The sequence below is a fragment of the Vigna umbellata genome, chromosome 10 (genome assembly GCF_029865625.1).
Source record: "Vigna umbellata cultivar VRB3 chromosome 10, Vumbellata_1.0, whole genome shotgun sequence".
In the NCBI taxonomy this organism is placed as follows: domain Eukaryota; kingdom Viridiplantae; phylum Streptophyta; class Magnoliopsida; order Fabales; family Fabaceae; genus Vigna; species Vigna umbellata.
This window is the reverse complement of record NC_142174.1, coordinates 1,140,887-1,211,372: the sequence shown is the minus strand read 5'-3', so window position 1 is coordinate 1,211,372 and position 70,486 is coordinate 1,140,887. Positions and strand designations below refer to the sequence as shown.

The following is a 70,486-nucleotide window of genomic DNA, read 5'->3' as shown; positions in this document are numbered from 1 at the left end:
AAATAAAACTTGCGTGACTCACTTAAATTGAAATTGCTAAACTAGAAAACGTAACATTGAAAGTGACAAGCATGTGAAATAAAATTAAATGTCCAAGGTGCGAAAAACGACAGCAAAACTAGAACATTCAATGCAAAAATTTTAACCAATAAAAAAAAATGAAAAGTAACTTTCGTCATGATGAGCATCGAAAGAAGCAATTGGCAAATTAGAAAAGCATGACTTAAAAGTTATCAAGCATTCAAGCATGTATTCAATATGAAAATTATAACCAAACTTAACTATAAGATTAAGCATTAAAATAATAATAAAGTAGACCCTGGAGCTCCTCTGGACGTGGTAGCAGTCCTATTCTAATTGGATGAAAATTTAAATCCATGTGCTTCCAAAGGCTGTAGGTGAAATGAATCACCGCCTCTCCTTGCTCCAAAATGAATTCAGCCCGTGACATATGTCCATTTTTTCTAATTCCCGTGCACACCAAAATCCATCACCGCTCCATGATTCCACTCCTTCACCATTTCTCTTTTTCTCCAATAAAATATTTCCAGCAAAAGATAAACTCCTTCCAGCCGTGCACCACATCACACGAACTCCATCACCGTTTCAGCATTCAAAGGAAAAGAAAGAAAGCTTCTAATATTCTCCATCTAGCACCGCTTCTCCAGCTTGCTTATCAAAATGAGACCAGCGTTAACATTTCTTAATGAAATCAGCGTTCAAGAGGAAACCAACATGAATGTGAATAAATTTTGTAACAACGTGCACAAGACAAAGCGAAAAATAAAATTTGTCTTCATTCCCAACAGTGTTTTTAGTTCCCCGGGACCATTTCAAAACAGAAACCTAAAAACTAAAAAAAAAACACCAGAGTGGGTGGCGGCTAGAGCTTCCAGGTGTGCCCCCCCCGTTCCACCTCATCTTACGTGTGCCCTCTTTTTTTTAAGCTGGATCTACTCTTCACTCTGGACTGTGGGCGTGGAAGCTTCTGGATGCTACTGGACTGCTGGGCCGTGGAGTGTGTGCTGATGTGTGAAAGCTGGATGTTGGTGCTTCTCCACGTGTGCTCATGGGCTGCACCTCCTGCTTCTTCCCAATCTCTGCATGAAGCTGCTGGAAATTTCTGGATACACTCCTGTGGCAGCTGGACCGTGGTGTTGCTCAAGGGCCGTGTGTTTTCTGCTGGGAGCGTGGGCGTGAAGGCTTGTTGCTGCTGGATTGTGTCCAAGTGTTGGTTGCTGGATGTCTCAAGTGTGGACGTGGAAGCTGTTCTCCAAGGATGTGTGTGGATGCAGACCGTATGCTTGCTGGACCCGTGAAGGCCGTGTGGTTGCTTCACGTTACCACTTCATTTGCTGGACGCACCCCATTCTCATGGGCCTCCGTGTGCTACTTCTCCATGTGCAACCCCAAAAAAAATAAATCCACACCTCCTCTCTCATCTTAGTTTAAAGTATAATTGATGTGGCATTTTCTTTTCACCTCCAAATGTCCCAAATATATTTCCAAAAATTTCCCTACAATTAATAATGCAAATAATTAGCTCAAATAATTCAAATTAATTAAAATTTGAATTTCCGATCAAATTAAGCACAATTAAGAAAAATGGGAAAATACTGGATATTTAAGCACAATTCCCTGATTAAATTCGGTACAATAAGCTAAGTGAAATTGAGAAAATATTGACTCATCAAAATAGACCACACTTAGTCTTTTGCACTCCTGGGCAAAATCAAGACGAAAACCAAGGAACTACTCAAACATCAGGGAGGTGACACAGACTCGACAGACAGACAACAAAGACTCCAAAACAGGAACAAAAACAGAATTACACAGTTCTCCAGGAATCTGGACCAAGAAAGGAAGTAGACAATATCCAACACAGAATCAATCAGAGAAAGCAGATACTCATGAAATCATCCAAGCAATTCAAGACATGGCAAAATGATTAATCAGCTCAAGAGGTGAATCAAAAACAACAGAACCTCACAGATGCACACAATCAGTGTTTCTCTCAAGTGTTTAAGGTAAATCAATGTCACTCAATGCACTCAAGAAAGCAATCACAAACAGACTTGGCAAGCCTCTAATATCAACACTCAAGCACATACGCATGTTCAAATCAAAAGGTCTTTTCATGGTTGTAATGGGGCCAAGGACAAGGGAGGATATATCTGGATAAGAAACTACAAACCATAAGGAACAGAGGAGCAATGGGGAACAAGTGTAAACACATTCAAACACACCCACAACCTCTAATTCCATCCTCTTCTTGACTCCATTATTCACAAAATTTTTTTTTTATTTTTCTCATTTTTCTCTACTTTTTTTTTTTTCATCCTATCTCTTTTCTTTTCCCTCTTTTCAAAACAAAATTGTAAAAGACAAGATACACATATATTTACCAAAACAAAACAAGAAGAGGAACCAACTAGCCAACTCATCAGAATCCCCAAGGAGACCACACTTGTTCCCAAAACACTTCCAAAGCTCCAAAATTCCCTAAGGTTAAGGTAATCATTGTTTTTCACTTAAGGGTGATTAATGAGCTTGAAAACAAAGAACAGGGGAAAAGTATAGGCTCAAGGGGGTTATCAAAGGATTAGAACAAGGTCAGCTTATTTGGCTAGAGAGGCTCAAGAACAAAATTGCCTTTATCACTTCCAAACATGCATATCAATCAAGAGTTATCAACAAGAGTCAAGCCAAGGCATATGTGCAAGCAATCAAGAGACATATCACACACAAGAAAGAACATAAAGTGGCTCAAATTCTCACACAGGGTAATTCTGTCACAATCAATTCAACTCTCAAAAATCATAATCATCTTCCCAAGCAGAGAAAAGCAAGGATTTCAAACAAATAAGTATCAATCAAGTGAAGGAAATGATAAGTCTACAACCCAAACAAAGTCCAGAAATTAAGAGAAACATGTAAAACTGTATACAAGACAAAACAAAAACTACCTAGAAAAGAAAAAAAAATTTAACCAAGAAAACAAAAACTAACGAAGAAAAATAAACATCTCCCCCTATAGACCACACTTAAACTACACAGTGACCTCAATGTGTTCTAAGCATAAGATCAGAAATCAAAACAATGAACAGATCATGGACAAGTGCAACAAAAGTAGGGAAAGGGGGAGAAGAGAGAAAGAAAACTCCCCTTATCATGGTGGCAGTTGCCAATTTTGGACTTGAAGGGAGATATCTTCCACCATTGGATCCAGCAAGGAAGTTGTGAGGAAGAATTGCTTCATCCTCCAGATTTGATCTAGCAGGGAAATGTCTTCCACAGCTGGATCTAAGAAGCAAGGATTGTTGATGAGCAGGTTCAGCTGGTGCCTATTGATCTTGAAGCTTTTGTCAGTGTTAGCACCTTTATTTTCCACTGTGGGTGCATGTTGGTCAAATTCATGTGTACCTCCTGCAACATGGTTAGTGCAATGTGGCTCCAAAGAAATGACATGCAGAGGTATAACACCCAATCCTAGTGTAACAGGCTGAACCTCAGATACATCCTCAGAACATGAATCAATTTCAAAATCACAAGCAACATCAACTACAGATTCAGATTCATGTTCAATGCATGGAGAATAAACATTCGGATGCGACAACAAAAATTGGTTCTCATCATGCATAGAGGGAAAATTAAAATCAGACTCAACAACAATATAATCATCAGCATACCTCTCAACAACATAATCATCAATATAATCAAATTGAGGTATGCTTACCTCCTCTTCCTTGAAGATTGCTAAAGTGTGGGAAGATGAAGGTGGTCTACCTGGTTCTGGGTTACTGCTGATTTTGTTGGAACTGCATGTTCTCTTGCTGAAACTGAAGGTTCTGCATGGTCATCTGCTCCAACAACTCCTGCAATGTAGGCTCAGAAGTAGAAGGCTGAGGAGCTATTTGGGCAGGAGCATCATATTGCTGACTTTGGTATTGCTGGACTGGTGGAGGCATACAAGTACTCTGGAATGGTGGTTCTTGATAATGATGTTGTGGAGCATTGTACCATTCCAAGGTAGGGTCATTCCATCCAAGACCGTTGCTGTAAGCATATTGCACAGGGGAAAATTTGCTCAGAAACTGGTGCTCAAGATATCCCCAATCGGTAACGGATCTCAGAGGAAGAGAGTCTTTCCAATCCTTAGCTGCTCCTTGTAATGAATGCGGAAATGCGCTCAAGAAAATGTAATCAAGAGGGACATCTGGAGGCTTCATTGAAGAGCACATGATGTGGAGCTCCTCCAAATGTCTGTGTGGGCATTCTCCTGCAAAACCATGAAACTTAGGCAGCAAATGTATCAGTCCAGGGGTGAGATCGCAATGAAGATCATCCTCCTTAAGTGAAACCGGCTCACAAAGAGCACTCTCAGAAGTCGGAGGATGAGCCATATTGCTCTCAACATACAAATCAGCAGCATATGAATCACAATCAAAGTAACATGCAGAAGGAGAATCATAATCAGAGGCACTGGCAGAATAAGCAGTATTCACGAAATCAAAATAGGTAGACATGGAAAAAGAAGAATACTAAAAATCACGAAACAAATAAAACACAACACATTTATACATGCAACACGCACACACAAAACAGAACATCACATCACATCACAACACAAGACAAAACACAACACACACAAACACAACAAAGAGACCTAAGACTGAACCGTTGGTCCCCGGCAACGGCGCCATTTTGATGAGAGGGTCGCACCTCCCAACAAAAGTTATGCATAGAATAATGCAGTATAGTACTAGGAAGTGACTCCTAGGTCGTCTCACAAGGACCAATTTGGGTTCAGTCTCAGATCAACACATAGTGGGGGGGGGTTTTGTGAAAGTTTTGTTTTTGATGCGGAAAAATTAAAATGAACTAAATTAAAACACGAACATAAACACGGATGTGAACACAAGATTAAAACAGTTGATCACTTAAGCTAACATCGTAATTAAAATATCACAACCAAGAAAAATAGAGAACATTAAAATGAAAAGTGCTTTAACCAAATTAAAAGTGCAACATTGAGCTAAACAATTAAATGCAAACTAAAGAAATTTAACATTAAATGCTTGAAGAAGTAAAGAAAACTAAAACCGTGACTCCAATGCACCGTGAGCCTCCAAAATCAATCACCTCATTAGCCCTTATGCCGAACGTATTAAAAGAAAGAAATAAAAATTCTCCCAATTTTGAATCACCGTTCTAACCTCTAAAGAAAGAAAAGAAAAGTAGATTCCCCTGCTGCTGCAATAAAATTCGAATTCCATTCCTAGGTTGTAGCAACCCTTTCCAAGTGAATGAGTTCCCTTATCAATTTGCAACACAATAAATCCCAGAATGAAATTTAAATTCAGCTTGTGTAACCACTTGAATGCTATAGGTGAATAAGGAAATGTATCTACTGCCTTGAGATGCAACGCGTCAGCAAACTATAATAAAAAGAAAATGCAACGACGAATGAAATTTCAACACCAAGGAAATAAAATTCCAAATCAGCTAAGGAAAAGCACTTGAATTGCAAGATAAATCAATGCTAGAAAAATTGCAATGATGAGCTAATAAAATAAAGATGCATTCCAGCTGAATAAGAAAAATAGAACAACATTCAAACTAATATAAGAAATGAAAACCCATTGCAGCGGGAATGACATTAAAAGACACGTTAATCAATGAAATAAAACAAAATGAGTGAGCTAACACGTGGAGTATATAAATCCTTCTAGATCCAAGCGTGATCTAATAAAACCCAAACCGTGTGCACCGCTTAAGCAAATAAAAGAAATGAACTTCTAAATAACCAGCAAACTGAGAATGGGAGTGAACTGCTTGCGATTGAAAATCAAGTTACGTCTTCTTCCATGAGCAAAATGTAAAATGCATTTGTGTGCCCCCTGGATGCTGGACCCCCCGTTAGGTCACTCCCCTTTCTACTGTGGCGGCTGGTTTATTTCAACGTGTGCCTGCTGGACTTCTGTGCTGGACACTCCAATTTAATTTTTTCCATGGGCCCCGTTCTTCTTTTTTTCAATAAATGAAGCCCCCCCCTTTTCTCTCCGTGCGCTACCTTCTTTTGAAGCCAAATAAATCCATTTTCCCTAGGTGGCGGCTGGACCACTTTCTTTTTGCTGGATGTCACCCCTCTCATACTTGTTGGACCTCCTGGACGTGCTTGCTGGAATCAAGCTCCAAAGGTGCATAAACCAAGTTCTGGAAAAATGAAAACCACTTCCTCTGCTGGACCGTGAATGTGGCTGCTTTCTCTTTTTTTTTTCTTTGCTATCCAATAAAGGCAAGCTGTTGTATGCCTTGTTTAAGAGTGTTGGGAGGTTTTAGCACTGTCCAATGATCAATTCCAGCCAGCACAATTACTAAACAGCAAGCAAACAATGCAAACAGATTAGAAATCACTCAAACAGTAATCACTGGACTGACATATGAGAGTAAAATAAATACTGGGAACAACACAGAACGAATTTGAACAAAGTAAAAACTATACGTTAAAATAGACATCTAGACGAAACTATGAAAAAAAACTGCATGGAAAACGGATAAGAATTGAACTCAAACGAGGTCACACAAGTTGACACAACATTCACGCGGCAGCCAGCGAAAATAAAAAATGGCTAAGATGCATTGGCTCAATTGCCATTTCTCATTTAGCTTTCAAATGTCCCAAAAAGTTATCCAAAATTTTCCCGTAATTAATAATGCAAAATAATAAGCTCAGATAATTCAAATTAGTTAAAATAAGAATTTCCGATCAAATTAAGCACAATTAGGAAAAACAGGAAAATACCGGACGTTTAAGCATAATTCCCCGACTAATTCTAGCACATTAAACTAAGTGAAGTGAGGAAAATATTGGTTCATCAAAGGGTACGAACAGGCCGAAGTGAAGGAAGTGGACGAATTTCACGAAGTGGACAAAGTGGAAGAAGTAGAGGAATTGGAGGAAGTGGAGGAAGTGGTGGAAGTTGAGGAAGTGGAGGAAGTGGAGGAAGTAAAGGAAGTGGACGAAGTGGAAGAAGTGAAGGAAGTGGAGAAGTGGAGGAAGTTGAGGAAGTGGAGGAAGTGGAGGAAGTGGAGGAAGTGGACGAAATGGAGGAAGTGGACAAAGTGGACGAAACAGAGGAAGTGGACGAAGTGGGAGGAAGTCGAGGCAGTGGAGGAAATGGAGGAAGTGGACGAAGTTGACGAAGTTGAAGAAATTGAAAAGTTGACGAAATGGAGGAAGTGTACGAACTGGTCGAAGTGAAGGATGTGTACGAATTTCACGAAGTGGAGAAAGTGGACGAAGTAGACGAAGTGGAGGGAGTGGAGGAAGTGGACGAAGTTGACGAAGTGGAAGAAATTGAAGAAGTTGACGAAGTTGAAGAAGTCGAGCAAGTGGAGCAAGTGGAGGAATTGGAGGAAGTGGAGGAAGTGCACGAAGTGGAGGAAGTGGAGGAAGTTCACGAAGCGGACGAAGTGGAGGAAGTGGAGGAAGTGGAAGAAGTGGACGAAGTGCAGGAAGAGCAGGAAATTGAAGAAGTGGACGAAGTTGGCAAACTTGAGGAACAGGAGGAAGTGGATGAAGTGGAGGAAGTATAGGAATTGGAGGAAGTGGAGGAAGAGGAGGAAGTTGACGAAGTGGAGGAAGTGGAGGAAATGGAGGAAGTGGAGGAAGTTGATGAAGTGGAGGAAGTGGAGGAAGTTGATGAAGTGGAGGAAGGGGAGGAAGTGGAGGAAGTGGAAGAAGTTGATGAAGTGGAGAGCAAGTGGAGCAAGTGGAGGAATTGGAAGAAGTGGAGGAAGTGCACGAAGTGAACGAAGTGGAGGAACTGGAGGAAGTTGACGAAGAGGACGAACTGGAGGAAGTGGAGGAAGTTGAAGAAGTCGAGGAAGTGGTGGAAGTGGACGAAGTTGAAGAAGTGGACAAAGTTGACGAAGTGGAGGAAGTGGACGAAGTTGATGAAGTGGAGGAAGTGGAGGAACTGCAGGAAGTTGACGAAGTGGATGAAGTGGAGGAAGTGGAGGAAGTGGAGGAAGTGGACGAAGGGAACGAAGTGGAGAAAGTGGACGAAGGGAACGAAGTTGAGGAAGTGGACGAAGTTGACAGTGGAGGAAGTGGAAGAAGTTGAGGAAGTGGACGAAGTGGAGGAAGTTGAAGAAGTGGACGAACTTGACGAAGTGGAGGAACTAGAGGAAGTGGACAAATTTGATGAAGTGGACGAAGTGGATGAAGTGGACGAAGTGGACGAAGTGGAGGAACTGGAGGAAGTGGACGAAGTGGATGAAGTGGACGAAGTGGAAGAAGTGGAGGAAGTGAATGAAGTGGAGGAAGTTGAAGAAGTGGACGAAGTGGAGGAGGTGGAGGAAGTTGAGGAAGTGGAGGAAGTATAGGAACTGGAAGAAGTGGAGGAAGAGGAGGAAGTTGACGAAGAGGAGGAAGTGGAGGAACTGGAGGAAATGGAGGAAGTTGATGAAGTGGAGGAAGTGGAGGAAGTGGAAGAAGTTGATGAAGTTGACGAAGTGGAGAACAAGTGGAGCAAGTGGAGGAATTGGAAGAAGTGGAGGAAGTGCACGAAGTGGACGAAGTGGAGGAACTGGAAGAAGTTGACGAAGAGGACGAACTGGACGAAGTGGAGGAAGTGGAGGAAGTTGAAGAACTGGAGGAACTGGAGGAAGTGGACGAAGTAGATGAAGTGGACGAAGTGGATGAAGTGGACGAAGTGGAGGAACTGGAGGAAGTGGACGAAGTTGATGAAGTTGACGACACGGACGAAGTGGAGGAAGTGGATGAAGTGGAGGAAGTAAATGAAGTGGACGAAGTGGAGGAAGTGGAAGAAATTGACGAAGTAGAAGAAATGGAGGAAGTGGACGAAGTGAAGGAACTGAAGGAAGTGTTGGAAGTGGAGGAAATGGAGGAAGTGGACGAAGTTGAAGAAGTTGAAGAGTTGACGAAATGGAGGAAGTGTACGAACTGGTCGAAGTGAAGGAAGTGGACGAATTTCACGAAGTGGACAAAGTGGATGAAGTTGAGGAATTGGAGGAGGTGGTGGAAATTAAGGAAGTGGAGGAAGTGGAGGAAGTGTATGAAGTGGAGGAAGTGGAGGAAGTGGAGGAAGTGGATGAAGTGGAGGAAGTGGATGAAGTTGACGAAGTTGAAGAAGTTAAGGAGTTAACGAAATGGAGGAAGGGTACGAACTGGTCGAAGTGAAGGAAGTGGACGAATTTCATTAAGTGGACAAAGTGGAAGAAGTAGAGGAATTGGAGGAAGTGGTGGAAGTTGAGGAAGTGGAGGAAGTGGAGGAAGTAAAGGAAGTGGAGGAAGTGGATGAAATTGACGAAGTAGACAAAGTGGAGGAAGTGGAGGAAGTGGATGAAGTGGATCAAGTGGACGAAGTGGAGGCACTGGAGGAAGTGGACGAAGTTGAGGAAGTGGAGGAAATTGACGAAGTACACGAAGTGGAGGAAGTGGAGGAAGTGGAGGAAGTGGAGGAAGTGGAGGAAGTGGAGGAAATGGAGGAAGTGGATGAAGTTGACGAAGTTGAAGAAGTTAAAGAGTTAACGAAATGGAGGAAGGGTACGAACAGGCCGAAGTGAAGGAAGTGGACGAATTTCACGAAGTGGACAAAGTGGAAGAAGTAGAGGAATTGGAGGAAGTGGAGGAAGTGGTGGAAGTTGAGGAAGTGGAGGAAGTGGAGGAAGTAAAGGATGTGGACGAAGTGGAAGAAGTGAAGGAAGTGGAGAAGTGGAGGAAGTTGAGGAAGTGGAGGAAGTGGAGGAAGTGGAGGAAGTTGACGAAATGGAGGAAGTGGACAAAGTGGACGAAACAGAGGAAGTGGACGAAGTGGGAGGAAGTCGAGGCAGTGGAGGAAATGGAGGAAGTGGACGAAGTTGACGAAGTTGACAAAGTTGAAGAAGTTGAAAAGTTGACGAAATGGAGGAAGTGTAGGAACTGGTCGAAGTGAAGGATGTGTACGAATTTCACGAAGTGGAGAAAGTGGACGAAGTAGACGAAGTGGAGGGAGTGGAGGAACTGGAGGAAGTGGACGAAGTTGACGAAGTGGAAGAAATTGAAGAAGTTGACGAAGTTGAAGAAGTCGAGCAAGTGGAGCAAGTGGAGGAACTGGAGGAAGTGGAGGAAGTGCACGAAGTGGAGGAAGTGGAGGAAGTTCACGAAGCGGACGAAGTGGAGGAAGTGGACGAAGTGGAAGAAGTGGACGAAGTGCAGGAAGAGCAGGAAGTTGAAGAAGTGGACGAAGTTGGCAAAGTTGAGGAACAGGAGGAAGTGGATGAAGTGGAGGAAGTATAGGAATTGGAGGAAGTGGAGGAAGAGGAGGAAGTTGACGAAGTGGAGGAAGTGGAGGAAATGGAGGAAGTGGAGGAAGTTGATGAAGTGGAGGAAGTGGAGGAAGTGGAGGAAGTTGATGAAGTGGAGGAAGTGGAGGAAGTGGAGGAAGTGGAAGAAGTTGATGAAGTGGAGAGCAAGTGGAGCAAGTGGAGGAATTGGAAGAAGTGGAGGAAGTGCACGAAGTGAACGAAGTGGAGGAACTGGAGGAAGTTGACGAAGAGGACGAACTAGAGGAAGTGGAGGAAGTTGAAGAAGTGGAGGAAGTGGTGGAAGTGGAGGAAGTTGAAGAAGTGGACAAAGTTGACGAAGTGGAGGAAGTGGACGAAGTTGATGAAGTGGAGGAAGTGGAGGAACTGCAGGAAGTTGACGAAGTGGATGAAGTGGAGGAAGTGGAGGAAGTGGAGGAAGTGGACGAAGGGAACGAAGTGGAGAAAGTGGACGAAGGGAACGAAGTTGAGGAAGTGGACGAAGTTGACGAAGTTGAGGAAGTGGAAGAAGTTGAGGAAGTGGAGGAAGTTGAAGAAGTGGACGAACTTGACGAAGTGGAGGAACTAGAGGAAGTGGACGAATTTGATGAAGTGGACGAACTGGATGAAGTGGACGAAGTGGAGGAACTGGAGGAAGTGGACGAAGTGGATGAAGTGGACGAAGTGGAAGAAGTGGAGGAAGTGGATGAAGTGGAGGAAGTTGAAGAAGTGGACGAAGTGGAGGAGGTGGAGGAAATTGAGGAAGTGGAGGAAGTGGAGGAAGAGGAGGAAATGGAGGAAGTTGATGAAGTGGAGGAAGTGGAGGAAGTGGAAGAAGTTGATGAAGTTGACGAAGTGGAGAACAAGTGGAGCAAGTGGAGGAATTGGAAGAAGTGGAGGAAGTGCACGAAGTGGACGAAGTGGAGGAAGTTGACGAAGAGGACGAACTGGACGAAGTGGAGGAAGTGGAGGAAGTTGAAGAACTGGAGGAACTGGAGGAAGTGGACGAAGTTGATGAAGTGGACGAAGTGGATGAAGTGGACGAAGTGGAGGAACTGGAGGAAGTGGACGAAGTTGATGAAGTTGACGACGTGGACGAAGTGGAGGAAGTGGATGAAGTGGAGGAAGTAAATGAAGTGGACGAAGTGGAGGAAGTGGAGGAAATTGACGAAGTAGAAGAAATGGAGGAAGTGGACGAAGTGAAGGAACTGAAGGAAGTGTTGGAAGTGGAGGAAATGGAGGAAGTGGACGAAGTTGAAGAAGTTGAAGAGTTGATGAAATGGAGGAAGTGTACGAACTGGTCGAAGTGAAGGAAGTCGACGAATTTCACGAAGTGGACAAAGTGGATGAAGTAGAGGAACTGGAGGAGGTGGTGGAAATTAAGGAAGTGGAGGAAGTGGAGGAAGTGGATGAAGTGGGCAAAGTGGAGCAAGTGGAGGAAGTGGAGGAAGTGGATGAAGGGGAGGAAGTGGATGAAGTTGACGAAGTTGAAGAAGTTAAGGAGTTAACGAAATGGAGGAAGGGTACGAACTGGTCGAAGTGAAGGAAGTGGACGAATTTCATGAAGTGGACAAAGTGGAAGAAGTAGAGGAATTGGAGGAAGTGGTGGAAGTGGAGGAAGTGGAGGAAGTAAAGGAAGTGGACAAAGTGGAGGAAGTGGATGAAATTGACGAAGTAGACAAAGTGGAGGAAGTGGAGGAAGTGGATGAAGTGGATCAAGTGGACGAAGTGGAGGAACTGGAGGAAGTGGACGAAGTTGAGGAAGTGGAGGAAATTGACGAAGTAGACGAAGTGGAGGAAGTGGAGGAAGTGGAGGAAGTGGAGGAAGTGGAGGAAATGGAGGAAGTAGATGAAGTTGACGAAGTTGAAGAAGTTAAAGAGTTAACGAAATGGAGGAAGGGTACGAACAGGCCGAAGTGAAGGAAGTCGACGAATTTCACGAAGTGGACAAAGTGGAAGAAGTAGAGGAATTGGAGGAAGTGGAGGAAGTGGTGGAAGTTGAGGAAGTGGAGGAAGTGGAGGAAGTAAAGGAAGTGGACGAAGTGGAAGCAGTGAAGGAAGTGGAGAAGTGGAGGAAGTTGAGGAAGTGGAGGAAGTGGAGGAAGTGGAGGAAGTGGAGGAAGTGGACGAAATGGAGGAAGTGGACAAAGTGGACGAAACAGAGGAAGTGGACGAAGTGGGAGGAAGTCGAGGCAGTGGAGGAAATGGAGGAAGTGGACGAAGTTGACGAAGTTGAAGAAGTTGAAAAGTTGACGAAATGGAGGAAGTGTACGAACTGGTCGAAGTGAAGGATGTGTACGAATTTCACGAAGTGGAGAAAGTGGACGAAGTAGACGAAGTGGAGGGAGTGGAGGAACTGGAGGAAGTGGACGAAGTTGACGAAGTGGAAGAAATTGAAGAAGTTGACGAAGTTGAAGAAGTCGAGCAAGTGGAGCAAGTGGAGGAATTGGAGGAAGTGGAGGAAGTGCACGAAGTGGAGGAAGTGGAGGAAGTTCACGAAGCGGACGAAGTGGAGGAAGTGGACGAAGTGGAAGAAGTGGACGAAGTGCAGGAAGTGTAGGAAGTTGAAGAAGTGGACGAAGTTGGCAAATTTGAGGAACAGGAGGAAGTGGATGAAGTGGAGGAAGTATAGGAATTGGAGGAAGTGGAGGAAGAGGAGGAAGTTGACGAAGTGGAGGAAGTGGAGGAAATGGAGGAAGTGGAGGAAGTTCATGAAGTGGAGGAAGTGGAGGAAGTGGAGGAAGTTGATGAAGTGGAGGAAGTGGAGGAAGTGGAGGAAGTGGAGGAAGTGGAGGAAGTGGAAGAAGTTGATGAAGTGGAGAGCAAGTGGAGCAAGTGGAGGAATTGGAAGAAGTGGAGGAAGTGCACGAAGTGAACGAAGTGGAGGAATTGGAGGAAGTTGACGAAGAGGACGAACTCGATGAAGTGGAGGAAGTTGAAGAAGTGGAGGAAGTGGTGGAAGTGGAGGAAGTTGAAGAAGTGGACAAAGTTGACGAAGTGGAGGAAGTGGACGAAGTTGATGAAGTGGAGGAAGTGGAGGAACTGGAGGAAGTTGACGAAGTGGATGAAGTGGAGGAAGTGGAGGAAGTGGAGGAAGTGGACGAAATGGAGGAAGTGGACAAAGTGGACGAAACAGAGGAAGTGGACGAAGTGGGAGGAAGTCGAGGCAGTGGAGGAAATGGAGGAAGTGGACGAAGTTGACGAAGTTGAAGAAGTTGAAAAGTTGACGAAATGGAGGAAGTGTACGAACTGGTCGAAGTGAAGGATGTGTACGAATTTCACGAAGTGGAGAAAGTGGACGAAGTAGACGAAGTGGAGGGAGTGGAGGAACTGGAGGAAGTGGACGAAGTTGACGAAGTGGAAGAAATTGAAGAAGTTGACGAAGTTGAAGAAGTCGAGCAAGTGGAGCAAGTGGAGGAATTGGAGGAAGTGGAGGAAGTGCACGAAGTGGAGGAAGTGGAGGAAGTTCACGAAGCGGACGAAGTGGAGGAAGTGGCCGAAGTGGAAGAAGTGGACGAAGTGCAGGAAGTGTAGGAAGTTGAAGAAATGGACGAAGTTGGCAAATTTGAGGAACAGGAGGAAGTGGATGAAGTGGAGGAAGTATAGGAATTGGAGGAAGTGGAGGAAGAGGAGGAAGTTGACGAAGTGGAGGAAGTGGAGGAAATGGAGGAAGTGGAGGAAGTTGATGAAGTGGAGGAAGTGGAGGAAGTGGAGGAAGTTGATGAAGTGGAGGAAGTGGAGGAAGTGGAGGAAGTGGAGGAAGTGGAGGAAGTGGAAGAAGTTGATGAAGTGGAGAGCAAGTGGAGCAAGTGGAGGAATTGGAAGAAGTGGAGGAAGTGCACGAAGTGGACGAAGTGGAGGAACTGGAAGAAGTTGACGAAGAGGACGAACTGGACGAAGTGGAGGAAGTGGAGGAAGTTGAAGAACTGGAGGAACTGGAGGAAGTGGACGAAGTAGATGAAGTGGACGAAGTGGATGAAGTGGACGAAGTGGAGGAACTGGAGGAAGTGGACGAAGTTGATGAAGTTGACGACGCGGACGAAGTGGAGGAAGTGGAGGAAGTAAATGAAGTGGACGAAGTGGAGGAAGTGGAAGAAATTGACGAAGTAGAAGAAATGGAGGAAGTGGACGAAGTGAAGGAACTGAAGGAAGTGTTGGAAGTGGAGGAAATGGAGGAAGTGGACGAAGTTGAAGAAGTTGAAGAGTTGACGAAATGGAGGAAGTGTACGAACTGGTCGAAGTGAAGGAAGTGGACGAATTTCACGAAGTGGACAAAGTGGATGAAGTTGAGGAATTGGAGGAGGTGGTGGAAATTAAGGAAGTGGAGGAAGTGGAGGAAGTGTATGAAGTGGAGGAAGTGGAGGAAGTGGAGGAAGTGGATGAAGTGGAGGAAGTGGATGAAGTTGACGAAGTTGAAGAAGTTAAGGAGTTAACGAAATGGAGGAAGGGTACGAACTGGTCGAAGTGAAGGAAGTGGACGAATTTCATTAAGTGGACAAAGTGGAAGAAGTAGAGGAATTGGAGGAAGTGGTGGAAGTTGAGGAAGTGGAGGAAGTGGAGGAAGTAAAGGAAGTGGAGGAAGTGGATGAAATTGACGAAGTAGACAAAGTGGAGGAAGTGGAGGAAGTGGATGAAGTGGATCAAGTGGACGAAGTGGAGGCACTGGAGGAAGTGGACGAAGTTGAGGAAGTGGAGGAAATTGACGAAGTACACGAAGTGGAGGAAGTGGAGGAAGTGGAGGAAGTGGAGGAAGTGGAGGAAGTGGAGGAAATGGAGGAAGTGGATGAAGTTGACGAAGTTGAAGAAGTTAAAGAGTTAACGAAATGGAGGAAGGGTACGAACAGGCCGAAGTGAAGGAAGTGGACGAAGTTCACGAAGTGGACAAAGTGGAAGAAGTAGAGGAATTGGAGGAAGTGGAGGAAGTGGTGGAAGTTGAGGAAGTGGAGGAAGTGGAGGAAGTAAAGGATGTGGACGAAGTGGAAGAAGTGAAGGAAGTGGAGAAGTGGAGGAAGTTGAGGAAGTGGAGGAAGTGGAGGAAGTGGAGGAAGTTGACGAAATGGAGGAAGTGGACAAAGTGGACGAAACAGAGGAAGTGGACGAAGTGGGAGGAAGTCGAGGCAGTGGAGGAAATGGAGGAAGTGGACGAAGTTGACGAAGTTGACAAAGTTGAAGAAGTTGAAAAGTTGACGAAATGGAGGAAGTGTACGAACTGGTCGAAGTGAAGGATGTGTACGAATTTCACGAAGTGGAGAAAGTGGACGAAGTAGACGAAGTGGAGGGAGTGGAGGAACTGGAGGAAGTGGACGAAGTTGACGAAGTGGAAGAAATTGAAGAAGTTGACGAAGTTGAAGAAGTCGAGCAAGTGGAGCAAGTGGAGGAATTGGAGGAAGTGGAGGAAGTGCACGAAGTGGAGGAAGTGGAGGAAGTTCACGAAGCGGACGAAGTGGAGGAAGTGGACGAAGTGGAAGAAGTGGACGAAGTGCAGGAAGAGCAGGAAGTTGAAGAAGTGGACGAAGTTGGCAAAGTTGAGGAACAGGAGGAAGTGGATGAAGTGGAGGAAGTATAGGAATTGGAGGAAGTGGAGGAAGAGGAGGAAGTTGACGAAGTGGAGGAAGTGGAGGAAATGAAGGAAGTGGAGGAAGTTGATGAAGTGGAGGAAGTGGAGGAAGTGGAGGAAGTTGATGAAGTGGAGGAAGTGGAGGAAGTGGAGGAAGTGGAAGAAGTTGATGAAGTTGAGAGCAAGTGGAGCAAGTGGAGGAATTGGAAGAAGTGGAGGAAGTGCACGAAGTGAACGAAGTGGAGGAACTGGAGGAAGTTGACGAAGAGGACGAACTAGAGGAAGTGGAGGAAGTTGAAGAAGTGGAGGAAGTGGTGGAAGTGGAGGAAGTTGAAGAAGTGGACAAAGTTGACGAAGTGGAGGAAGTGGACGAAGTTGATGAAGTGGAGGAAGTGGAGGAACTGCAGGAAGTTGACGAAGTGGATGAAGTGGAGGAAGTGGAGGAAGTGGAGGAAGTGGACGAAGGGAACGAAGTGGAGAAAGTGGACGAAGGGAACGAAGTTGAGGAAGTGGACGAAGTTGACGAAGTTGAGGAAGTGGAAGAAGTTGAGGAAGTGGAGGAAGTTGAAGAAGTGGACGAACTTGACGAAGTGGAGGAACTAGAGGAAGTGGACGAATTTGATGAAGTGGACGAACTGGATGAAGTGGACGAAGTGGAGGAACTGGAGGAAGTGGACGAAGTGGATGAAGTGGACGAAGTGGAAGAAGTGGAGGAAGTGGATGAAGTGGAGGAAGTTGAAGAAGTGGACGAAGTGGAGGAGGTGGAGGAAATTGAGGAAGTGGAGGAAGTATAGGAACTGGAAGAAGTGGAGGAAGAGGAGGAAGTTGACGAAGAAGAGGAAGTGGAGGAAGTGGAGGAAATGGAGGAAGTTGATGAAGTGGAGGAAGTGGAGGAAGTGGAAGAAGTTGATGAAGTTGACGAAGTGGAGAACAAGTGGAGCAAGTGGAGGAATTGGAAGAAGTGGAGGAAGTGCACGAAGTGGACGAAGTGGAGGAACTGGAGGAAGTTGACGAAGAGGACGAACTGGATGAAGTGGAGGAAGTGGAGGAAGTTGAAGAACTGGAGGAACTGGAGGAAGTGGACGAAGTTGATGAAGTGGACGAAGTGGATGAAGTGGACGAAGTGGAGGAACTGGAGGAAGTGGACGAAGTTGATGAAGTTGACGACGTGGAGGAAGTGGAGGAAGTGGATGAAGTGGAGGAAGTAAATGAAGTGGACGAAGTGGAGGAAGTGGAGGAAATTGACGAAGTAGAAGAAATGGAGGAAGTGGACGAAGTGAAGGAACTGAAGGAAGTGTTGGAAGTGGAGGAAATGGAGGAAGTGGACGAAGTTGAAGAAGTTGAAGAGTTGACGAAATGGAGGAAGTGTACGAACTGGTCGAAGTGAAGGAAGTCGACGAATTTCACTAAGTGGACAAAGTGGATGAAGTAGAGGAACTGGAGGAGGTGGTGGAAATTAAGGAAGTGGAGGAAGTGGAGGAAGTGGATGAAGTGGGCAAAGTGGAGGAAGTGGAGGAAGTGGAGGAAGTGGATGAAGGGGAGGAAGTGGATGAAGTTGACGAAGTTGAAGAAGTTAAGGAGTTAACGAAATGGAGGAAGGGTACGAACTGGTCGAAGTGAAGGAAGTGGACGAATTTCATGAAGTGGACAAAGTGGAAGAAGTAGAGGAATTGGAGGAAGTGGTGGAAGTGGAGGAAGTGGAGGAAGTAAAGGAAGTGGACAAAGTGGAGGAAGTGGATGAAATTGACGAAGTAGACAAAGTGGAGGAAGTGGAGGAAGTGGATGAAGTGGATCAACTGGACGAAGTGGAGCAACTGGAGGAAGTGGACGAAGTTGAGGAAGTGGAGGAAATTGACGAAGTAGACAAAGTGGAGGAAGTAGAGGAAGTGGAGGAAGTGGAGGAAGTGGAGGAAATGGAGGAAGTAGATGAAGTTGACGAAGTTGAAGAAGTTAAAGAGTTAACGAAATGGAGGAAGGGTACGAACAGGCCGAAGTGAAGGAAGTCGACGAATTTCACGAAGTGGACAAAGTGGAAGAAGTAGAGGAATTGGAGGAAGTGGAGGAAGTGGTGGAAGTTGAGGAAGTGGAGGAAGTGGAGGAAGTAAAGGAAGTGGACGAAGTGGAAGCAGTGAAGGAAGTGGAGAAGTGGAGGAAGTTGAGGAAGTGGAGGAAGTGGAGGAAGTGGAGGAAGTGGAGGAAGTGGACGAAATGGAGGAAGTGGACAAAGTGGACGAAACAGAGGAAGTGGACGAAGTGGGAGGAAGTCGAGGCAGTGGAGGAAATGGAGGAAGTGGACGAAGTTGACGAAGTTGAAGAAGTTGAAAAGTTGACGAAATGGAGGAAGTGTACGAACTGGTCGAAGTGAAGGATGTGTACGAATTTCACGAAGTGGAGAAAGTGGACGAAGTAGACGAAGTGGAGGGAGTGGAGGAACTGGAGGAAGTGGACGAAGTTGACGAAGTGGAAGAAATTGAAGAAGTTGACGAAGTTGAAGAAGTCGAGCAAGTGGAGGAAGTGGAGGAATTGGAGGAAGTGGAGGAAGTGCACGAAGTGGAGGAAGTGGAGGAAGTTCACGAAGCGGACGAAGTGGAGGAAGTGGACGAAGTGGAAGAAGTGGACGAAGTGCAGGAAGTGTAGGAAGTTGAAGAAGTGGACGAAGTTGGCAAATTTGAGGAACAGGAGGAAGTGGATGAAGTGGAGGAAGTATAGGAATTGGAGGAAGTGGAGGAAGAGGAGGAAGTTGACGAAGTGGAGGAAGTGGAGGAAATGGAGGAAGTGGAGGAAGTTCATGAAGTGGAGGAAGTGGAGGAAGTTGATGAAGTGGAGGAAGTGGAGGAAGTGGAGGAAGTGGAGGAAGTGGAAGAAGTTGATGAAGTGGAGAGCAAGTGGAGCAAGTGGAGGAATTGGAAGAAGTGGAGGAAGTGCACGAAGTGAACGAAGTGGAGGAATTGGAGGAAGTTGACGAAGAGGACAAACTCGATGAAGTGGAGGAAGTTGAAGAAGTGGAGGAAGTGGTGGAAGTGGAGGAAGTTGAAGAAGTGGACAAAGTTGACGAAGTGGAGGAAGTGGACGAAGTTGATGAAGTGGAGGAAGTGGAGGAACTGGAGGAAGTTGACGAAGTGGATGAAGTGGAGGAAGTGGAGGAAGTGGAGGAAGTGGACGAAATGGAGGAAGTGGACAAAGTGGACGAAACAGAGGAAGTGGATGAAGTGGGAGGAAGTCGAGGCAGTGGAGGAAATGGAGGAAGTGGACGAAGTTGACGAAGTTGAAGAAGTTGAAAAGTTGACGAAATGTAGGAAGTGTACGAACTGGTCGAAGTGAAGGATGTGTACGAATTTCACGAAGTGGAGAAAGTGGACGAAGTAGACGAAGTGGAGGGAGTGGAGGAACTGGAGGAAGTGGACGAAGTTGACGAAGTGGAAGAAATTGAAGAAGTTGACGAAGTTGAAGAAGTCGAGCAAGTGGAGCAAGTGGAGGAATTGGAGGAAGTGGAGGAAGTGCACGAAGTGGAGGAAGTGGAGGAAGTTCACGAAGCGGACGAAGTGGAGGAAGTGGCCGAAGGGGAAGAAGTGGACGAAGTGCAGGAAGTGTAGGAAGTTGAAGAAGTGGACGAAGTTGGCAAATTTGAGGAACAGGAGGAAGTGGATGAAGTGGAGGAAGTATAGGAATTGGAGGAAGTGGAGGAAGAGGAGGAAGTTGACGAAGTGGAGGAAGTGGAGGAAATGGAGGAAGTGGAGGAAGTTGATGAAGTGGAGGAAGTGGAGGAAGTTGATGAAGTGGAGGAAGTGGAGGAAGTGGAGGAAGTGGAGGAAGTGGAGGAAGTGGAAGAAGTTGATGAAGTGGAGAGCAAGTGGAGCAAGTGGAGGAATTGGAAGAAGTGGAGGAAGTGCATGAAGTGAACGAAGTGGAGGAATTGGAGGAAGTTGACGAAGAGGACGAACTCGATGAAGTGGAGGAAGTTGAAGAAGTGGAGGAAGGGGTGGAAGTGGAGGAAGTTGAAGAAGTGGACAAAGTTGACGAAGTGGAGGAAGTGGACGAAGTTGATGAAGTGGAGGAAGTGGAGGAAGTGGAAGAAGTTGATGAAGTTGACGAAGTGGAGAACAAGTGGAGCAAGTGGAGGAATTGGAAGAAGTGGAGGAAGTGCACGAAGTGGACGAAGTGGAGGAACTGGAGGAAGTTGACGAAGAGGACGAACTGGACGAAGTGGAGGAAGTGGAGGAAGTTGAAGAACTGGAGGAACTGGAGGAAGTGGACGAAGTTGATGAAGTGGACGAAGTGGATGAAGTGGACGAAGTGGAGGAACTGGAGGAAGTGGACGAAGTTGATGAAGTTGACGACGTGGACGAAGTGGAGGAAGTGGATGAAGTTGACGACGTGGAGGAAGTGGAGGAAGTGGATGAAGTGTAGGAAGTAAATGAAGTGGACGAAGTGGAGGAGGTGGAGGAAATTGAGGAAGTGGAGGAAATGGAGGAAGTGGACGAAGTTGACGAAGTTGAAGAAGTTGAAAAGTTGACGAAACGGAGGAAGTGTACGAACTGGTCGAAGTTAAGGAAAGGGACGAATTTCACGAAGTGGGGGAAGTGGTGGAAGTTGAGGAAGTGGAGGAAGTGGAGGAAGTGGAGGAAGTGGAGGAAGTGGACGAAATGGAGGAAGTGGACAAAGTGGACGAAGCGGAGGAATTGGACGAAGTGGACCAAGTGGAGGAAGTTGACGAAGTTGACGAAGATGACGAAGTTGAAGAAGTGGAGGAACTAGAGGAAGTGGGCGAAGTGGACGACGTGGAGGAGGTGGACGAAGTGGACCAAGTGGACCAAGTGGAATAAGTGGATGAAGTGGAAGAAGTGGAGAAAGTGGAGGAGGTTGACGAAGTGGAGGAAGTGGATGAAGTTGACGAAGTGGAGGAAGTGGAGGAAGTGGAAGTAGTGGAAGAAGTGGAGGAAGTGGAGGAAGTGGAGGAAGTGGAGGAAGTGGTGGAACTGGAAGAAGTCGAAGAAGTGGACGAAGTTGACGAAGTGGGAAGTGGAGGAAGTGGAGGAATTGGAGGATGTGCTGGAAGTGGAGGAAGTGGACGAACTGGAGGAAGTTGTCGAAGTGGACCAAGTGCACGAAGTGGACGAAGTGGTCGAAGTGGACCAAGTGGATGAAGTGGATGAGGTGGACGAAGTGGAAGAACTTGAGAAAGGGGAGGAAGTTGACGAAGTGGAGGAAGTGGAGGAAATGTACGAACTTGTCGAAGTGAAGGAAGTGGACGAAGTTCACGAAGTAGACAAAGTGGATGAAGTAGAGGAATTGGAGGAAGTGGTGGAAGTTGAGGAAGTGGAGGAAGTGGAAGAAATGGACGAAGTGGATGAAGAGGGCGAAGTGGAGGAAGTGGAGGAAGTTGACGAAATGGAGGAAGGCGACAAAGTGGACGAAGCGGAGGAAGTGGACGAAGTAGACCAAGTGGAGGAAGTTGACGAAGTGGACGAAGATGACGAAGTCGAAGAAGTGGAAGAAGTGGAGGAAGTGGAAGAAGTGGAGGAAGTGGAGGAAGTGGGCGAAGTGGACGAAGTGGAGGAAGTTGACGAAGTGGACGAAGTGGAAGAAGTGGAAGAAGTGGAAGAAGTGGAGAAAGTGAGGAAGTTGACGAAGTGGAGGAAGTGGAGGAAGTGGACGAAGTTGACGAAGTGGAGGATGTGGAGGAAGTGGAGGAAGTGGAAGAAGTGGAAGAAGTGGAGGAAGTGGAGGAAGTGGAGGAAGTGGACGAAGTGGACGAAATGGAAAAGGTGGAGGAAGTTGAAGAAGTTGAGAAGTTGACGAAGTGGAGGATGTGGACGAAGCGGAAGAAGTGGAGAAAGTAGAGGAAGTTGAGGAAGTGGACGAAGTCGAGGAAGTGGAGAAATTGAAGGAAGTGGACAAAGTGGACGAAGTTGACGAAGTTGGCGAAGTGGAGGTAGTGGACGAAGTTGACGAAGTGGAAGAAGTGGAGGAAGTGGACGAAGTGGAGGAAGTGAACGAAGTGCACGAAGTGGACGAAGATGACGAAGTTGAAGAAGTGGAAGAAGAGGACGAAGCGGAGGAAGTGGTCGAAGTGTAGGAAGTGGAGGAAGTTGACGAAGATGAAGAAAGTGAAGAAGTGGACGAAGTGGAGGAAGTGGAGGAAGTGGAGGAAGTTGACGAAGTGGAGGAAGTGGATGAAGATAACGATGTTGAAGAGGTGGAAGAAGTAGACGAAGTGGAAGAAGTGGAGGACGTGGAAAAAGTGGAGGAAATGGACGAAGTTGACGAAGTGGAGGAAGTGGACGAAGTGGAGGAACTGGAGGAAGTGCAGCAAGTGGAGGAAGTGGAGGAACTGGAGAAACTGGAGGAAGTGGACGAACTGGAATAAGTAGACGAAGTGGAAGAAGTGGAGGAAGTGGACGAAATGGAGGAAGTGAAGGAAGTGGAGGAAGTGGAACAAGTGGAAGAAGTGGAGGAAGTGGAGGAAGTGGAAAAATTAAAGAAGTGGACGAAGTTGACGAAGTAGAGGTAGTGGAGGAAGTGGAGGAATTGGAGGAAGTGGTGGAAGTTGAGTTAGTGGAGGAAGTAGAGAAGTGGAGGAAGTGGACGAAGTGGAGGTAGTGGACGAAGTGGAGGAAGTGGACGAAGTGGAAGAAGTGGAGAAAGTGGAGGAAGTTGACGAAGTGGAGGAAGTGGAGGAAGTCGACGAAGTGGAGGTAGTGGACGAGGTGGAGGAAGTGGACGAAGTGGACGAAGTGGAAGAAGTGGAGAAAGTGGAGGAAGTTGACGAAGTGGAGGAAGTGGACGAGGTGGACGAAGTTGACGAAGTTTACGAAGTGGAGGAAGAGGAGGAAGTGGAAGAAGTGGAAGAAGTGGAGCAAGTGGAGAAGTGGAGGAAGTGGAGGAAGTGGACGAAGTGCACAAAGTGGAGGAAGTGCACGAAGTGGAGGAAGTGGACGAAGGAAGTGGAGGAAGTCGACGAAGATGAAGAAAGTGAAGAAGTGGAGGAAGTGGAGGAAGCTGACGAAGTGGACGAAGTGGAGGTAGTGGACAAAGTGGAGGAAGTGGAAGAAGTGGAGGAAGTGGAGGAAGTTGAAGAAGTGGAGGAAGTAGAGGAAGTGGACGAATTTGACGAAGTGGACGAAGTGGACGAAGAGGAGGAAGTGGAAGAAGTGGAAGACGTGGAGGAAGTGGAGAAGTGGAGGAAGTGGAGGAAGTTGAAGAAGTGGACGAAGTTGAAGAAGTGGAAGAAGTGGAGGAAGTGGAGAAAGTGGAGGATGTGGAGGAAGTGGGCAGAGTGGACGAAGTGGACGTAGTGGATGAAGTGAACGAAGTGGAAGAAGTGGACAAAGTGGAGGAAGTGGACGATGTGGAGGAAGTGGACGAAGTGGATAAAGTGTAGGCAGTGGACGAAGTGGAGGAAGTTGACGAAGATGAAGTGGAGGAAGTGGAAGAAGTGGAGAAGGTGGAGGAAGTTGACGAAGTGGAGGAAGTGGACGAAGTGGAAGAAGTGGAAGAAGTGGAGGAAGTCGAGCAAGTGGAGGAAATGGCGGAAGTGGATGAAGTTGAAGAAGTGGACGAAGTTGACGAAGTGGGGGAAGTGGAGGAATTGGAGGAAGTGGACGAAGTGGACAAAGTAGACGAAGTTGACCATGTTGGCGAAGTGGAGGTAGTGGACGAATTGGAAGAAGTGGACGAAGTGGACGAAGTGGAGGATGTGAAGCAAGAGGAGGAAGTGGACGAAGTGCACGAAGTGGATGAAGATGACGAAGTTGAAGAAGTGGAAGAAGTGGACGAAGTGGAGGAAGTGGTCGAAGTGTAGGAAGTGGAGGAAGTTGACGAAGATGAAGAAAGTGAAGAAGTGGACGAAGTGGAGGAAGTTGACGAAGTGGAGGAAGTGGATGAAGATAACGATGTTGAAGAGGTCGAAGAAGTAGACGAAGTGGAAGAAGTCGAGGACGTGGAAAAAGTGGAGGAAATGGACGAAGTTGACGAAGTGGAGGAAGTGGACGAAGTGGAGGAACTGGAGGAACTGGAGGAAGTGCAGCAAGTGGAGGAAGTGGAGGAACTGGAGAAAGTGGACGAAGTGGAGGAAGTGGACGAAGTGGAATAAGTAGACGAAGTGCAAGAAGTGGAGGAAGTGGATGAAATGGAGGAAGTGGAGGAAGTGGAAGAAGTGGAAGAAGTGGAAGAAGTGGAGGAAGTGGAGGAAGTGGAAAAATTGAAGAAGTGGACGAAGTTGACGAAGTAGAGGCAGTGGACGAAGTGGAGGAAATTGACGAAGATGAAGTGGAGGAAGTGGACGAAGTGGAAGAAGTGGAGAAAGTGGAGGAAGTTAACGAAGTGGAGGAAGTGGAGGAAGTGGACGAAGTGGACAACATGAACGAAGTGGCGGAAGTGGACTAAGTGGACGAAGATGACGAAGTTGAACAAGTGGAAGAAGTGCACAAAGTGGACAAAGTGTAGGCAGTGGATGAAGTGGAGGAAGTTGACGAAAATGAAGTGGAGGAAGTGGAGGAAGTGGACGAAGTGGAGAAAGTGGAGGAAGTTGACGAAGTGGAGGAAGTGGACGAAGTGGAGGAAGTCGAAGAAGTGGAGGAAGTCGAGGAAGTGGAGGAAATGGAGGAAGTGGAAGAAGTTGAAGAAGTGGACGAAGTTGACGAAGTGGAGGAAGTGGAGGAAGTGGAGGAATTGGAGGAAGTGGACGAAGTGCACAAAGTGGAGGAAGTGCACGAAGTGGAGGAAGTGGAGGAAGTGGAGGAAGTGGACGAAGTGGACGAAGAAAACGAAGTGGACGAAGTGGGCTAAGTGGACGACGTGGACGAAGTTGACGAAGATGACGAAGTTGAACAAGTGGAAGAAGTGCACAAAGTGGACAAAGTGTAGGCAGTGGATGAAGTGGAAGAAGTTGACGAAAATGAAGTGGAGGAAGTGGACGAAGTGGAGAAAGTGGAGGAAGTTGACGAAGTGGAGGAAGTGGACGATGTGGAGGAAGTCGAAGAAGTGGAGGAAGTCGAGGAAGTGGAGGAAATGGAGGAAGTGGAAGAAGTTGAAGAAGTGGACGAAGTTGACGAAGTGGAGGAAGTGGAGGAAGTGGAGGAATTGGAGGAAGTGGACGAAGTGCACAAAGTGGAGGAAGTGCACGAAGTGGAGGAAGTGGACGAAGGAAGTGGAGGAAGTCTACGAAGATGAAGAAAGTGAAGAAGTGGAGGAAGTGGAGGAAGTTGACGAAGTGGACGAAGTGGAGGTAGTGGACAAAGTGGAGGAAGTGGAGGAAGTTCACGAAGTGGAGGAAGTAGAGGAACTGGACGAAGTTGACGAAGTGGACGAAGTGGACGAAGAGGAGGAAGTGGAAGAAGTGGAAGAAGTGGAGGAAGTGGACAAGTGGAGGAAGTGGAGGAATTTGAAGGAGTCGACGAAGTTGAAGAAGTGGAAGAAGTGGAGGAAGTGGAGAAAGTGGAGGATGTGGAGGAAGTGGGCATAGTGAACAAAGTAGAGGAAGTGGACGAAGTGAACGAAGTGGAGGAAGTGGACGAAGTGGAGGCAGTGGACGAAGTTGATAAAGTGTAGGCAGTGGACGAAGGGGAGGAAGTTGACGAAGATGAAGTGGAGGAAGTGGAAGAAGTGGAGAAAGTGGAGGAAGTTGACGAAGTGGAGGAAGTGGACTAAGTGGACGAAGTGGACGAAGTGGAAGAAGTCGAGCAAGTGGAGGAAATGGAGGAAGTGGAAGAAGTTGAAGAAGTGGACGAAGTTGACGAAGTGGGGGAAGTGGAAGAATTGGAGGAAGTGGACGAAGTGGACAAAGTAGACGAAGTTGACCATGTTTGCGAAGTGTGGACGAAGTGGAAGAAGTGGAGGAAGTGGACGAAGTGGAGGATGTGAAGCAAGAGGAGGAAGTGGACGAAGTGCACGAAGTGGATGAAGATGACGAAGTTGAAGAAGTGGAAGAAGTAGACGAAGTGGACGAAGTGCAGGAAGTGGACGAAGTGTAGGAAGTGGAGGAACTGGAGGAAGGTGACGAAGATGAAGAAAGTGAAGAAGTGGAGGAAGTGGAGGAAGTTGACGAAGTGGATGAAGATGACAATGTTGAAGAAGTGGAAGAAGTAGACGAAGTGGAAGAAGTGGAGGAATTGGAAAAGGTGGAGGAAGTGGACGAAGTTGACGAAGTGGACGAAGTGGAGGAAGTGGAGGAACTGGAGGAAGTGCAGGAAGTGCAGGAAGTGCAGGAAGTGGAGGAAGTGGAGGAAGTGGAGAAAGTGGAGGAAGTGGACAAGTGAGGAAGTGGACGAAGTGGGATAAGTAGACGAAGTGGAAGAAGTGGAGGAAGTGGAGGAAGTGGAGGAAGTGGAGGATGTGGAGGAAGTGGAAGAAGTGGAGGAAGTGGAGGAAGTGGAGGAAATGGAGGAAGTGGAAGAAATTGAAGAAGTGGACGAAGTTGAGGAAGTGGAGGAAGTGGAGGAAGTGGAGGAAGTAGAGGAAGTGGAGGAAGTTGACGAAGTGGACGAATCGGACGAAGTGGAGGAACTGGAGGAAGTGGATGAGGTGGAGGAAGTGAAGGAAGTGGAGGAAGTGGATGAAGTGGAGGAAGTGGAGGAAGTGGAAGAAGTGAAGGAAGTTGACGAAGTGGAAGAAGTGGAGGATGTGGAGGAAGTGGAAGAAGTGGAGGAAGTGGAGGAAGTGGTCGAAGTGGACGAACTGGAAGAAGTGAAGGAAGTGGAGAAAGTTAAGGAAGTTGAGGAAGTGGAAAGAGTGGAGGAAGTAGAAGAAGTGGAGGAAGTGGAGGAAGTTGACGAAGTGGACGAAGTGGAGGAAGTAGATGAAGTGGAGGAAGTTGACGAAGTGGACGAAGTGGACGAAATGGACGAAGTGGATGAAGTGGACGAAGTGGAGGAAGTGAGTGAGGTGGAGGAAGTGAAGGAAGTGGAGGAAGTGGAGGAAGAGGAGGAACTGGACGAAGTGGAGGAAGTGGACGAAGTGGAGGAAGTGGAAGAAATGGAGGAAGTGGAGGAAGTGGAGGAAGCTGACGAAGTGGAGGAAGTGGAGGAAGTGGAGGAGGAGGAGGAAGTGGAGGAAATGAAGGAAGTGGAGGAAGTGGATGAAGTGGTGGAAGTGGACGAAGTGGAAGAAGTGGAGGAAGTGGAGGAAGTGGAGGAAGTGGAGGAAGTGGAGGAAGCTGACGAAGTGGAGGAAGTGCAGGAAGTGGAGGAGGAGGAGGAAGTGGAGGAAATGAAGGAAGTGGAGGAAGTGGATGAAGTGGTGCAAGTGGACGAAGTGGAAGAAGTGGAGGAAGTGAAGGAAGTGGAGGAAGTGAAGGAAGTGGATGAAGTGGAGGAAGTGGAGGAAGTGGTGGAAGTGGAAGAAGTGGAGGAAGTGGAGGAAGTGGAGGAAGTGAAGGAAGTTGACGAAGTGGAGGAAGTGGAGGAAGTGGAGGAAGTGGAGGAAGTGGAAGAAGTGGAGGAAGTGGAGGAAGTGGAGGAAGCTGACGAAGTGGAGGAAGTGGAGGAAGTGGAGGAGGAGGAGGAAGTGGAGGAAATGAAGGAAGTGGAGGAAGTGGATGAAGTGCTGGAAGTGGACGAAGTGGAAGAAGTGGAGGAAGTGGAGGAAGTGGAGGAAGTGAAGGAAGTTGACGAAGTGGAGGAAGTGGAGGAAGTGGAGGAAGTGGAAGAAGTGGAAGAAGTGGAGGAAGTGGAGGAAGCTGACGAAGTGGAGGAAGTGGAGGAAGTGGAGGAGGAGGAGGAAGTGGAGGAAATGAAGGAAGTGGAGGAAGTGGATGAAGTGGTGGAAGTGGACGAAGTGGAAGAAGTGGAGGAAGTGGAGGAAGTGGAGGAAGTGAAGGAAGTTGACTAAGTGGAGGAAGTGGAGGAAGTGGAGGAGGAGGAGGAAGTGGAGGAAATGAAGGAAGTGGAGGAAGTGGATGAATTGGTGGAAGTAAACGAAGTGGAAGAAGTGGAGGAAGTGGAGGAAGTGGAGGAAGTGGAGGAAATAGAGGAAGTGGAGGAAGTGGAGGAAGTGGACGAAGTGGACGAACAGCACGAAGTGGACGAAGTGGATGAACGGAAAGAAGTGGACAGAGTAGACGAAGTGGAGGAAGAACAACTAGTGGAGGAAGAAAACGAAGTGGACGAAGTGGAGGAATGGAGGAAATGGAGGATGTGGAGGAAGTGGACCAAGTGGACGAAATGGATGAAGTAGAGGAAGTGGAGGAAGAGGACGAAGCGGACGAAGAAGAGGAAGTGGAGCAAGAGGAGGAAGAGGAGGAAGAGGACGAAGTGGACGAAGCGGAAGAAGTGGACGAAGTGGTGGAAGTGGAGGAAGGTGACGAAGTGGACGAAGTTGACGAAGAGGACGAAGTGGACAAAATGTGGAAAAAGTGGAGGAAGTGGAGGAAGTTGACGAAGTGGAGGACGTCGACGAAGTGGAGGAAATGGAGGAAGTGGACAAAGTGAACGAAATGGAGGATGTTGACGAAGTTGAGGAATTGGACGAAGTTCACGAACTGGAGGAAGTGGACAAAGTTGACGAAGTGGAGGAAGTGGAGGGAGTGGACGAAGTGGACGAAGTGGGCGAAGTAGAAGAAGTGGAGGAAGTGGAGGACGTGGAGGAAGTGGATGAAGTGGACGAAGTGGAGGAAGGGGACAAAGTGGACGAAGTAGACCAAGTGGACGAAGTGGACGGAGTGGAAGGAGTGGACGAAGTGGACGAAGTGGATGAAGTGGACGAAGTTGACGAAGTGGAGGAAGCGGACGAAGTTGACGAAGTATGGGAAGTGGACGAAGTTGACGAAGTGGACGAAGTGGACGAAGTTGAAGAAGTGGACGAAATGCAGGAAGTGGAGGAAGTGGAGGAAATGGAGGAAGTGGATGAAGTGGAGGAAGATGACGAAGTTGAAGAAGTGGAAGAAGTGGACGAAGTGAGGGAAGTGGAAAAAGTAGAGGACGTGGAGGAAGTGGATGAAGTTGATGAAGTGGTAGAAGTGGAAGAAGTGGAGGAAGTTGAAGAATTGGACGAAGTTGACGAGGTGGAGGAAGTGGAGGAAGTGGATGAACTGGAGGAAGTGCAGCAAGTGGAGGAAGTGGAGGAACTGGAGAAAGTGGACGAAGTGGAATAAGTAGACGAAGTGGAAGAAGTGGAGGAAGTGGACGAAATGGAGGAAGTGGAGGAAGTGGACGAAGTGGAAGAAGAGGAATAAGAAGTGGAAGAAGTGGAGGAAGTGGAGGAAGTGGAAAAGTTGAAGAAGTGGACGAAGTTGACGAAGTAGAGGTAGTGGAGGAAGTGGAGGAATTGGAGGAAGTGGTGGAAGTTGAGTTAGTTGAGGAAGTAGAGAAGTGGAGGAAGTGGACGTAGTGGAGGAAGTGGACGAAGTGGAGGAAGTGGAGGAAGTGAACGAAGTGGACGAAGTGGACGAAGTGGAGGAAGTAGAGGAAGTGGAGGAAGTGGACGAAGTAGAGGAAGTGGAGCAAGTGAAGGAAGTTGACGAAGTGGAGGAAGTGGAGGATGCGGAGGAAGTCGAAGAAATGGAGGAAGTGGAGGAAGTGGTCGATGTGGACGAACTGGAAGAAGTGAAGGAAGTGGAGAAAGTTGAGGAAGTTGAGGAAGTTGAGGAAGTGGACAAAGTGGAGGAAGTGGAGGAAGTGGATGAAGTGGAGGAAGTGGGGGAAGTGGAGGAAGTTGACGAAGTGGACGAAGTGGACGAAGGGGACAAAGTGGAGGAAGTGGGGCAAGTGGAGCAAGTGGAGGAAGTGGAGGAAATAGAGGAAGTGGAGGAAGTGGAGGAAGTGGACGAACAGCACGAAGTGGACGAAGTGGACGAAGTGGACGAAGTGGATGAAGGGAAAGAAGTGGATAGAGTAGACGAAGTGGACGAAGTGCAGCAAGTGGAGGAAGAAAACGTAGTGGACGAAGTGGAGGAAATGGAGGAAATGGAGGATGTGGAGGAAGTGGACCAAGTGGACGAAATGGATGAAGTAGAGGAAGTGGAGGAAGTTGAGGAAGAGGACGAAGCGGACGAAGAAGACGAAGTGGAGCAAGAGGAGGAAGAGGAGGAAGAGGACGAAGCGGAAGAAGTGGACGAAGTGGTGGAAGTGGAGGAAGGTGACGAAGTGGACGAAGTTGAGGAAGAGGACGAAGTGGACAAAATGTAGAATGAGTGGAGGAAGTTGACGAAGTGGACGAAGTGGAGGAGGTGGACGAAGTGGAGGAAATGGAGGAAGTGGACAAAGTGAACGAAATGGAGGACGTTGACGAAGTGGAGGAATTGGACAAAGTTGACGAAGTGGAGGAAGTGGACGAAGTTGACGAAGTGGAGGAAGTGGAGGGAGTGGACGAAGTGGACGAAGTAGAAGAAGTGGAGGAAGTGGAGGACGTGGAGGAAGTGGATGAAGTGGACGAAGTGGAGGAAGGGGAAAAAGTGGACGAAGTAGACCAAGTGGACGAAGTGGATGGAGTGGAAGGAGTGGAGGAAGTGGAGGAAGTGGAGGAAATTGAAGAAGTGGAGGAAGTGGACGAAGTGGAGGAAGTGTATGAAGTGAACGAAGTGGATGAAGTGGACGAAGTTGACGAAGTGGAGGAAGTGGAGGAAGTGGACGAAGTAGACGAAGTTGAAGAAGTTGAAGAGTTGACGAAATGGAGGAAGTGTACGAACTGGTCGAAGTGCAGGAAGTGGACGAATTTCACGAAGTGGACAAAGTGGATGAAGTAGAGGAATTGGAGAAAGTGGTGGAAATTGTGGAAGTGGAGGAAGTGGAGGAAATGGAGGAAGTGGAGGAAGTGGATGAAGTGGGCGAAGTGGAGGAAGTGGAGGAAGTGGAGGAAGTGGAGGAAGTGGAGGGAGTGGACGAAATGGAGGAAGTGGACGAAGCGGAGGAAGTGGACGAATTTCAGGAACTGGACAAAGTGGATGAAGTAGTGGAATTTGAGGTGGTGGTGGAAGTGGAGGAAGTGGAGGAAGTGGAGGAAGTGGCTGAAGTGGATCAAGTGGACGAAGTGGAGGAACTTGAGGAAGTGGACGAAGTTGAGGAAGTGGAGGAAATTGACGAAGTAGACGAAGTGGAGGAAGTGGAGGAAGTGGAGGAAGTGGAGGAAGTGGAGGAAGTGGAGGAGGTGGAGGAAGTGGAGGAAGTGGAGGAAATGGAGGAAGTGGATGAAGTTGACGAAGTTGAAGAAGTTAAAGAGTTAACGAAATGGAGGAAGGGTACGAACTGGTCGAAGTGAAGGAAGTGGAGGAAGTGGAGGAAGTGGAAAAAGTGGAGGAATTGGAGGAAGTGGAAGAAGTGGAGCAAGTGGAGGAATTGGAGGAAGTGGAGGAAGTGCACGAAGTGGACGAAGTTGAGGAAGTGGAGGTAGGGGACGAAGTGCAGGAAGTGGACGAAGTTGAGGAAGTGGAGGAAGTGGAGGAATTTGACGAAGTAGACGAAGTGGAGGAAGTGGAGGAAGTGGAGGTAGTGGATGAAGCTGAAGTGCAGGAAGTGGACGAAGTGGAGGAAGTGTACAAACGTGTCGAAGTGAAGGAAGTGGACGAAGTTCATGAAGTGGACAAAGTGGATAAAGTAGACGAAGTGGAGGAAGTGGACTAAGTGGAGGAAGTTGACGTAGTGGAGAAACTGGAGGAAGTGGACGAAGTTGACGCAGTGAAGGAAGTGGACAAAGTGGACGAAGCCGACGAAGTGGAGGAAGTGGTGGAAGTGGAGGAAATTGACGAAGTAGACGAAGTTGAGGAAGTGGAGGAAGTGGACGAAGTGGAGGAACTAGAGGAAGTGGACGAAGTTGACAAGTGGACAAAGTGGATGAAGTGGACGAAGTGGAGGACCTGGAAGATGAGGATGAAGTGGAGGAAGTCGAGGAAGTTGACGAAGGAGACGAAGTGGAGGAAGTGGAAGAAGTTGAAGAAGTTGACGAAGTTGAAGAAGTCGAGCAAGTGGAGGAATTGAAGGAAGTGGAGGAAGTGGAGGAAGTGGAGGAAGTTCACGAAGCTGACGAAGTGGATGAAGTGGACGAAGTGGAAGAAGTGGACGAAGTGCAGGAGGTGTAGGAAGTTGAAGAAGTGGACAAAGTTGACAAAGTTGAGGAACAGGATGAAGTGGAGGAAGTATAGGAACTGGAAGAAGTGGAGGAAGAGGAGGAAGTTGACGAAGAGGAGGAAGTGGAGGAAGTGGAGGAAATGGAGGAAGTTGATGAAGTGGAGGAAGTGGAGGAAGTGGAAGAAGTTGATGAAGTTGACGAAGTGGAGAACAAGTGGAGCAAGTGGAGGAATTGGAAGAAGTGGAGGAAGTGCACGAAGTGGACGAAGTGGAGGAACTGGAGGAAGTTGACGAAGAGGACGAACTGGACGAAGTGGAGGAAGTGGAGGAACTTGAAGAACTGGAGGAACTGGAGGAAGTGCACGAAGTTGATGAAGTGCACGAAGTTGATGAAGTGGACGAAGTGGATGAAGTGGACGAAGTGGAGGAACTGGAGGAAGTGGACGAAGTTGATGAAGTTGACGACGTGGACGAAGTGGAAGAAGTGGATGAAGTGGAGGAAGTAAATGAAGTGGACGAAGTGGAGGAAGTGGAGGAAATTAACGAAGTAGACGAAATGGAGGAAGTGGACGAAATGAAGGAACTGGAGGAAGTGTTGGAAGTGGAGGAAATGGAGGAAGTGGACGAAGTTGAAGAAGTTGAAGGGTTGACGAAATGGAGGAAGTGTACGAACTGGTCGAAGTGAAGGAAGTGGACGAATTTCACGAAGTGGACAAAGTGGATGAAGTAGAGGAATTGGAGGAGGTGGTGGAAATTAAGGAAGTGGAGGAAGTGGATGAAGTGGGCAAAGTGGAGGAAGTGGAGGAAGTGGAGGAAGTGGATGAAGTGGAGGAAGTGGATGAAGTTGACGAAGTTGAAGAAGTTAAGGAGTTAACGAAATGGAGGAAGGGTACGAACTGGTCGAAGTGAAGGAAGAAGACGAATTTCATGAAGTGGACAAAGTGGAAGAAGTAGAGGAATTGGAGGAAGTGGTGGAAGTTGAGGAAGTGGAGGAAGTGGAGGAAGTAAAGGAAGTGGACGAAGTGGAGCAAGTGGATGAAATTGACGAAGTAGACAAAGTGGAGGAAGTGGAGGAAGTGGATGAAGTGGATCAAGTGGACGAACTGGAGGAAGTGGACGAAGTTGAGGAAGTGGACGAAATTGACGAAGTGGAGGAAGTGGAGGAAGTGGAGGAAGTGGAGGAAGGGGACGAAGTGGAGGAAATGGAGGAAGTGGATGAAGTTGACGAAGTTGAAGAAGTTAAAGAGTTAACGAAATGGAGGAAGGGTACGAACAGGCCGAAGTGAAGGAAGTGGACGAATTTCACGAAGTGGACAAAGTGGAAGAAGTAGAGGAATTGGAGGAAGTGGTGGAAGTTGAGGAAGTGGAGGAAGTGGAGGAAGTAAAGGAAGTGGACGAAGTGGAAGAAGTGAAGGAAGTGGAGAAGTGGAGGAAGTTGAGAAAGTGGAGGAAGTGGAGGAACTGGAGGAAGTGGAGGAAGTGGACGAAATGGAGGATGTGGACAAAGTGGACGAAACAGAGGAAGTGGACGAAGTGGGAGGAAGTCGAGGCAGTGGAGGAAATGGAGGAAGTGGACGAAGTTGACGAAGTTGAAGAAGTTGAAAAGTTGACGAAATGGAGGAAGTGTACGAACTGGTCGAAGTGAAGGATGTGTACGAATTTCACGAAGTGGAGAAAGTGGACGAAGTAGACGAAGTGGAGGGAGTGGAGGAACTGGAGGAAGTGGACGAAGTTGACGAAGTGGAAGAAATTGAAGAAGTTGACGAAGTTGAAGAAGTCGAGCAAGTGGAGGAATTGGAGGAAGTGGAGGAAGTGCACGAAGTGGAGGAAGTGGACGAAGTGCAGGAAGTGCACGAAGTTGAAGAAGTGGACGAAATTGGCAAAGTTGAGGAACAGGAGGAAGTGGATGAAGTGGAGGAAGTATAGGAATTGGAGGAAGTGGAGGAAGAGGAGGAAGTTGACGAAGTGGAGGAAGTGGAGGAAATGGAGGAAGTGGAGGAAGTTGATGAAGTGGAGGAAGTGGAGGAAGTGGAGGAAGTTGATGAAGTGGAGGAAGTGGAGGAAGTGGAGGAAGTGGAAGAAGTTGATGAAGTTGACGAAGTTGACGAAGTGGAGAGCAAGTGGAGCAAGTGGAGGAATTGGAAGAAGTGGAGGAAGTGCACGAAGTGAACGAAGTGGAGGAACTGGAGGAAGTTGACGAAGAGGACGAACTGGAGGAAGTGGAGGAAGTTGAAGAAGTGGAGGAAGTGGTGGAAGTGGAGGAAGTTGAAGAAGTGGACAAAGTTGACGAAGTGGAGGAAGTGGAGGAAGTGGAGGAACTGGAGGAAGTTGACGAAGTGGATGAAGTGGAGGAAGTGGAGGAAGTGGACGAAGGGAACGAAGTGGAGAAAGTGGACGAAGGGAACGAAGTTGAGGAAGTGGACGAAGTTGACGAAGTGGAGGAAGTTGAAGAAGTTAAGGAAGTGGACGAAGTGGAGGAAGTTGAAGAAGTGGACGAACTTGACGAAGTGGAGGAACTAGAGGAAGTGGACGAATTTGATGAAGTGGACGAAGTGGATGAAGTGGACGAAGTGGAGGAACTAGAGGAAGTGGACGAAGTGGATGAAGTTGACGACGTGGAGGAAGTGGAGGAAGTGGATGAAGTGGAGGAAGTAAATGAAGTGGACGAAGTGGAGGAGGTTGAGGAAATTGAGGAAGTGGAGGAAATGGAGGAAGTGGACGAAGTTGACGAAGTTGAAGAAGTTGAAAAGTTGACGAAACGGAGGAAGTGTACGAACTGGTCGAAGTTAAGGAAATGGACGAATTTCACGAAGTGGAGGAAGTGGTGGAAGTTAAGGAAGTGGAGGAAGTGGAGGAAGTGGAGGAAGTGGACGAAATGGAGGAAGTGGACAAAGTGGACGAAGCGGAGGAAGTGGACGAAGTGGACAAAGTGGAGGAAGTTGACGAAGTTGACGAAGATGACGAAGTCGAAGAAGTGGAGGAACTAGAGGAAGTGGGCGAAGTGATGAGAGAATCGCACCTCCCAACAAAAGTTGTGCATAAAAGAATGCAGTATAGACTAGGCAGTGACTCCTAGGTCGTCTCTCAAGGACCAATTGTGGTTCAGGTAATAGGTCGAACACGTTAGGGGGGGGGGTTTGAAAAGGTTTTCCAAAAATTAAAGAACTTAATAAAGACACAGATGCAAACAAACTAATTTAAGCTAGCATGGTTATTAAACTAGGACTATTAAAAGCCTTAGATAACATTCAAACATCAAACACTGTTACAAACTGATTAACAAACACAGTTAAAAATAATTAAATGCAACACTAACTCAAACACATAAACTCAACCTATTAATTAAATTAATTAAAAACCAAAGAAATCAACAAGCCTAATTTAATCCTAGCAAATTACTTGTCATAATGGCAATTAACAAATGAATTTAAAAGTCCAATTGGCCAAAGAAAGAACACATGGCCATGAGTCATCATGCACCCAAGTCAAACTTCAATTTCACCTTAAATAAGCCACAAAATGTGTTGACTTCTTCTCCCATGTGCACCATTTTTCAAGAAATTAAGCATGTGCCTTCCACACTCTCCAAGACCGTCCCCTCTCTCCTTCCATGCAGCAAAGAAATGATTTTATACACCAAGGCACACAATTTACGTGAACCACCAAGTAGAAATGCCAAAAAATGCTTCAAAGACCAATGTGCAAATGGAAGATACCATGGGTGCTCCTACCAATGTGCCAAGTAAGCTAAATCAAATGAAAACAAACTCTAAAAACCTCCATTTCTCATTGCAATTCACGGCTGGAACAAGCAAAAGCCAAATCTCAAAGTGGAAACATTCCTTGGGTCAAAACAAGCATCTTTTGTGTTGGTCCAAAAGTGGTAAAAATTAAATGAAGCAATTTCCTCTCTCCTACAAACTCCAAACGGTTTTTCTTCAAGAATTATGCATCCAAAAGCTTTCTTCCACTCTTCCATACAGAGAACAACTTCAAGAAACCAAAGTTAAAGTTTCAAATGAACACAAGAACAATAAACCCAAACTTCTACTCATCAACCCATCTTCAACACTACCATTTCTTCAAGTTTCTTTGCAAAAACGAAAATAATACTTAGACCATCATTCCAGTTCTGTCCAGCCTCCATAACATCACCAAGATCTGATCCCAACCTAGTCTCAAGCATCAAAACCGAAATATGCAAGGAAAGAGTTAAACCCACAACACCCACACATCATCTTAAGCTCTCTTCAACCTAAAACTACATATAACTTCATTTTTATCATCCAACCATATAGAATGAGATAAAAAACGAGAGGAACAGCAGCAAAGGGAGAGGAAAACGAAATATAAAGTTACTCAAACCCAACATCCACCATGGAAATGCAAAGACAAGCTCCAAAACTCAAACTCCAAGCATCAAGAACAAGCAAATGGAAGTGGAAATGAATAGTTTTTCACCACCAATAAGCTAAGACAACCAAGAGTAAATTAAGAGAAGAATAAAATCTGCATCTTGCTCATTGAAATGGCCAAAAACGAGACACCCAAGTCAAGCTCTCCATAAGAGTGTTCATACAACAAACCCTAAGAGAGAAAAGCTCCAAAACATGAAAAATATCAAGTGTGTAAGAGTCTTCTTTGTGTGGCTGGCTAAGGCTCTCTAAAGTGCCGAGATTTCTCCTCCAAATGGGGTCCACAATCAATTAAAAACCCTAATAAAAAAAAGCACATGTCCTACAAATGGGTCTTTTTACAAAATTGCCCCTAAAAGGGTCCAAAACACCTAATTCTAATTAAGGGCTTCTAGAAAACGAAATTACAATTTTAATTAGAATCTAAATGACTAAATGTTGAGCCTTTGAGTGTATCACGCCATATCCCAATGCTCCAGATGATGTTTCCACAACTTTCCTGCAACCAGAAATGCACTTAATCAGCTCAGAAAACCCAAATTAGCACAATTACGAATTTCCGACCAAATTAAGCAGAATTCAGAAAACGGGGAAATAATAGACAATTAAACATAATTCCTTGGTTTATTTAAGTGCAATAAACTAAATATAATTCAAGAAATAACGACTCATCAAAATAGACCACACTTAGTCTTTTGCACTCCTGGGCAAAACCAAGACGAAAACCAGGGAACTACTCAAACATGAGGGAGCTGACACAGACTCGAAAGACAGACAACAAAGACTCCAAAACAGAACACAGTTGCATAATTCTCACGAAATCTGGACAGTAAAAGGTATAGGCAGAATCCAACACAGAGTCAACGAAAGCAGATACTCCAAGAATCATCCAAACAGTTCAGTACAAGGAAAACATTCAATCAGTTCAAGAGATGAATCAAAAGCAACAGAGCCTCACAGATGCACACAATCAGTGTTTCTCTCAAGTGTTTAAGGTAAATCAATGTCACTCAATGCACTCAAGAAAGCAATCACAAATAGACTTGGCAAGCCTCTAATATCAACACTCCAGCACATACGCATGTTCAAATCAAAAGGTCTTTTCATGGTTGTAATGGGGCCAAGGACAAGGCAGGATATATCTGGATAAGAAGCTACAAACCATAAGGAACAGAGGAGCAATGGGGAACAAGTGTAAACACATTCAAACACACCCACAACCTCTAATTCCATCCTCTTCTTGACTCCATTATTCACAATTATTCACATTTTTTTTTTTCACTATTTTTCTGCTCTCTTTTTTTTTCATCCGGTCTCTTTTCTTTTCTCTATTCAGCACACAATTTCAAGAGACAAGATACACATATTTACCAAAACAAAACAAGAAGAGGAACCAACTAGCCAACTCATCAGAAACCCCCAAGAGACCACACTTGTTCCCAAAACACTTCCAAAGCTCCAAAATTCCCTAAGGTTAAGGTAATCATGGTTTTTCACTTAGGGCTAGTGTATGAGCATTCAAAACAAAGAAATGGGGGAAAGTATAGGCTCAAAAAGGGTTTTCAAAGGATTAGAACAAGGTAGGCTTATTTGGCTAGAGAGGCTCAAGAACAAAACTGCCTTTATCACTTCCAAACATGCATATCAATCAAGAATTATCAACAAGAGTCAAGCCAAGGCATATGTGCAAGCAATCAAGAGACATATCACACAAGAAAGAACATAAAGTGGCTCAAATTCTCACACAGGGCATTTGTGTCACAATCAATTCAACTCTCAAACATCATGATCATCTTCCAAGCAAAGAAAAGCAAGGAATCCACATCTCAGAGTATCAATGAAGTGAAGGAAAACTGACAACCGAACCACAATCCAGAATTTATGAAAAGCATGCAAAACTGTACACAAGACACAACAAACTACATAAAAACTGAAACATGAACAAAGAAACAACCTCCCCTAATAGACCACACTTAAACGACACAATGTCCTCAGTGTGTTACAATCAGTAGATCAAACAATCAGAACAATCATCAGATATCGACAAAGTGCACTAAAAGTGAGGAGGGAAGGAGAAAAGAAACTCCCTGAGTCAGAAGGAAGGATAGGTGGGGTGGACCAAAGACGTCTCCTCCACCACTACATCCACTAAAGAAGGGTTGCTGAGGAAAGGCTTCAGTCTATGCCCGTTCACCTTGAAGCTTTTAGCTGTAGATGGACCTTGGATCTCTACTGCACCATAAGGGTAAACATTAGTCACAACAAAAGGTCCAGTCCATTTTGATCTCAACTTACCACCCATGAGGCCAAGTCTAGAGTTATACAACAAAACCTGCTGGCCAACCTCGAAGTCCTTTCTAACAATAGAACTATCATGGAACTTCTTTGTCCTTTCCTTGTAGAACTTCGAGTTCTCATAGGCCTCCAATCGGATCTCATCCAATTCATTTAGTTGCAACTTTCTTTCCTCTCCAGCTTGGTCCATGGAGAAGTTGCAAATCTTCACAGCCCAATATGCCCGATGCTCAATCTCGACCGGTAGGTGACATGCTTTTCCGAAGACAACCCGGTAGGGAGACATCCCTATCGGTGCTTTGTAAGCTGTCCTGTGAGCCCAAAGAGCATCGTCCAATCTATTGCTCCAATCTTTCCTGTTGGGCTGGACAATCTTCTCCAAAATCCTCTTAATCTCCCTGTTGGAGATCTCAGCCTGCCCATTTGTTTGGGGGTGGTATGGTGTAGAAACTCTGTGCGTCACCCCATATTTCTTGAGCAAAGCTTGCATGGATCTGTTGCAAAAATGGGTTCCTTGATCACTAACAATTGCTCTAGGCACTCCAAACCTGCAAAAGAGGTGAGATCTAACAAAATCTACAACAACCCGAGCATCATTAGTCCTGGTGGCTCTAGCTTCCACCCATTTTGAAACATAATCCACAGCAAGGAGAATATAACAGAAACCAAAAGAAACAGGAAAAGGACCCATGAAATCTATACCCCATACATCAAACACCTCACAGAACAACATAGGTTGTTGAGGCATCTCTTGTCTCTGTGAAATTGATCCTCCTGCTCTCTGACAAGGTTCACAAGTGCTGCAAATCTTCTCCGCATCTTTGAAGATGGAAGGCCAATAGAAACCACAGTCAAGCACTCTGCGAGCTGTTCTCTGTATCCCCAGATGACCACCAGGTGAGGAGGCATGACAGAACTGCAGGACCGAGTCAATCTCATGGTCCGGAATGCATCTCCTAGTAACCTGGTCACTGCACAACTTCCACAGATATGGGTCATCCCAAACATAATACTTAGCATCACTCTTAATTTTAGCAATCTGAGCACGTGATGCTAAGGGAGGAAAAACAGAAGCAACCAAATAATTTACAATGTGTGCAAACCAAGGAGTGGGGTGAGAGTAAGAAATCATCAACAAACTCTCGTCAGGAAAGGTATCCTGTATGGGCAACACATCAGCTTCATTCCCAGCTTTTTCAATCCGGCTCAGGTGGTCTGCAACCAAATTTCGTGCTCCACTCCGGTCTTCAATTTGCAAGTCGAACTCCTGAAGCAGTAGCATCCACCTGATCAATCTAGGCTTTGACTCCGCCTTTTTCAACAGAAACTTTAGAGCTGCATGGTCAGTATACACAATAACAGGTGATCCAAGCAAATATGACCTAAACTTGTCAAGGGCAAAAACAATTGCCAACAACTCTTTTTCAGTGGTGGTATAATTTGCCTGGGCAACATCCAAAGTGCGTGAAGCATAGTAGATCACTCTCGGCAGCTTGTCAATTTTCTGTGTCAAGACAGCCCCTAATGCATAATTAGACGCATCACACATGAGCTCAAATGGGGCTGTCCAATCTGGTGCCTGAATGATAGGGGCGGTGGTCAAAGCTTCCTTCAGGCAATCAAACGCCTGCTTGCATCTGTCATCAAAAGAAAAGTCAATATCTTTCTGCAGCAGTCTGGACAAGGGAAGCGCCTTCTTGCTGAAATCTTTGATGAAGCGCCTGTAGAAACCTGCATGTCCAAGAAAAGATCGCACCTCTCGCACGCAAGAGGGGTAAGGCAACTGCGAAATCACAGATATCTTAGCAGGGTCTACCTTTATTCCCTTTTCAGAAATGATATGCCCTAGAACCAAACCTTGTCCAACCATGAAGTGACATTTCTCAAAATTGAGAACAAGGTTTGTTTCTATGCATCTTTTCAAAACTTTTTCCAGACTGTCTAAACATGCATCAAAGGAGGATCCATACACAGTAAAATCATCCATAAACACCTCTATGCAATTCTCAAGAAAGTCGCTAAAAATGCTAAGCATACATCGCTGGAAGGTACCAGGGGCGTTGCATAGACCAAAGGGCATCCTCCTATAGGCAAAAGTGCCAAAGGGGCAGGTGAATGTGGTTTTTTCTTGATCCTCAGGCGCAATATTTATTTGAAAGTAATCAGAAAAACCATCAAGAAAACAATAATGAGATTTACCTGCCAGGCGCTCCAGCATGTGATCAATGAATGGCAGGGGGAAATGATCTTTCCTGGTTGCTTGGTTGAGCCTCCTATAGTCAATGCAGACTCTCCAACTGTTCTGCACTCTAGCTGGGATAAGCTCATCCCTCTCATTCTTCACCACAGTGAGGCCAGTTTTCTTGGGCACAACATGGATGGGGCTAACCCACTGACTGTCTGAAATAGGGTAGATGATCCCAGCTTGCAAAAGCTTGGTCACCTCCTTCTTGATGACGTCCATGATCACGGGGTTTTGCCTTCTTTGAGGCTGTCTCACTGGCCTTGCCCCATCTTCCAAAAGAATTCTATGCATGCATGTGGATGGGCTAATACCAGGTATGTCAGCCAAACTCCAACCAATGGCCTTCTTGTGCTTCCTCAGCACACCAAGCAACTTCTCCTCTTGAACAGAATCAAGGGAGGTGGAAATGATCACCGGTTTCTTCTCATCATCCTCCAAGTACACGTACTTGAGGTTATCTGGGAGCTGTTTCAACTCAAGAGTAGGTGCCTGCAAGTCAGATTCAATTGTACTTCCTACGAGGTGGTTAGTGCATTCTGACTCCAAAGAATTCACAGGTAAAGGCGGAACACCTATCTCATCAAGCTCCAAATCCATATCCATGACAATTACATTATCAACATCATCCATATCAAAAACATCATCAACATCATGGATATCAAAATTCTCTTCAAAATCAACATCATTCTCAAATTCAGATTCAATGCATGTATGTGGAGCAGATAGAAAAGAATGCTCTTTCTTATGCAAAGAATCAAAATCATCAACAACATATTTATCAATAATGTCATCCAATGCATCGATCTTAAACAGAGAATGGTCCTCAGCTGGAAATTTCATTGCATCAAGGATATTAAAATGAACAACTATATCAGCAAATTCCATAGACAAAGTTCCAGCATACACATCAATCTTAGTTCGGGCAGTTTTCAAGAATGGCCTGCCTAAGATAATGGGAGCGGATCCATGAGAGAATCCCTCCTCCATTTCCAAAACATAAAAGTCAGCAGGAAAAATCAATTCACCAACCCTAACCAAGACATCCTCTATGAAACCTGCTGGGTGGGTAACACTCCTATTGGCCAACTGAATGACCACACCCGTGGTTTGCAAAGGACCAAGAGACAAAGATGCATATATAGACAAAGGCATGACATTAACAGAAGCACCCAAATCAAGCATGGCATTTTCAAATTTATTGTTTCCAATCACCCAAGGAATGCAAAATATACCTGGGTCCTTGCACTTTTCAGGGATGTGCGGGACCGACTTACCAATAAGCGCAGATACATTCCTTCCCATGCTAATTCTCTCATTTCCCTTCATCTTCCTCTTGTGTGTGCACAGCTCCTTCAAGAATTTGGCATACTTCGGTATCTGCTTGATGGCATCAAGTAGAGGTATGTTCACCTCTACCTTCCTGAAGGTCTCCAGAATTTCCTTATCCACATCTTCCATCTTTTTGCTAGGAAGTGCCCGTGAAGGGAATGGTAGAGGGATAGGTCGGTCAACCAATGGAGAAGGTGCGGCAGCGGTGGTGGTGGAAGAGGGAGAAGATCCACTTGAAGAAGATCCACTTGAAGAAGAACCACCGGCTGGAGAAGAAGATTCACCCACCTCAAATGCCTTGCTCGGACCGTCATGGTCGTTCTTTCTAGGACAAGTAGCAGGCATGGGTGTAGGTGTAGAAGCGGGCTCTGAAGGCACAAAAATCTGCTTCCCTGATCTAAGGGTTATGGCACTCACATTCCTTGGGTTCTGCACAGTCTGGGATGGTAACTTATCTGAATTCTGAGACTGCGCCTGGTTTATCTGAGTAGCCATCTGACCCATCTGGTTAGTGAGACTCTGTATGGAAGCTCTAGTCTCCTGCTGAAACTGCAGGTTTTGCATAGTCATCTGTCTCACTAACTCTTCCAATGAAGGTTCAGACGAAGTGGAAGGTTGGGCAACTGGCTGGGTAGGTGCCTCTTGTTGCTGCTGTTGTTGTTGCCTCTGGTGTTGTTGCATTGGTGGAGGCACATATCTGTTAGGTGCTCCAGCATTCTGGAAAGGTGGTGCCTGCTGTTGATGCTGTGGCGCATTGTTCCATCTCAGATTGGGGTGATTCCTCCACCCTGGGTTGTACCTGTTGCTGGATAAGTCATGATTTTGCTGTTGTTGCTGCCTGTTGTTGTAGATGTTCGTAGCATAAGCCTGAGGCGCATCAGAGGCAGCAGAGTGCTGCAAAGAAGGACAAGCATCTGTATAGTGGTCACTGGAAGGACAAATAGCACATAGTCGTGCAACAGATGCAGATGGAGCTGCAGATCTCTGGTTGGTAGTCAACTGTGTCACCATCTTCGTAAGAGAGTCAATCTTTCCTTCCAACTTGCTTTCAACAGCTGATAAAGACTGGGCAACAACGTCATGTACGCCCCTCACCACAATGGCATCATTCCTGGTGCTAAACTGCTGGGAGTTGGAGGCCATCTTCTCAATCAATTGCCTGGCCTCAGCAGGTGTGGTGTCTCCAAGAGCTCCACCACTGGCAGCATCAATCATACCACGGTCCATGTTGTTCAAACCCTCATAGAAATACTGGACAAGGAGATGCTCAGGTATCTGATGGTGGGGACAACTAGCACAAAGTGTCTTGAATCTCTCCCAATACTCATATAAGTTCTCTCCACCAAGCTGCCTAATCCCAGTTATGTCTTTTCTGATAGCTGTGGTCCGGGCTGCTGGAAAAAATTTATCTAAGAACAGCCTCTTCAGATCATCCCAGCTAGTGACGGATCTAGGCGCCAAACCATACAACCAATCCTTAGCAACATTTTCCAATGAATGAGGGAATGCCTTCAAGAAGATGTGCTCTTCAGGAACATCATGTGGTTTCATACTAGAACAGACAATGTGGAATTCCTTCAAATGCTTATGAGGACTCTCACCTGCAAGACCATGAAACTTGGGCAACAAATGGATCAGTCCAGTCTTGAGAACAAATGGAACGCCCTCATCAGGATATTGGATGCACAAGCTTTCGATATCGAAATCAGGTGCAGCCATCTCCCTAAAAGTCCTCCCACGAGGTGGAGGTTGTGCCATATTGTTCTCAGTGTGAAAAACAACAGAATCAGAATCAGAATCACGTGCAGATGCAACAGATGCAGTAGATGCAGTATGCACAAAGTACTCAGCAGTGGGATGCACAGTATCCAATGGAACAGACTCAAAAACAGACTCTAAAGATAAATTTCTAGAATGCCTAGCTAACCTATGAAAAATTCTATCAATCTCAGGATCAAAGGGTGGTATAGGCCCAGGATTTCCCCTAGTCATGCACTAAGTCACAACACCCTAAAATCATGAAACGATATCACAAAAATTTTGAACACACAAAACAACCTAAACAAACAAATCACACACACTCAAACATACAAGACAAAACACAACACACAAACAACACATTATCAACACAAAAGACCTAAAACTGAACCGTTGGTCCCCGGCAGCGGCGCCATTTTGATGAGAGAATCGCACCTCCCAACAAAAGTTGTGCATAAAAGAATGCAGTATAGACTAGGCCAGTGACTCCTAGGTCGTCTCTCAAGGACCAATTGTGGTTCAGGTAATAGGTCGAACACGTTAGGGGGGGGGGGTTTGAAAAGGTTTTCCAAAAATTAAAGAACTTAATAAAGACACAGATGCAAACAAACTAATTTAAGCTAGCATGGTTATTAAACTAGGACTATTAAAAGCCTTAGATAACATTCAAACATCAAACACTGTTACAAACTGATTAACAAACACAGTTAAAAATAATTAAATGCAACACTAACTCAAACACATAAACTCAACCTATTAATTAAATTAATTAAAAACCAAAGAAATCAACAAGCCTAATTTAATCCTAGCAAATTACTTGTCATAATGGCAATTAACAAATGAATTTAAAAGTCCAATTGGCCAAAGAAAGAACACATGGCCATGAGTCATCATGCACCCAAGTCAAACTTCAATTTCACCTTAAATAAGCCACAAAATGTGTTGACTTCTTCTCCCATGTGCACCATTTTTCAAGAAATTAAGCATGTGCCTTCCACACTCTCCAAGACCGTCCCCTCTCTCCTTCCATGCAGCAAAGAAATGATTTTATACACCAAGGCACACAATTTACGTGAACCACCAAGTAGAAATGCCAAAAAATGCTTCAAAGACCAATGTGCAAATGGAAGATACCATGGGTGCTCCTACCAATGTGCCAAGTAAGCTAAATCAAATGAAAACAAACTCTAAAAACCTCCATTTCTCATTGCAATTCACGGCTGGAACAAGCAAAAGCCAAATCTCAAAGTGGAAACATTCCTTGGGTCAAAACAAGCATCTTTTGTGTTGGTCCAAAAGTGGTAAAAATTAAATGAAGCAATTTCCTCTCTCCTACAAACTCCAAACGGTTTTTCTTCAAGAATTATGCATCCAAAAGCTTTCTTCCACTCTTCCATACAGAGAACAACTTCAAGAAACCAAAGTTAAAGTTTCAAATGAACACAAGAACAATAAACCCAAACTTCTACTCATCAACCCATCTTCAACACTACCATTTCTTCAAGTTTCTTTGCAAAAACGAAAATAATACTTAGACCATCATTCCAGTTCTGTCCAGCCTCCATAACATCACCAAGATCTGATCCCAACCTAGTCTCAAGCATCAAAACCGAAATATGCAAGGAAAGAGTTAAACCCACAACACCCACACATCATCTTAAGCTCTCTTCAACCTAAAACTACATATAACTTCATTTTTATCATCCAACCATATAGAATGAGATAAAAAACGAGAGGAACAGCAGCAAAGGGAGAGGAAAACGAAATATAAAGTTACTCAAACCCAACATCCACCATGGAAATGCAAAGACAAGCTCCAAAACTCAAACACCAAGCATCAAGAACAAGCAAATGGAAGTGGAAATGAATAGTTTTTCACCACCAATAAGCTAAGACAACCAAGAGTAAATTAAGAGAAGAATAAAATCTGCATCTTGCTCATTGAAATGGCCAAAAACGAGACACCCAAGTCAAGCTCTCCATAAGAGTGTTCATACAACAAACCCTAAGAGAGAAAAGCTCCAAAACATGAAAAATATCAAGTGTGTAAGAGTCTTCTTTGTGTGGCTGGCTAAGGCTCTCTAAAGTGCCGAGATTTCTCCTCCAAATGGGGTCCACAATCAATTAAAAACCCTAATAAAAAAAGCACATGTCCTACAAATGGGTCTTTTTACAAAATTGCCCCTAAAAGGGTCCAAAACACCTAATTCTAATTAAGGGCTTCTAGAAAACGAAATTACAATTTTAATTAGAATCTAAATGACTAAATGTTGAGCCTTTGAGTGTATCACGCCATATCCCAATGCTCCAAATGATGTTTCCACAACTTTCCTGCAACCAGAAATGCACTTAATCAGCTCAGAAAACCCAAATTAGCACAATTACGAATTTCCGACCAAATTAAGCAGAATTCAGAAAACGGGGAAATAATAGACAATTAAACATAATTCCTTGGTTTATTTAAGTGCAATAAACTAAATATAATTCAAGAAATAACGACTCATCATGGCACTAGTGCAGAAAGGGGTTTTAACGTCTCCCAATAGACGTCCGTCCACAAACGCCCCAACGTATATAATTGACCGGTGGCATATTAGTAAATAAGTGGAACTATAGACGTCCGTCCTGGGGCTAGCCGGACGTCTATAATGTTATGAACGTCCGTCCTTGGAGACGGACGTTTATAGGCTGAACAAAGTGAACACGTGTCAGCCCTTTGGACGTCCGTCCTTGGTCGCGACGGACGTTTATAATGTTCTGGACGTCCGTCCTGGGGGACGGACGTTTAATAGGCTGAACTAGTAAACACCTATCAGCTCTTTGAACGTCCATCCTTGCCCGAGACGGACGTTTAAACTTGAGTGAACGTCCGTCCTAGGTGACGGACGTTTATTAGGCTGAACAGTGAAAATCCATGTGCAGGCTTTGAACGTCCGTCCCTGGCCGAGACGGACGTTTATACTTGAGTGAACGTCCGTCCTAAGTGACGGACGTTCATTAGGCTGAACAGTGAAAATCCATGTGCAAGCTTTGAACGTCCGTCCCTGGCCAAGACGGACGTTTATACTTGAGTGAACGTCCGTCCTAAGTGACGGACGTTCATTTGGCTGAACAGTGAAAACCATTTGCAGGCTCTGAACGTCCGTCCCTGGCCGAGACGGACGTTTATACTTGAGTGAACGTCCGTCCTAAGTGACGGACGTTCATTAGGCTGAACAGTGAAAATCCATGTGGAAGCTTTGAACGTCCATCCCTGGCCGAGACGGACGTTTATACTTGAGTGAACGTCCGTCCTAAGTGACGGACGTTCATTTGGCTGAACAGTGAAAACCATTTGCAGGCTTTGAACGTCCGTCCCTGGCCGAGACGGACGTTTATACTCTAGCGAACGTCCGTCCTCGGAGACGGACGTTAAAAGGCTGAACGTTTATAGCTGAACGTTTATACCCATTGCAGCCCTTAGACGTCCGTCTCAGGGGGACGGACGTCTACGAGGCTGAACGTTTCAATTTCCCAAGTAGGGACCTTACACGTCCGTTTTGGGAGGGCTCGGACGTCTATAATAAACACAGACGTCCGTGCCCCTATAACGGACGTTTAAGGTACTGACAGGGTGGTTGGATATTTAATTCTCTTCAGGCCCTCAACGTCAGTCCTAAGAGGGCACGGACGTCTATAATATTATAGACGTCCGAGCCCGTATAACGGACGTTTAATGTACTGACAGGGTGGTTGGATATTTAATTCTCTTCAGGTCCAGAGACGTCCCATATGCGGGGCCCGACGTTTATACTATTATAGACGTCAGAGCCCTCGTAGGACGGACGTTGAGGATCTGCCATGGGGAGTTGAAACGTTCAGTTTGTTCAATATAATAGACGTCAGCTCCCCAAAACGGACGTTTATCATATTACAGACGTCGGCGCACCCAAGGACGGACGTTTAAACCCACCCGCGAATATCATTTTTAAATCATCAAAGACGTCACATTAGTGACGAACCTGACGTCTATACTCTTATAGACGTCCGTCCACAAGCTCGCCGGACGTCTAAGAGTATAATATCGTGCTCCCGCGAACCAGTGACCTGTTAACGTTTGGAAACGCACTGTTCATCGTCTTCCTCCGCAAAACGCTGCTGCGCCATTGATTTCCAGGTGAGTTTTCTCGTTTTTGGACCGTTTAAATTCATTTTCAATCCGATTACATTGCTCTGTGATGAAATACCTTTGATTTGAACCGATTAAAAATCGTTTTCGGTCCGTTTTTTTGTAGACTCTTGCGTGTTCTTGGAGGCTTCTTTGACTGTTTTTGGACTGCGTTTTAGGCCGTTCACTCCTCCGTTTTCATCATTTTCATTTCGAATCTACTTTTCAGGTTAGCTTGTTGGTTGAAATTTTTTTGTATGCATGTAATTGAGTTTTGTGAATGCACGTTTTTTACTGTAAAATGTGACTGCGTAATTGGCTTTTGAATATATCTGTATTAGTTGTGTATTATATAAGTATCAAATCATTGAGTGACACTTAGTTCCCGTTTGAAATTTAAGACAAACGATTAATCTTTTAATCGTTTGTGTTAAATTTTGAATTGTCCGATTGGACAGTTTGAGAAAATTAATTTCCATAATTTGCAATTCCATGTCATTTGGAGTTTAAGGATAAGATTGATAAAATTTCGGTTCAGTACTTGTGTTGTTCTCCGGATGCATATTTGATTGTGGTCATCGTTGACTACTCTCATTTCGTGTATTTCGGAGACCAATGCGAAATGCTGCCGAAATCTTATCAATTTTATGATGTAGACTTCAATGCACGTGGCTGATATAATTATGAAAATTAGTTTTTTTGAATGGGTAGGGCCTAACCTTGTGAGAGTTAAAACACTTGAACTAATGATTTTACGAACATAGTATGGATCGAAGCTGGATGAAGGAACGTCGCATCAGTGAAGAGTATGAGAAGGGTGTTTCGAAGTTCTTGCAATACGTTGAACAAAATGCTAAGTCCGTCAACGGGAAATATTTTTGTCCTTGTGTGCGTTGTCTTAATCAAATACGGCAAGACTTAGGCAATGTGCGTGACCATCTATTCATGTACGGCATAATGAGGACTTATACCGTTTGGACTTGGCATGGAGAACTATTGGAGCAGCAAACCACGTCACGAGGAACGGATTATGTGGAAGAATGGATGAGTGACCATTTAGAGGACATGATACGTGATGTCGGTGAAGAAAATTTTGTAAGGGCTAATTTGTATGATTCTCTTATTAATGATTCAGAGCAACCGTTGTTCCCAGGATGCTCGAACTTTACACGTCTGTCTTCAACTTTAAAATTATTTAGTTTAAAAGCAAGGAATGGATGGACCGATAAAAGTTTCACCGAGTTGTTGGAGTTGTTGAAGGAGATGCTTCCAGAAAATAATACTCTACCTATTCGTAATTACGAGGCCAAAAAATTTTTATGTCCAATGGGTCTTGAATATCGAAAGATACATGCTTGTCCTAATGATTGTGTTTTGTACACAAAGGAGTTTGCTTCGTTAAAGTATTGTCCAACATGTGGTTTATCCCGTTTTAAAAAGAAATCTGACAGAGTCACTAGTGATGAAGGTAATGATGGTGCACCTGCTAAGGTGATGTGGTATTTGCCTATAATACCTAGGTTCAAACGTATGTTCTCTGTTAAAGAAGATGCAAAGAACCTTAAATGGCACTCTGACGAAAGAAAGTGCGATAATCTTCTTCGACACCCTGCTGATTCTCCACAATGGAAAAAGATTGATGACAAATTTCCTGAATTTGGTGCAGATCCAAGAAACTTAAGGCTTGCACTTGCAACTGATGGTATGAATCCTTATGGAAACTTAAGTAGCAAACACAGTTCGTGGCCAGTTATGTTGATGATTTACAATCTTTCTCCTTCGTTGTGCATGAAGAGAAAATATGTGATGTTGTCCATGATGATATCGGGTCCTAGACAACCTGGAAATGACATTGATGTTTACTTAGCACCTTTAATTGATGATTTGAAATTGTTGTGGGAAGAAGGCATCGACGTGTTTGACTCACATGTTCAGGAACAGTTTCGTTTGCGTGCAATGTTGTTTTGCACTATAAATGATTTCCCAGCATATGGAAACTTGAGCGGTTATAGTGTTAAAGGTCATTTTGCATGTCCCATATGTGAAGAAAACACTAGTTACCTTCAGTTGAAGCATGGTCAGAAGACAGTATATACAAGACATCGAAAATTTCTTCCTCGTAATCATCCTTATCGTAGATTGAAAAAAGCATTTAATGGAAGTGCTGAGGATGAGGTTGTGTGCAGATCCCGGAATGGTGAAGAGGTGTACAACGAAGTGAAAAACATTGACATTGTGTTTGGAAAACATCATAAAAGTACCTATGCAAAGAACATCTGGAAGAAACGATCGATATTTTTTAAGCTTCCATATTGGTGTGAACTTGATGTTAGACATTGTATTGATGTGATGCACGTTGAAAAAAATGTTTGTGACAGTGTTATCGGAACTTTATTAAACGTCAAAGGGAAGACCAAAGACGGAATAAAAGCAAGACAAGATTTGGCTGACATGGGAATCCGATCTGAGTTACATCCACAGATAATAGGAAGACGCACCTATCTGCCCCCAGCCTGTCACACACTTTCCAAAAAAGAAAAACAAAGTTTTTGTAACTGTTTAAGAAGTGTAAAGGTTCCGCAAGGTTATTCTTCAAACATTAGTAACCTTGTGTCTATGCAAGACTTAAAGCTAGTTGGTTTAAAGTCTCACGATTGTCATGTATTGATGCAACAGTTGTTACCAGTTGTTATTCGAGGTATATTACCTCCTTCTGTTAGGGGTATTCTGACACGTCTGAGTTTTTTCTTTAATGCCATTTGCAAGAAAGTTGTTGACCCTCGAAGTTTAGATGAATTGGAAAATGAGGGAATAAGACTACTATGTCAATTGGAGATGTATTTTCCACCTTCCTTTTTTGACATCATGGTACATTTGATTGTTCATCTAGTCAGAGAAATTCGAATATGTGGGCCGGTCTTCTTAAGGTGGATGTACCCAGTTGAAAGATACATGAAGATCTTAAAGGGATATGTCAAGAATCAGTATAGACCAGAAGCTTCAATCATAGAGCGATACGTTGCAGAAGAAGCCATTGAATTTTGTTCAAGTTATATGCCATCTTGTGAACCCGTCGGTCTTCCGAAGAGCAAAAATGAAGGAAAATGTGAAGGTAAGGGTGTTCGAGGTGTGAGAATTCAAAGTGTTAGCAGAAAAGAAATTGACCAAGCTCATTTGTACGTCTTAAACAACACTGTTGATGTGATTCCTTACATTTCTGACCACGTTAATGAAATAAAGGCAGCAAACCCAAAAATGAGTGAAAAATGGCATCTTAATGAACATGTGAAAACCTTCTTGGGATGGTTTAAGAAAAAGATGTATGCGACTCCACATGTTTCTGAAACTTTATTGAGGTTATCTCGTGGGCCGAACACAGAGGTCATTACATATGGTGGGTACTATATAAACAATATTTCGTTTCAGACAAAGGTAGAAGATGACAAAAGCAGAGTTCAAAATAGTGGCGTCACACTACAAGCTGAGGCTGTGCACTTTGCTAGTTCTAAAGACAAAAATCCAATCACAGCATCCATCAGTTATTTTGGAATAATACAAGAAATATGGGAAGTTGATTACGTTACTTTTAGAGTACCAGTTTTCAAGTGTAAATGGGTTGATATAAATTCTGGTGTCATGATGGATGACCTTGGTTTCACATTGGTAGACTTGAACAAGATGAATTACACTGATGAACCATTTATCATGGCTAGTCAAGCAAGACAAATATTCTACGTAAGTGATCCATCGAATAACAAATGGTCAGTGGTTTTAGAAGGTAGAAACATGCATGGACATGAGGATGACGATTCTCTTGATATACTTGAGACAACATCTGTTGCATGTAGACCCACTGAAGACCCAGTTGATGACGTTGCCGATGTAATGCAGGCAATTCGTAGTGATCACAACGAAGGCATTTGGGAAAAAACAATTAATTAATAGGTTAATATTTTCACTTTTATTGACTTTATATGTATGTTCATCATAATTGAATTATTACTAACGTTGTATAATTTTTTTAGGTATGTCGGCCTCAGACTCAGGATCGGGAAAGAGCAGACGTGGACGAGGCGTCACCCGAGTGGCAGATGTGACATCCGGACGCGTGGATGGTCAGAGGAGGCATGTTGACATTGACCCCAGATCAGGTCATCCATCAGGGCCAAATGCTGATAGGTTTAGGAGTTATCTGGGCAAGTTAGCAAAAAGTCATGTCTCTATCCTTCATGCATGTTGGGATGACGTCCCAGAGGTCGACAAGAACCTCTTATGGCAAGATGTTCAGGTATGTTTATACTTCATGCAATTTGTGATATACTTATCTGTTATGTTTTCTTTTGGTAACAAGTTTTTGGTTTTAAACAGCAACATTTTGATATTCCAAACACAATGCAAATCAGAAAGAAAGTGTTATCGCATATAGCGATAAGATGGAGGGATTTCAAGACAAGGCTGACACGACTATATGTCTTTGGAGATAGACAACATGAAAATCCATCTCAGCATTATACCTTCACAGAGGAGGATTGGATGCAGTTTCGTGCATCTAGAGAGTCTGAGGAATGGAAGGTATGTTTCTTAAGATCGCCTTTCATTGAGTTTTTATGATTATACACTTACTTATATACATGGTTTCACAGGATAAAAGGTTAGCCGCCCAAGAAAGACAAAAGTTAAACGACGCACCCCACTTGTTATCACGAGGTGGATATGCAAAATTGGAGAAGAAACTGAGAAAGTCTAGAGCCGATGCCTTGGGACTTGAGTCGCCCGACCTAGCACCTGCACCTGCTAGGTACGAGCTGTGGAAGGCTGCTCGGACTAAATCTGATGGGAACATGACATCTTCCTCAGCTGCCTTGATCTCACAGAGAATTGTAAGTTCAAATTATAAGCAGTTATTTGATTGTGTATCTATCACAGCATGTCTTCTAATCTAAGTAACTTGGTTTTTTTATGTGCAGGATGAGTTGGTTGAGCAGCAGACTCAGGGCACATTTGCTGGCCAAGGTAGGGACGACATTCTGACAACGGCCATTGGAAGGCCCGAGCACCCAGGACGTGTACGTGGAGTTCCTGGGGCGATTGGTCTTCGTGACTATTTTGGCCCTACACAGAAAACCCCCCAATCAATGAGTCAGGAGACACTGAGGCAGATGGATCTTCAATGGGAGGAAAGACTCAACCAAAGCATGAGATCAATGGAGCAACGATTCATGGAGCAGCTACAAGAACAAAAACAAATACAAAGAGCGCTTGAAGAAAAGCTGCATTCCATGACGCAAGGCGACATGGGGGTCGATGAAACTCCCACACCACCTCGTGTCAGCACTAAAGGATCATGCTCTGCTGTAGACCCCACTCAGTATAGCGGTCAATATGAGCTGTTGGTTGATGGGGATCCCCCACGCATTGTGGCTGTCGGACGAGTGCTTGAGGGAGGGGAGACCATTCATGGTGTTGCCATATTACCCCAGCACGTGCGTGTGACCATTGACGAGGTTCGGGATCCCCAGGCTCAGGTGCCTGTACCCACTCCAGAAATTAACTTTGTGGGGGAGGCCATAGGATCATTTATTGCATGGCCTAGAGCATTGATCATGTCCCACATCGCTACTCCACAGGTATAATGTCTTTTAAAATAGTATTTCTATGTTTATTCTTCATATAATTGTTGACAAACTTTGACGTAAATTCTTATCTTCAGTTCACACGTCCTCAGAAGCAGCCAATTCATGATACAGTCATACATGAAGATGATGAGATGGCTGAAGCGGAGGATGATCCTCTATCAAAGTTAGTGACAAAATTACCCAGATTAAAGAAAGCATCATTAGAAGTCTACTGGGATTTGAGGGTATTTGGTCTTCCCCCACATGTGCCAGTTTATATCACATTTTCTGATGCATTGGAGGTGATTGGGGGAGACAGGATGTTGAATATTTCCATCATTCAGCTGTGGTGCATGTAAGTTACTCAATTTGGTCTTTCATATTACTTTTATTTACATTGTTATATAGTTTCTAACAACTTAACTTTGTTGTTTTAGGTACATGGACACAATCGTTGTAGACCAAGGTCGGTCTTCCATGTACGGATTTGTTGAACCTCAGACCATTCAACCGTCTGGTAACACACTTCAAAACAGACAAGATTATTTGCAAACATGGATGGATGAGTCAAAAAGAGACGTTACCTTGTGCCATACATTGACGGGTAGGTGTTGTTATATGTGGTCAGTTTATTATTATAGTTTCGTTAATTAGTTGAATAACTATTTGTCCTTCGTGATAGGTCGCACTGGCAGCTGATGGTAATCCTTCCCAAACAATGTAAAATTATATTTTTTGTTCGTTGCACAGGAGGATGAAAACTGAGTTGAGAACCATGCTTCAAGGGTAAGTGTTTCTCCAAAAATGACTTTGAATTTGATGTTCACCTTCAACTTTTATGATAAAATAGTCATATTAATTATACTTTGTGTTTTCAATCTGTACAGAGTTATTGGTAAATCTCGTGGTCAACTGGTTCAAGTTTTGTATCCAAAGGTTGTAAGTCATTTAACGTTTCCTTTTCATTTATGTTATTGAATGATCTAAATTCTTAACTATTTAGTTTGTTATTTTAGTGTAACCACCAGGTAGATTCATGGGAATGTGGCTTCTATGTGATGTGTTGGATTAAGACCATCATTCGAGCAGTCATTACAGATGACTGGAATGAGGTAATGATGTATACCTTCAATACATTACAAATCATATTCATCTACAACTATATATGAAACAATAATGAATCTTTGTTGAATTTTGCAGCGCTTCAAGACTACATCGCCTATTACAGAAGACACAATTAAACAGATAAGGCAGGAGTGGACCGCTTATCTTCTGCAAAGATGGAGTTAGGAATAGTTATATTTCTTGTTGAACATTGTTTAGTTTTTTAGTTTAAGTTTTATGTTGATAGTTTGGTAGTGGATTGAACTCCACATTAAGTAGAACTTTGTTTATATAAAACGCATTTTTATATTATTGCAAAATTGTTCTGGGACATTTTTCTGCTTTTCAGGTGTGGTTTTATTGAAAAAATAAACTAATTTTTAAAAAAAAAACGCCCAGTAGACGTCCGTTAGTGCACAGTCGGACGTCTACAGACGTCTGTCAGTGCACACACGGACGTCCACCCCGCAGCTCCTACCTAAAACATTTCAGCAAGGTAGACGTCAAGGGGGAGGAGGCGGACGTATATATAGACGTCCGTCCAGACACAACGGACGTTTATATAGGCGTCCGTCCAGACACAACGGACGTTCATGTAAACGTCCCTCCTGACACAACGGACGTTCATGTCGACGTCCGTCATGACACAACGGACGTTCATGTAGACGTCCGTGCTGACACAACGGACGTTTTACAGAGACGTCCGTCCTGCCACAACGGACGTTCATGTAGACGTCCGTGCTTGCACAATGGACGTTTACAGAGACGTCCGTCCTGCCACAACGGACGTCTGAGCGACGTCACCCACATAAACGTCGGGCGTACGGCGGACGTCAAAAGGCCAAAATATCGGACGTTAAAACCCCTTTCTGCACTAGTGTGGACTACGTGGAGGAAGTGGACCAAGTGGACCAAGTGGAATAAGTGGATGAAGTGGAAGAAGTGGAGAAAGTGGAGGAGGTTGACGAAGTGGGGAAGTGGACGAAGTGGATGAAGTTGACGAAGTGGAGGAAGTGGAGGAAGTGGAAGTAGTGGAAGAAGTGGAGGAAGTGGAGGAAGTGGAGGAAGTGGTGGAACTGGAAGAAGTCGAAGAAGTGGACGAAGTTGACGAAGTGGGAAGTGGAGGAAGTGGAGGAATTGGAGGATGTGCTGGAAGTGGAGGAAGTGGACGAACTGGAGGAAGTTGCCAAAGTGGACCAAGTGCACGAAGTGGACGAAGTGGTCGAAGTGGACCAAGTGGATGAAGTGGATGAGGTGGACGAAGTGGAAGAAGTTGAGAAAGTGGAGGAAGTTGACGAAGTGGAGGAAGTGGACGAAGTGGACGAAGTTGAAGAAGTGGACGAAGTGGAGGAAGTAGAGGAAGTGGAAGAAGTGGAAGAAGTGGAGGAAGTGGAGAAGTGGAGGAAGTTGAGGAAGTTGAGGAAGTTGACGAAGTGGATGAAATGGACGAAATGGTGGAAGTGGAGGAAGTGGTGGAAGTTGACGAAGTTGAGGAAGTGGAGGAAGCGGACGAAATGGAAAAAGTGGAGGAAGTGGAGGAAGTTGAAGAAGTTGAGAACTTGACGAAGTGGAGGAAATGTACGAACTTGTCGAAGTGAAGGAAGTGGACGAAGTTCACGAAGTAGACAAAGTGGATGAAGTAGAGGAATTGGAGGAAGTGGTGGAAGTTGAGGAAGTGGAGGAAGTGGAAGAAGTGGACGAAGTGGATGAAGAGGGCGAAGTGGAGGAAGTGGAGGAAGTTGACGAAGTGGAGGAAGTGGACGAAATGGAGGAAGGGGACAAAGTGGACGAAGCGAAGGAAGTGGACGAAGTGGACCAAGTGGAGGAAGTTGACGAAGTGGACGAAGATGACGAAGTCGAAGAAGTGGAAGAAGTGGAGGAAGTGGAAGAAGTGGAGGAAGTGGAGGAAGTGGGCGAAGTGGACGAAGTGGAGGAAGTTGACGAAGTGGACCAAGTGGACGAAGTGGAAGAAGTGGAAGAAGTGGAGAAAGTGAGGAAGTTGACGAAGTGGAGGATGTGGACGAAGTGGATGAAGTTGACGAAGTGGAGGATGTGGAGGAAGTGGAGGAAGTGGAGGAAGTGGAAGAAGTGGAGGAAGTGGAGAAAGTGGAGGATGTGGAGGAAGTGGAAGAAGTGGAAGAAGTTGAAGAAGTGGACGAAGTTGACGAAGTGGAGGAAGTTGCCGAAGTGGACCAAGTAGACGAAGTGGACGAAGTGGTCGAAGTGGACAAAGTGGATGAAGTGGACGATGTGGACGAAGTGGAAGAAGTGGAGAAAGTGGAGGAAGTTGGCGAAGTGGAGGAAGTGGATGAAGTTGACGAAGTGGACGAAGTGGACGAAGTGGAGGAAGTGGAAGAAGTGGAAGAAGTGGAGGAAGTGGAGAAGTGGAGGAAGTGGAGGAAATGGAGGAACTTGAGGAAGTTGACGAAGTGGATGAAATGGACGAAGTGGTGGAAGTGTAGAAAGTGGAGGAAGTGGACGAAGTGCAGGAGGTGGACGATGTGGAGGAAATGGAGGAAGTGGACAAAGTGAACGAAATGGAGGACGTTAACGAAGTGGAGGAATTGGACGAAGTTGACGAAGTGGAGGAAGTGGACGAAGTGGAGGAAGTAGAGGAAGTGGAGGAACTGGAGGAAGTGGAGGAAGTGGACGAAGTGGAGGAAGGGGACGAAGTGGACGAAGTAGACCAAGTGGAGGAAGTGAACGAAGTGGACGGAGTGGAAGGAGTGGAGGAAGTGGACGAAGTGGAGGAAGGGGACAAAGTGGACGAAGTAGACCAAGTGGACGAAGAGGTCGGAGTTAAGCGGACGAAGTGGACGGAGTGGAAGGAATGGAGGAAGTGGAGGAAGTTGAAGAAGTGAACAAAGATGTCGAAGTGGACGTAGTGGAGGAAGTGGACGAAGTGGAGGAAGTGGAGGGAGTGGACGAAGTAGAGGAAGTGGAGGAAGTGGAGGACGTGGAGGAAGTGGATGAAGTGGACGAAGTGGAGGAAATGGAGGAAGTGGAGGAAGTGGAGGAATATGACGAAGTTGAAGAAGTGAAAGAAGTGGACAAAGTGGAGGAAGTGAAGGAAGTGTAGGAAGTGCACAAAGTAGAGGACGTGGACGAAGTGGATGAAGTTGACGAAGTGGTAGTAGTGGAAGAAGTGGAGGAAGTTGAAGAAGTGGAGGAAGTGAAGGAAGCGGACGAAATTGACGAAGTGGAGGAAGTGGTAGAAGTGGACGAAGTGGAGGAAGTCAAGGAAGTGGACGAAGTGGAGGAAGTGGACAAAGTGGAGGAAGTGGAGGAAGTTGACGAAGTGGACGAAGTGGACGAAGTGGACGAAGTTGACGAAGTGGACGAAGTTGACGAAGTGGAGGATGTGGAGGAAGTAGAGGAAGTTGAGGAAGCGGAGGAAGTTCACGAAGTGGACGATGGTGACGAAGGGGACGAAGTGGAGGAATTTGATGAAGTGGAGGAAGTGGAGGAAGTGGACGAAGAGGTCAAAATGGACAAAGTGGACGAAGTTGACGACGTCGACGAAGTGGGCGAAGTGGAGGAAGTTGAGGAAATGGAGGAAGTTGAAGAAGTGGTTGAAGTGGACGAAGTGGTCGAAGTGGACAAATTGGACGAAGTTGACGAACTGGAGGAAGTGGAGGAAGTGGAGGAAGTGGACGAAGTGGACGAAGTGGACGAAGTGGGCGAAGTGGACGAAGTAGACGAAGTGGACAAAGTTGGCGAAGTGGACAGAGTGGTAGAAGTTGAGGAAGTGGAGGAAGTTCAAGAAGTGAACGAAGTTGACGAGGTGGAAGAAGTTGAGGAAGTGGAGGAAATGGACGAAGTGGAAGTAGTGGAGGAAGTGGGGGAAGTTGAAGAAGTGGACGAAGATATTGAAGTGGACGTAGTGAAGGAAGTGGAGGAAGTGGAGGAAGTGTAGGAAGTGGAGGAAGTGGAGGAAGTGGACGATGTTGAAGAAGTGGACGAAGCGGAGGAAGTGGAGGTAGTGGAGGAAGTGGAGCAAGTGGAGGAAGTGGAGGAAGATGACAAAGTTGAAGAAGTGGAAGAAGTGGACGAAGTGGAGGAAGTTTGGGAAGTGGACAAAGTAGAGGACGTGGACGATGTGGATGAAGTTGACGAAGTGGTAGAAGTGGACGAAGTGGAGGAAGTTGAAGAAGTGGACGAAGTTGACGAGGTGGAAGAAGTGGAGGAAGAAAAGGAAGCTGACGGAGTTGACGAAGTGGAGGAAGTGGTAGAAGTGGACGGAGTGGAAGGAGTGGAGGAGGTGGACGAAGTGGAGGAAGGGGACAAAGTGGAAGAAGTGAAGGAAGTGGAGAAAGTTGAGGAAGTTAAGGAAGTCGACAGAGTGGAGGAAGTGGAGAAAGTGGACGAAGTGGAGGAAGTTGACGAAGTGGACGAAGTGGAGGAAGTAGAGGAAGTGGAGGAAGTTGACGAAGTGGACGAAGGGGACAAAGTGGAGGAAGTGTAGCAAGTGGAGGAAGAGAACGAAGTGGAGGAAGAGGACGAAGTGGACGAAGCGGAAGAAGTGGACGAAGTGGTGGAAGTGGAGGAAGGTGACGAAGTGGACGAAGTGGACGAAGTTGAGGCAGAGGACGAAGTGGACGAAGTGGAAAAGTGGAGGAAGTGGAGGAAGTGGACGAAGTGCAGGAGGTGGACGATGTGGAGGAAATGGAGGAAGTGGACAAAGTGAACGAAATGGAGGACGTTAACGAAGTGGAGGAATTGGACGAAGTTGACGAAGTGGAGGAAGTGGAGGAAGTGGAGGAAGTGGACGAAGTGGAGGAAGTAGAGGAAGTGGAGGAAGTGGAGGAAGTGGACGAAGTGGAGGAAGGGGACGAAGTGGACGAAGTAGACCAAGTGGAGGAAGTGAACGAAGTGGACGGAGTGGAAGGAGTGGAGGAAGTGGACGAAGTGGAGGAAGGGGACAAAGTGGACGAAGTAGACAAGTGGACGAAGAGGTCGGAGTTAAGCGGACGAAGTGGACGGAGTGGAAGGAATGGAGGAAGTGGAGGAAGTTGAAGAAGTGAACAAAGATGTCGAAGTGGACGTAGTGGAGGAAGTGGACGAAGTGGAGGAAGTGGAGGAAGTGCACGAAGTGGATGAAGTGGACGAAGTTGACGAAGTGGAGGAAGTGGAGGAAGTGGACGAAGTGGACGAAGTGGAGCAAGTGGAGCAAGTGAAGGAAGTTGACAAAGTGGAGGAAGTGGAGGATGTGGTGGAAGTCGAAGAAGTGGAGGAAGTGGAGAAGTGGTCAATGTGACGAAGGAAGAAGTGAAGGAAGTGGAGAAAGTTGAGGAAGTTGAGGAAGTGGACAAAGTGGAGGAAGTGGAGGAAGTGGAGGAAGTGGGGGAAGTGGAGGAAGTTGACGAAGTGGACGAAGTGGACGAAGGGGACAAAGTGGAGGAAGTGGGGCAAGTGGAGCAAGTGGAGCAAGTGGAGGAAGAGAACGAAGTGGATGAAGTGGAGGAAATGGAGGAAATGGAGGAAGTGGAGGAAGTGGACGAAGTGGATAAAGCAGCAGAAGTGGAGGAAGTTGAGGAAGAGGACGAAGCGGACAAAGAAGACGAAATGGAGGAAGAGGAGGAACAGGAGGAACAGGAGGAAGAGGACGAAGTGGACGAAGCGGAAGAAGTGGACGAAGTGAAGGAAGTGGAGGAAGGTGACGAAGTGGACGAAGTGGAGGAGGTGGACGAAGTGGAGGAAATGGAGGAAGTGGACAAGTGGACCAAGTGGACCAAGTGGACCAAGTGGACGAAGTGGATGAAGTGGAGGAAATTGATGAAGTGGGTGAAGTGGAGGAAATGGAGGAAGTTGAGGAAGAGGGCGAAGTGGGCGAAGTGGAAGAAATGGAGGAAGTGAAGGAAGTGGAGGATGTGGAAGCAGTTGACGAAGTGGAGGAAGTGGAGGAAGTTGACAAGTGGACGAAGTGGACGAATAGGTCGAAGTGGACGAAGTTGACGAAGAGGACTAAGTGGACGAAATGGAAGAAGTGGACGAAGTGGAGAAAGTGGAGGAAGTGGTGGAAGTGGAGTAAGTGGACGAAGTGGACGAAGTGGGGGAAGTGGACGAAGTGGACGAAGAGGCCGAAGTGGACGAAGTGGAGGAAGTGGAAGAAGTGGAGGAAGTTGACAACGTGGACGAAGTGGAGGAAGTGGAGGATGTCGACGAAGTGGAGGAAGTTTACGAAGTGGACGTAGAGGTCGAAGTGGACGAAGTTAACGATGTTGACGAACTAGGCGAAGTGGACGAAATGGAGGAATTGGACGAAGTGGAGGAAGTGGAGGAAGTGGTCGAAGTGGACGAACTGGAAGAAGTGGTGGAAGTGGGCGAAGTTGAGGAAGTGGACAAAGTGGAGGAAGTGGAGGAAGTGAAGAAGTGGAGGAAGTGGAGGAAGTTGACGAAGTGGACGAAGTTGACGAAGCGGACGAAGTGGGCGAAGAGGACGAAGTGGACGAACCGGACGAAGTGGACGAAGAGGAAGAAGTAGACGAAGTGGAGAAAGTGGAGGAAGTGGACGAAGTTGACGAAGTGGAGGAGGTTGAGGAAGTGGACGAAGTGGAGGAAGTGGACGAAGTGGAGGAAATTGAGAAATGGACGAAGTGGAGGAAGTTGAGGAAGAGGTCGAAGTGGAGGAAGTGGAAGAAGTGGAGGAAATGGAGGAAGTAGAGGAAGTTGCACAAGTGGACGAAGTTGACGAAGTGGACAAATTATAGGTAGTGGAGGAAGTGGAGGAAGTTGACGAAGTAGAGGAAGTGGAGGAAGTTGACGAAGTGGAGGAAGTGGGCGATTAGGATAAAGTTGAGGAACTGGAGGAGGTTAAAGACGTGGAGGAAGTGGAGGAAGTGGAGGAAGTTGAGGAAAAGGACGAAGTGGACGAAGTGGAAGAAGCTAAGGAAGTGGAGGAAGTTGAAGAAGTGGAGGAAGTTGACGAAGTGGAGGTCGTGGACGAAGTGGAGGAAGTTGACAAAGTGGAGCAAGTGGAGGAAGTTGAGGAAGAGGACAAAGTGGAAGAAGTGAAGGAAGTGGAGAAAGTTGAGGAAGTTAAGGAAGTGGACGATGGGACGAAGTGGACGAAGTTGAGGAAGTGGTCGAAGTGGACGAACTGGAAGAAGTGGAGGAAGTGGAGAAAGTTGAGGAAGTGGACAAAGTGGACGAAGTGGAGGAAGTAGAACAAGTTGACGAAGTGGAGGAAGTGGTGGAAGTGGAGGAAGTGGAGGAAGTTGACAAAGTCGACGAAGTGGACAAATTGGAGGAAGTGGAAGAAGTGGAGCAAGTGGAGGAAGAGGATGAAGTGCTAGAAGTAGAGGAAGTTGACGAAGTGGAGGAAGTCGACGAAGTGGAGGAAACAGACGAAGTTGACGAAGTGGAGGAAGTTGAGGAAGTGGATGAGGTGGTGGAAGTGGAGGAAGTGGAGCAAGTGAAGGAAGTGGACGAAGTCGACGAAGTGGAGGAAGTGGAGGAAGTGGAGAAAGTTGAGGAAGTTGAGGAAGTGGACAAAGTGGATGAAGTGGAGGAAGTGGAGGATGTGGAGGAAGTGGTCGAAGTGGACGAACTGGAAGAAGTAGAGGAAGTGGAGAAAGTTGAGGAAGTGTGATAACAGTTGAAAAACTGTTATTTTCATGCTTAAAAGTGATACTAAAAGCAACCTTTAGACTTAGAAACTAGCTTGAAATCATGCATTTTGTTTATATTTTCAGAAATAAGAGAGCTGTACAGGTTTATGCTTGATTTGAGTGTTTTTGTGCAGGTTTTGAGGTGAATTTGGTGAAAGAAGTGAAGAATGAGAGAGAGGACATTAGAAAAGACAAGAAAGAGTGCAAAAAGGAGAAGTCGAAGGCACCGCTCAGCGGCAAACTACCGCTGAGCGGCACTCAAGAGGTGGCGTTGGAACCGCTGAGGGGCAAATGGCCGCTGAGGGGAAGAAAGAAGACGCGTAACCACCGCTGAGCGGTAAATGGCGCTGAGCGGCACTTTTGGGCTTGGGCTTTTGTAATCTTTTGTAACTCTAGATTAGTATATAAGGGCTTGCACGTCCTTAGTTAGGATCTTTGGCAGAAACGAGGAAAACACTCTCTCTTTCACCCTTTGAAGGAGGATCTTGGATGCTCAGGCTACCTCTTCACCTTTATTGGGTTTATTCTTTCATACTTTCATTGTTATTCATCTAGGTTCACCATGAATATGGTGAACTAAACCTTGTATGTTTGTTGGGAATCAATGTAATCTCTTGAAGCTCTCATATATGGATTTGTTGAGTACATCTTTGAATTAAGACATATGCTTTCTTTCATCATTAGTTAGGGTTTTTCCTCTTTGCTCAATGCTTGCATTGTTTAACTCATTCTAATGCATGATTATTGGTTTTGTGATACGGACACGTACGGGGAAATCTAGATCCGGGGAATTTCTCCCAATATTATACTGACAAATTATATTGGTTGCCTTAAGCTCCTGCACTCATGAACTAATCATTAGGAATGCTAGGAATTGTATGAACTATTTGATTAGGGAGAAGCCATCTAGAATGGTACATTAGAGAGTGGCATTAACAATGATGATTTGAATGTTGAATTCCTAAAATATATGAGAGTGGATGAGATGAAATTGACCCCCAACAACATATTCATTCATTTAATCCATTGAAAGTGTTTATCTTTGTCTTTGCCATTGATCAATTCATGCATACATGTTTATTTTCGTTTGCATATTAAATTCAATTATTGTTTCTTAAGTCTTAGCTAATCAAGAAATCACATAACTAAACTAGGCCGTGAGTCCTTTGGGAAGAACGATACTTGGTCTTACCAAGTTTTATTACTTGAACGATTCGGTCATACTTGCCGATTGTGAAACAAGTTTGTGACATCATATTTTGGTGCTTACAAATTTGTCCATCAAGTTTTTGGCGCCGTTGCCGGGGATTCATGGTTTAACTGGTTAATTTGTGTGATTATTGATTACCTTTGACTTTAATTTTGAATTTCTGTTTTATTTTTTTTATATTTTTTTTTTTTTTTTATCTTTTTAGATTTGATTTTTATCTTTTAGGTTAGATTTTATTTTTATCTTTTTAGATTAGATTTCGAATTTTTATTTTATTTTTCTGTTTTCTGTTTTTCTGTTTTCTGTTTTTTATTTTTCGGTTTTTATTTGATTTTATTTTATCTTTTTAGATTAGATTTTATTTTATTTTATTAGATTTTATTTTTTTATCTTTTTAGGTTAGATTTTATTTTATTTTATTAGATTTTATTTTTTTATCTTTTTAGGTTAGATTTTATTTTATTCTTATTCTATCTTTTAGGTTAGGTTAGATTTTATTTTATTTTATCTTTTAGATTAGATTTTATTTTTTAGATTAGGTTTTATTATTTTATTTGATTCTATCTTCTAAATCTTTTATCTTCTTATATCTTTTCAATCTTTATTTTCTTCTATATCTTTTTGTGCTAACAAATCTTTCTAGGGTTTTGTTTTCTTGTGCATGCAGAAGGCAATTCGAACTAGAAGTAAGAAAACAACAGAACCACTACTTGAAGGGCTAGACGAGAGTAGAAGGAGGAGAAGAATCAGAACGTCCAGAGAACTTTTCCCTTCTCCTGAAACTCTCCTACAATCATCACCACAAGGTTCTGTTCATAGCACAGGGAGTATGGAGAACAATAATAATGCTAGAAGAACTCTTGCAGATTACACTAATCTTGCTGGACCTCAGCACTTCAATAGCATAGCTCGCCTAGAGTCAATGCAGCCAACATGGAGGTCAAACCAGCATTAATTCAACTGGTAAAGAGTAATCAATTTAATGGGTTATCACATGAAAGCCCATATGAGCACCTTACAACATTTAATGAGATCTGTAACACGGTCAAGATTAATGGGGTGCCAGACGAAGCTATCAAACTTAGCTTGTTTCCTTTCTCATTGGGAGGCAATGCTAAGCTTTGGTTGAACTCTTTTCCAGAAGAAAGTTTCACGGAGTGGGAAGCAGTGGTTGCAAAGTTTTTGAATAAATACTTCCCACAATCTAAAGTGACTAAGGGAAAGCAAGAGATATCTTCATTCAAGCAGGGCATGGAAGAATCACTTGGACATGCATGGGATAGGTATAAAAGCTTGTTACGTAAAACTCCCACGCATGGCTTTGAAGATCAAGAAGTAGTCCTAACTTTCCTTGGAGGGCTTGGTTCACAAACCAAGATGATGCTAGATGCCTCAGCTGGAGGCAATATCAAATGGAAGACTCCAGAGGAAGCAACTGAAATCATTGAAAATATGGCTACAAGTGATAATGAGCTTCACAATGAAAGAGGAGCCCTATGCACAGAAAGGGGTTCTTCAATTACAAACCATGATGCTCTGCTAGCACAGAATAAAATTCTAACTCAACAGCTAAACTCTGACAAAACTCTTGCTCATTACCTAAAGAGTTGAATCTGCTGCCAGTACAAACCCAGTTGTGCGAACTATGTGGAGGTGATCACATAAATGGCCAGTGTGCTTTTCCAGTGGAGGCCTTGGAGGATGTTAACTTCATGGCTAATCAGTTTCCATACCGTCAAGGGAATTATAATCAGGGTTGGAAACCACATCCAAGCATTGGCCAAGGACAACTGGGCAGGCTAATCAGTTTAATAAGCAGCAGCAGCAACCAACTTGTGGCAACAATTATCTATGCTTAATGACAGATCAACAAAGTTGGAAGAAACTCTTCAGCAATTCATCCAGAAAACTGAATCTTCTCAAAAGAGCACTGAAGCTGCTATAAAGAATCTGGAGATTCAGATGGGTCAGATCACCAAGCAATTGGAAGAAAGACCCAACAGAAACTTTGGGGCTAATACTGAGGTTAACCCCAGAGAAGAGTGCAAAGTGGTCAAGAGTGTAAATGAAGAGATCATTGAGTTGGAAGAAGATGAAACAGAAGAGAGAAGAGAAGAAGAAAGAAAGGACACTTTTCCTTTTCTAACAAATCAGGAGAAACCAATGATTTCACAGATTTATTCAAAATGGTTGATAATGAAGCTCCTTGGGAACAAATTCTACAGAAAATAGCAGTTTACACCAAATCAGATGAAGGAACCTCTACAAAAAGAAGACGTAGAGAGGATGAGGAAGAAAAGTGTATAACTGTTAAGAAAGAATCATTCCCACCAAAAGCAGCAGATCCAGGCAGTTTTTCTATCCTTGCATTATAGGGAAGAAAAAGGTAAAGAAAGCTCTCCTTGATTTAGGCTCAAGTGTTAACTTGATGCCTTATTCTCTATTGGAGCAAATTGGCCATGTTGAAATAAAACCTGTAAAGGTTAATCTTGTAATGGCTGATGGATCTTCAAAGGAGCCATGTGGGATTGCAGAAGACATTGTAGTTTGTGTTGGCAAACTTCAGTTCTTGGCAGACTTTGTGGTGATGAAGATGGAAACTGAGAAATACCTTTCATACTTGGAAGGCCGTTTATGAAAACGGCTAGGGCTATCATTGATGTGAATGAAGGTATAGTGGTTCTCCAAGACAGAGAGGAGAGAGTGTGGTGGATGTGTTCAAAGATGAGATACAAGCAAAGGAGGAAGAAGCCAGTTATAAAGCTGCATTTCGAGATGCACCCATAACTAGAGGTAAAAATAAAAATCTTAAGGTTTCTGATAACCATTGTTTGTATTTTCAGGCACCCAAGGTAGAAGAGATTGGAAAAGGAGAAGAAGTTCCTAGAGACTGGAAAAAATTAAGACTCCAACTTGGCACACCTGTAAGACTCAAGAACAAGTTGTGGGTTATTAAAGGCTTTAAAGAGAAGGAGATGATAGAGATAGAGTCTCCATATTCTAGAGAATCTAAGACAGTCCAAAGGAAGCAGTTGAAAGGTTGGTGGAAGGACTACGTCAACTATAAAGAAGATGGAACGTGAGCTTTAACAGGGTCAAGCTAGTGACGTTAAAGAAGCGCTTGCTGGGAGGCAACCCAGTGGATTTACAAACTTTTGATTTGGTTTTGTAATTTATAATTTGTGAACATTATTCTGGACATTATTTTGTTGGATCTAGCATCTACTGAAGGATGCTAGGTTAAGTATCTACTGAAGGATACTAAGTTTGTAACACCTACTGATGGGTGTTGGTGAGAAGATTTTGCACCTACTGATGGGTGCTGGTAAGTTTGAAACACCTACTGATGGGTGTTGGTGGATTTTGGGTCAGGCTCGTGACGTTAAACAAGCGCTACCTGGGAGGCAACCCAGTTGATTGATTGTTTTTGTTTGTTTATTTTAGTTAGGATTTGCATAAGCATTTTTAACATTGAATTGCAGGGAACCTATGAGGTATGTAGGAAGGCACGTAGGTCAAGAAAAGAAGGAGGGAGCACTTCACGAAAGTGCCGCTGAGCGGCAATTACCGCTGAGCGGTACTATCGCAGATGGGCTTAAGTTCCCCTTAGCGGGACCCGAGCCCATTAGGGTATTTTTATACCCCAAGCTGCGTTTTAGGGTTTATTTCCAGACTTCTCTCTGCACAAACACTTCCACACACCTTCTCCTAGGTTTTCCACATCTTTTCACTCTTCCCTCTTAAGAAAATCTCTCTTCTATTCACTTTTTCACTAGTGTGCCATCAAAGTTTGGGGTTGGAAGAGAGCATTCTAGTTTGAAGGCATTCTCATTGCATCTAGTATCTCCACCCAAGTAAGTAAAATGCATTTTGTTCATTCTAGGGTTCTTGAATTTGAATGTGATTGTCAAAGCATGAATATTTAGGGGTTTTGATTTCTATGCATGATTTGATGATATATTTGATGTTTGAACCGATTAAACTGCTTGATTATGAACTGGAAAACTGAAAATTGCATTTGGGTGGAGTTAGGAAGCTTTAAAACTGATTTCAAAAATCTGCAGATACCGCTGAGGGTAAATTACCGCTGAGCGGCACTCTGCCAGATTTTTTTTTTTCTGTTTTTGCGTGTTTGGAATGTGGCACTGGTGGCGCTGAGGGGAAATTCTGGCCCTCAGCGGTGGTTTAGCTTCAAAGGAGTTTGTTTGTGTTTACTAATGATTAACATCATGTTCTGTGGTTTTGGATTTATGTTTGAATGCAGGAATGGCATCCTCTTCAGGAAAGAGATTGAAAACCATGGCAACCAAGAGAAAGGAAAAGGAACCAGAGCAGCCCCATAATGGCAGGTTCCTCTCTAGGAAACATGAGAAGCACTTTAGGGTGGTTCAGGACAGGAGACTTCTAATGGAGAGAAAGGTTGGAATGATACCTAACTTTGCTCCTCAATTTGGAGAGCAAGTGTTAGGGAATGATTGGGGAAGCTAGCCACTTATCCATCACCTGCCAACATAGCTGTGGTGAAAGAATTCTACACCAATGCAAAGAAGATTGGTGATTATCCAGCTGAGAATTATTTGGGCTATGTTAGAGGCCATGCTATCAGGTATGATCCTGACTCCATAAATAACTTTCTGGATACTGTGTGGGCTGGTGAGCAATGCCAGTTTGCTCTTAGCATGGAGGAAGGTGCTGATTATGAGGATGTGGAGAGAGTATTGTGTATACCTGGAGGACACTTCCAAAGGAATAGATCTGGCTCAGTGGTTAACATTAGGAGGACAGATTTGACTCCTCTTGCAAAGTATTGGATGGCATTTTCTCATGCCAACATTCAGCCATGTTCACATGTGTCAGATATTACTCTCAGCAGGGCACTTCATCTACTGTGTTATCAGAAACTTGAATGTTAATATTGGGCAGGTGATAGCTGATGAGATTAGTGTGTGTGCTAACACCTCAAACAACAAAGCACCACTGGGACATCCTTCTTTGATCACTCACCTTTGCAAGCTAGCTGGGGTGGACACTTCTGTTCCACCATTTGAGAGGCCAAGAAAAGCTATAGATGAGGCCTATTACAGACAGTACTGTGGAGGTGAGGAGGCAGCCCAGCCAGTGCCACCACGCCAGGCTCGTAGAGAGAGAAGGCCAGCACAGAGCAGGACTTCTGCTGATACTCATGAGGCAGAACCATTCCAGATGAGGGACATGTATATGTCTCTTATAGGTGCTCAGTTGCAGTCCATCCACAGAGGGCAGGTGGCCACGGCTGAGATGATAGTGGGGATGTATGATACCCCTCCAGCACACAGGTGGACTATGGATGAATTCCATAATGTGGTAGCTTGGCCAGAAGAACCAGTATATGGAGGAGCTGGAGCAGCTGAAGCTTCAGCCAGAGATATGGAGGAAGATGAAGCAGAGGAGGAGGATGCATTTGATGAAGATGATGATGAAGAGGAAGAGGAAGATACAGAGAGCTCGGACTGATGAGGAGCTGAGATAGCATTTACTGATGAATGCTATCATATGATTATGCTTTTGTGGTTTAAGTTTTCTGAACTTATTTGTTTTTGTTTTTAGATTAGGGTTTGATGTACTCTATTGAACACCTGGTTTGTTATGATGGTTTGCTATTAACTGTGATTGTGTGATAAGTAATGCTTGATGATGCTTATTGATTGATTGATGTTGAGATGATGTGCACATTAAAATGCTTATACAGGTGATTCACAAGCTTTGTGAACAAATGCATAATATCATGATTGTGATTGTGAAATTAAGCAGGATGTGCATGTCAAATGTGAATGAGCTTATATGTGAGGTTTTGAGCTCCAGAGTTGTTATTGTTGAATGCTATTACTTTGAAAGCATGAATGACTTTGCCCAGGTTTTCTATGATTGAATCAATTGCTTGTTTTGCATCATATGATCAAAGGCCGTGTTTTTGAAACCCTTTTTATTGGCCAAATTCATAAAGTTAGCCTTCTAAAAGAGAACACGTTGTGTTCTATCCTTTGAACCCTTAGCCTTAAATATACACTGAACACCCTTGATTGAAAATCTTTACCTTGAGTTAAGTAGAAGATCTTGTGTGGTATTGTTAAATGTTCAAGTTTGGGGTTATTGGGGAAACATGAAAAAGGAAAAAGCATTGAGCTAAGAGCTAAAAAGTAAGAATATGCAAAGAAAAGAAAAGAAAAAGAAGCAAAGCTCAATGCAAATGCAAAAGCAAAGGCAAAAGAAAGTTGGGAATGAATAAGAAGATTGTGTTGTTATGATTCTCTTAACTCAAGGATTTTGTGATCCAGAAAAACCAATTTTCTTGTTAGCCCAGCCACATTATAAGCCATTGAAAAGTCCTTGTGATGATGCATGCTTGTGAATGTATTTGATTGTGGTTAAATGAAAGGCAAAGTTGATTCATGTGACATTGTGATAGTGGAGTGAATGAGTGAAACACTTTACCTCTTATACACTTGTGTGTTGAGTGAAACACTTTACCTAGTGAGGAAAGATTCCATAAGCACATGAACATCCATGCTTAATTGATTGATCATTCATGAAAAATAGCATTTGTTGGAACTTAAATGACTTTGTGAACACTAAAGCATGTGCACATCTTGAATTAACTCTTGGTCATAAGTTTGAGTGAAGTTATTACTTATCTTGAAAAGAGGATTTTGAATGAGTGAACCATCATATGAATTGGTTGGAGATGGAGTTACATTTTGTTTGCTTGAGGACAAGCAAAGTTCTAAGTTTGGGGTTGTGATAACAGTTGAAAAACTGTTATTTTCATGCTTAAAAGTGATACTAAAAGCAACCTTTAGACTTAGAAACTAGCTTGAAATCATGCATTTTGTTTATATTTTCAGAAATAAGAGAGCTG

General features: G+C 44.8%; 1 protein-coding gene and 2 long non-coding RNA genes across 4 annotated transcripts; 2 read left to right on the top strand and 1 right to left on the bottom strand.

Moving 5' to 3' along the window:
• Positions 1–36,360: 36,360 nt before the first annotated feature.
• Positions 36,361–44,303, bottom strand: LOC148191582 (uncharacterized). Of its 2 annotated transcripts, none has more exons than XM_088100097.1 (2): positions 42,051–44,303; positions 36,361–36,777 (listed from the first exon to the last, which is right to left on the bottom strand). In XM_088100097.1, exons 1-2 carry the CDS (start codon positions 44,137–44,139, stop codon positions 36,734–36,736), a joined length of 2,133 nt encoding a protein of 710 aa, XP_087956223.1. In that variant the 5' UTR covers positions 44,140–44,303; the 3' UTR covers positions 36,361–36,733. The 2 variants fall into 2 exon arrangements, with proteins under 2 accessions (XP_087956223.1, XP_087956224.1); XM_088100098.1 differs by having other exon boundaries at positions 42,093–44,303.
• Positions 44,304–52,086: 7,783 nt separating this feature from the next.
• Positions 52,087–52,625, top strand: LOC148191581 (uncharacterized). The gene is made up of 2 exons (XR_015782594.1): positions 52,087–52,340; positions 52,421–52,625. It is a non-coding gene; the product is annotated as an uncharacterized LOC148191581 (long non-coding RNA).
• Positions 52,626–54,414: 1,789 nt separating this feature from the next.
• On the top strand, positions 54,415–55,114 carry LOC148191580 (uncharacterized). The gene is made up of 4 exons (XR_015782583.1): positions 54,415–54,453; positions 54,557–54,603; positions 54,684–54,779; positions 54,868–55,114. It is a non-coding gene; the product is annotated as an uncharacterized LOC148191580 (long non-coding RNA).
• Positions 55,115–70,486: the final 15,372 nt, after the last annotated feature.

Bases quoted from the DNA above. Each gene is read 5' to 3' on its own strand.
- LOC148191582 (XM_088100097.1), bottom strand. From the start codon at position 44,139: ATGACTAGGGGAAATCCTGGGCCTATACCACCCTTTGATCCTGAGATT. The intron at 36,778-42,050 runs GTATATTTTGCA...TTCTGGTTGCAG, and splicing joins TGAAAAGTGCAAGGACCCAG to GAAAGTTGTGGAAACATCAT.